This window comes from Phalacrocorax aristotelis, chromosome 4, assembly GCF_949628215.1.
Source record: "Phalacrocorax aristotelis chromosome 4, bGulAri2.1, whole genome shotgun sequence".
Taxonomy (NCBI): Eukaryota; Metazoa; Chordata; class Aves; order Suliformes; family Phalacrocoracidae; genus Phalacrocorax; species Phalacrocorax aristotelis.
The window spans coordinates 48,649,789-48,721,125 of record NC_134279.1 but is presented as its reverse complement, the minus strand read 5'-3'; the positions used below and the strand labels follow the sequence as shown (position 1 = coordinate 48,721,125).

Below are 71,337 nucleotides of genomic sequence, written 5' to 3'. Positions count from 1 at the left end.
TTACTTGGTCGAAGAACAAGTTCTCCAGTTATACCAAGCTCTTCAGGCTTTTGACATGAGTCTACCCAAAAGCGCCGCAGGATGAGGGCTAGAAGAGCTTTCTCCTCTATTTGTGCAAAGCGCTGACCTATGAGTTACAGGGCAGCAAAAAAATAAAAAGTTGTTATTGTCAGGTTGCACCAACAGCTGCTGCATTTGCATGCTCACAGTGATACCCCTAGGAACACAGGACAGCATGGGCAGCTTGGCACGGGGAAGACAGGACAAGACCAGCAGGCACATCAAGACTTAAATTTCTGACACACTTGCTGCCGCCACAGTTACCACACCAAAAGCAGCATTCTCACACTACAAGGGCTTCCTCCTCAGCTACCTACCAATGCAGTTCCTGGGGCCAGCTGAGAAGGGCACGTAAGCATACGGGTGCCTTCCCTTACAATTTTCAGGGAAGAATCGCTCAGGCCTGAACTCCTCTGGGTCAGGAAAGATCTCTGGATCTCTATGCAGGGCATAAGTTATGACAATAACATTTGTGCCTTTTGGTACCTGATATCCTCCTAAAGAGAAAAGGGAGAGGGGTTGAAACAACAGCAAATAAGTGACTTTATATACAACAGCACAGTAATAAAAATAAAACAATCCTGCCCTTTACTTGGGAAACACCTACACTGGGGAAATGGTAGCAGGACAGGAAGTGGCAAACACAGGACACTACTTACTAATACAGCAATCCTCTCTCAAGACACGGGCAAACAGCGGAACTGAAGGGAAGAGCCGAAGGGCTTCTTTCATAACACACTCAAGGTATCGAAGCTTCTTCAAATCGTCCATTGTAACAGGACGCTCATAGGTGCCTGTCCAAAAACAAAGAGGGGAATGAACAAGACCAAAACTCCCCAGTTTTGGTTAAATAAATTCATCCCACCTCCTTCCAGGAACTCTTATCACACACCAAGACCACATAGGAAAACCACATACACTGAACATGCATACCTTGCATCAAAGATGTAAGGTTGGCCGTACTCTCCTCCAAACCCTCCAGCACCTGTCCCAATCACCTCTAGCTAATGACAGCTCAAGAAGGGCCACAAGACATGTTTCCACCTCCCCTTCTACATCCAGGCTTATAATATATCATATCCCCACTCAAAAATGCAACCACCACCACAACCCCAATGAAGGGGGAAATGGAAACATACCAAACACCTCATCCAGTTCTCTGTGAACCTTCTTCTGGACTTCAGGATTATGTCCGAGTAAGTACAGGGCCCAGTTCATAGCAGCTGCTGTTGTATCATGGCCCTAGAGGTCCAGATTTACAAATAAATTCACTTCAATGCTATTCCTGTAGTGTTATGAAGTAGGCTTTGTAAATACTTAGGTGCACAGGTAGCATGGAAAGTGAGACTTAGTAGTCCCATGACCAGGAGAAAAACAAAAATAAAGAGTGAAGAACTCTATCCAACATGCTGATTATCAGGATATAAGATGACCCATGACTCTGTCAGCTGCCTGAAAACTGACCAAAAGGGAACAGCATTGAAATAACCTAAGCAAACATCCCTCTCCTCTGCTACCCAGAAGCTGCATGAACTACCAGTATCTACACAATGAAACAGATGCATATTTGTCTTGTTGGACAATGTCCAGTGAACAATGTAACATCTGGGGGGGGGGCAAAAACAACCACAGGAGATACAAATGTACAGAGTCTCTAACCTTTACAAAACTAGTCTCTGTTCTCTAATCTAATGGGTCTAATGAGACACAGTACAGTGGCCATAGGAGGGAGTACTTCTTGATTTCCTATGAGAAAGAGATCAGCTAATCTAGTTCTCAGCACCACATAAAAACTTGGAAAGGAAAGAAAAGAAATGGAAGGGGAACAAAAAAAAAAAAAAGGTGGGGAAAATAGGGGAACAGGAAAGGGAGAAGGACCAACAAGGGATTTCTGTTCTAAAAAGGTGCACGTGTGAAGTTCATGATGCTGCACCTCTGTAAAATCCAGCTATGTAGTAGTACAGGAATGGTTAAGATGGGAGGAGAGTTTCTCTAGGTTACAACAGCAGTAATATGACTGAATTAAGCTCTTCTGAGATAGAATTCAGGTCCACCTAATGGAGGTGTGTGTAAAACTTGTTAAAGTCTTGTTTAGATCCTTCACTGGACAGAGAACCAGACCTAAGAAGACAGTACACCAGTGCACAGCTGACAACAGAACCAGGAGGTTACAGCCGATGTGGCAGGGGACAAAATGTGAGGAGAGCTGACAAAAATAGAAGGCAAAACACTGAAACCATTTAGAGCTCTCTTTAGCATTAATGAGGTTTGCAGCAGGAGCTGAGAGCCAATGGCCCACATCAGCCAGTAAGCTCTTATTACTCTCGCCTGCTTTCATGAGTAGAGCCTGCTCATACAGGCAGGGCCTGCCCCATGTGTATTGTCCAACATTTCGCCAGGGCACGCAATTCTGGATTGAATGTTTCTATCCTACAGAGATTTCCTCTTAGGCTTCCAGGCTAAAATAACTTCATACCAAAAGCAACCTCTTGAACTAAGAAAAGGAAGAGTCACTACCTGCAAATGGTGAATCTCAGGTTCCTGGCAGGGGACGGGACGGGACGGGGACGACCAAAACAAAACAACAAACAGTGGGTTCCTTGGGTACCTCAAACATGAAGGTATCCACTTCCTCACGAATATCTGTGCAGCTTAGCTTGTTCCCTTCATCATCTGTTGCACTCAGCAGCATGTCCAGGAAAGCTTTTCTTTTCTTGGGGCCACTTTCTTCACAGTTGCCATCAGTATCACATTTTGTTTGCTTGTTGTTTTCAAGTTCTGCAGCTTTTTCTGCAATGACCTGAGATTAGAAACATTACATTAGATATGATGCACACAGCACATGCAGGCAGTCTACATCACATAGGTTCGTTCCAACTTATTAGAACAGCAGCATCTAGCAGTCTACATGAGCTGGTTAGCACAGTACTCAGCACTAACTTATTAAGTTTAACTGACTTTTCATGTTAGTAGGTGAAATATTACCAACCCCTCTTGTCCCAAGCAAGAGAATGAACCTTGAATAGCTTTTGTGTGATCAAGAAAATAGATAGCCAAACTACGCAAACAACCTGTTGATTGTCAGAAAGTGTAAACACATCCAGACTATCTGGAACAAGCCAATTGTGAATGCCAACAATAGCGACAGCAAATCAAAAAACATCACCACAACTTGAGCAGACTGATCACCAAGAAGATAGTCTCTACCCTATCCAATAACTAAGGAAAAGATCACAACTCCAAACTCTGGGGAACTCAGGACATTGAAAACAAGCCAGGGCACCCCACAACCCCACATCAGGACTACACATAGCACAGCTAGAACCACTACACTAAAGCTTCCCAAATTTTTTTCAGTGTGAGAGCAATGGTTAAAGTTCCCTTTTTTAGGTCAAAGCACAGCCCCAGTGATAAGACTTTTTGCTGTCACCACCTTTGTTATAACAGCAAAACAGAACCCTTCAATAAACTGGTATTGTTTTCAACACTAACAAAATAATTAAAAATAAAGGCTGTAGAGTAGGCAATTCTGTTCAGAGGAAGCACTGAACAGGAAAACACAGTTATAAAGACACATATTGTTTCCTTCACTGAACATACACATTATCAAGACTCATATTGAACCACCTTTTGCCTCAGTACTTTTTGTCAGCACCTACTGTAGGTGATATTATTATTTACTGTTCCTTTGTCATCTTTTAAGATTTCGCTTCTTATATTCAGTGCACCAGCCCAGCACTGGAAGAGGGCGTTACCTTAGGTCCCTTTAAGACCTAAGGTAATGCCTCATGCCTCACTACTGCAATTCCCAATAAAAGAAAGCAAGACATGAACTACTTAGACAAAACAAAAAGTCAGTGTGCCTCATTAGATGTAGGAAAAGTTCAAAGATTACTTCCTTTTTCATGGGCATTGACACAATGACATCATGGGGTACCTACATCTATTTCAGGGAAAGCAGACTCTATGGTAACATCCTAATAGTAGATTTGGGAGGGCAACCATTGGCAAGAATAGAATGCAAACTATTTGGTGAGAGAAAGGGGTGTTACTTGCACAGCCTAACATGGCGAGAGAACACTGCATTTTATGCCAAGTCAGTGACGTATGCTTAACAGTTTCTGTGTCAAAGTGTCTCACTGCTGATGTGGGGCCCTGCATATGTTTGCTCATCTTGGCAGTTCTGCTCTGAATAGGGGAAAATGAATACAGGTTTCCATTCCTAAGGGCTGGACCAAGTGGCATTACCAAGCAGAGTCCTATGCTTACACTGCTACAAACTTGGCAGTGAGCTGTTGCAGATGATTTAGATGTGGAAGATCTGGGGCAGAACAAGAGTCCAATGAATTCCTATTGTATCTTTCAATTGTCAAGGACCTGTAAGCCCTGTTACTCCCTTGGTTAAATACAACAGAGTTCCTGACTGGGAAGTCAGCTGTTTTCTTCTTTTCAGGTAATTTTCAGGGAATTCCTCAGCACCCCAACAGAGAGAGAGTTCTACTCTTCATAGATGCATATAAAGGGAGCTGAACCTCACCCCCATTTAGAAGCTCTCTACTGCGCACAAGACTTTGCTCCAAAACCTAAAATGTACCTCTAAAAAAAGTAAAATAAAAGAATCCATACTCTATCTGTAAAATTGTGAAGGATCTTGAGGTTCCTCTTATGCTCTCTTCCTTCCTTGAACAGCATATATAGAAGATCAGGCCAAAGCCAAGGGCTCTTCTGTCGCTGTTGGATTAGATCACTCATCCTAGGGGCACAACAATTACATCACATAAAATACCTTGGCAAAAAAGCAAATGTACAGCGCACTTTCAAGAACCAAAAAAAAAGTTCTACCTCCCCCAGTGAAGCAGAACTTAACATTTGGTGTGGTTTTAAACCCATTCATCTGAAGGGAAAGCTGTTCATATTTGTTTCCTGATGTCAAACCAAATCAAACTTTCTGTCACCTGTCCCAGCATCACCATGATTTGTATCTTTAAGCATTGATCTCCAAGAAAAGCATATTCACATTTAGTGGGAACCCTCTTGAAACAGACATATTATGTCATCCAGTCCAGTCCCACTCCACATCAATATTGACCATGCTGAAAAGACAGGTACATCCTGAAAAGACTACTTATGCCAGTGTTCCAAAACATCTGCCCCATGACCTCAAACAGCCATCTGAAAGCATCACGTTCCTACTTGACTGTCCAGATACCATATATGACAGACAGCACATGAAAAATATTTAAAATAAAGAATATGAGACTTCAAGTATGCTCAAACACAACTGAAGTACATTTAGAAGGGCTGATTGCCATTGCTAGTCACCTCTTGCACATGCTTTTTGCTGCAGAAAGACTTTGAGGAGTAATTATTAAATATAGGCCAACTTCAAGCCTACTTGCAGTTCAAATTGGGAAAGGCCAAGGAACCAATGACAAATCAAACCCCTTTTTGCAACACATCTTCTCAACAAGCCCCATCAAAGGCTAGGGGTGAGATGCCACAAGCAGCTACATCTCATCTAGGCTGACACACCGGTGTAGTAGGAATACAGGCCATGCTTTTCCTAATCCACTGGACAGTCACATACAATCTGAATGGCGTAAATAATGCTGTGAACTGCAGCGCAACAGTGCCTCATCTTTAACATGCTGTCTAAAACAGCACGCTCCCAATTCTGCTAGTCATGCTGATGCAAAATGTTGCAGCTCCATTTTTTTAACCTCCTGTACCAATGGATTAACTGAACGGTAGCTGATGCCTCTTCAAAGCCTCAGCCTCCTGTTGTGTGTACTCGTACCAGAAAAATGCATCAAAATCTGCAGAAGTTTTTCCTGCCTTCTTGGCTTTCTACCTCCACCTGTGACCCCTCAGCCCTCCCTCCTGGCTCACAGCAGATTAACTCATGACACCAGCCGCATCAACTCCAGCCCAATGACAGAGTAGCCAAGGAAAAGGTCCATTTACCTGTAGATAGCACGAACATACTCAGAATCCTTATTCTCCTGAGCACTGACATTCTTGCCCATTGCTGTTTCTAGAAGGAAATCATCAACGATTCACGAGTGCAAAGTGCAGAGTCCCTGTACACAATAAGTTACTACTGCTTCCAGCTTCTGACTATCACCACACTGTCCCTTGGACAGATCAACACACACATCCCTTTCCAGGTGATGAGCTCACTTTACATTTCTGTGCCCAGGAACCCTGCTCCTCAGCAGAGCCTCACTTCAGACTGCTACCCCTGCCCTGCCTGTCCCACAGACTCACCTGCTCACATGCATTCAAGACACCCTAGGAAAAAGGATGGCCTTGGGAGGATGGAAATGCATTCACACAATATGCAGGAACATTCCTCTTCAACACAGCACGGCACAGCTGTACTCATGAGCCTCTGCATCATTCACAGCCCCACCACAATAACTGAAGAGGACTTACCACAGATGATATCAAGGGCACACAGAGTGATGTACAGAAACACATCAAATGGTTCCTTGTCAACATGTTTCTCAAGTTTCTCCAACAAAATACCTCCTTGTTCATTCATAACCTCTAGAAAATCAGTTAAGATTGCAAAGTGGAATGTGGGAGTTATCATCTTCCTCCGTGACCGCCACTTGTCTCCAGTGCTGCAAAATTAACAGGGAGAAGGAAGGGTTAAAAACTCCAAGTCAAAAGTAAAACCCTCACCATCTCAGGAAGCACACAGTAAAAACTGCAGCCTGGAATACCTTCACAGACGGACACACTGTAGGTGACCCTTCAAGCTGTCCATAGCACTCCCCAGAAGGAGCAAAATGAGAATATTTCTCACTCCAGCTCCCCCCGAAGCACAAGCCACCATTTCTATATATAGCTGCTCACAACAAATTGAGATGCCAACAAGCCTTCAGGCAATACAGCCTTGTGGTTGCTCAGTGCACAGGCTCAGAAGCATCAAGCAGAAGCCATCTATAGGACAAACTTGCTATTCAGCACCAAGGCTTCAACTCATCACATTGTCTCTGTGAATCACCATTCATGCTTGCCTTTATCCACTGACTAGGAGATGAGGGTTGCAGAGAACTAGGGTCCATGGACATTACACAAATGACTGCCTCAAGGTCTGGCTACAAAGTACTTCCTTGGAAACAGGCAACCGCCTCCCACGTGTCAGTGAAAGAGCATGGAGCCACAGCGGGTGACACCAGCTTCCTAAGGCTTCTTTTTCACTTTTTCTGAATCACATGCCCCACAGGCACACAACTGGTAGCTCTGTTTACAGGGTAAACATTAACACCACTTCTCCTATTAAGCTGCTTTTGGGGCACTCCTCAGGCCAGCTTATCTGCTTGCTGTCTACCACTACTGCCCTTAATAAGCGGAGACTGGAACGTTCTCCTCGATTATGCTTTTGCAAGCCCAAGGAAGTCAAAACCCCTCCAAAAATCTACTGGAGACAAAACAACCAGTAAGGAAGATGACTAACGGTGATGATATACCATGCCTGACACCCACGGACCTCAACTCTCTGCACTTTGCCACCGATTATTGCTTTCTTAGGGGCCATGAACAAAACACAGAATAAAAGGCATTCCTTATCTTCTCATATAAACTTGCGCCTCCCACACCACGTGATCACAGCTGGCTTTTACAACACCATGGTCCCATCACGAAGTACAAGAAGCTTACCTCTGAGGGACCCAAACAAGCAACAAAGCTCCGCTACTAACAGGTGGACCCTGACCTTCTTGCAAATACACAGAAGCAGCACAAAGACACCAGAGCCACTCTACTCTTGAATATCTGCATCATCCAGACCAAACTATCCTTGACCCTCCCAAGACTGGAGGACACCAAACCCTTACACCACTGCTCCTCCCACCCTCTGCTCCTGACTTGTGCTCTTACCCAAGCTCACCACTTATGAGCCTCCACTTCATGAGGGAAATGAAGGACAGGGTGCAGATACTCTCCCATCCTACTCCAAAGCATCACTAGCCTCAGGCCCATCCTACTGGTTTGCAGCATCACCAGCTGAGATAAGCAATGCACACAGTCTCAGTTCTGCCACAGTCGAACCACCCAACACGCATCACAACATTAAAAACATCCAGCATGCAGCCTTGCAGACTAAAAGATACCACTTGCCATAGGTTACAAGTTCCCAAAAACTCACATTCATTCAAGTCCCTGCGCAAAAAAGAAACAATGGCAAAATTTGCCAAGAAATAGATAATGCCAAAAGATTTTTATCAGACATTAGCTGCTAAAGAGCAACCAAGACCATCACAAGGAATAAGACTCCTACAGCTATCATCTACATCTCTGTCCAGAGATACACACAAGTATTCCTGTCACCAAGCCCTCTTCCTATCATATACCCCGCAAATTCCAAAAAGACAGCAATGCACCTGCATTTCACTATACCTCGTCAGAAGCCCAGTGCCCAGCCACGGCTGCAAGAATTTGTACAGGTACGATTTTTCTATGTGTTTCGAACTGCTCAGAATAACCTGTCAGAAAAAATGGAAGGAGAGGAAAAAACATCACTTGTTAGATGGAGATATTTCTTCAGCTGAGATTACTTCACACAGCCTCAGTTCCTCCACAGAAAATGCCCCAAACCTCAGCAAAATGCACAATATTTCAGTACAAGCTGGTACACAGGGGGAACATTGAGTTCATATCCTCAAGACTTTCAAGTAAGAGAAACAATGAAATACTCAAAAATGACCACTTCCAGTCCCTTTATCCTCCTGAAGAAGAAAAATCTGTGTTAGAATGTCACAGGCAGAGCTCAGAGAAAACTCAAAGGTTTCCAGCCTTAACCAAACTCACAAGAAGTATTATCTCTTCAGTAAACACTCCAACAACCAACCAACTCTGTCTTCCCAGTTCAGGGACAATCATTGTCAGTAGCAAAACTAATGAGTACATTTCATGGCATCAAGACAGACTCACTAAATTCTAATGCAGGAGTCAGACACAAGCATTGCAACCTGCATTTCATAATGTTCTATCCTTATTTCAGAGATCCCATCTTCCCTATCTGCTTGTCTGTTCCAATCTTGGGAGTAGAAGGTTTCACACGTGTGAAAACAAAGCTAAAGGAGATGCTTCTTTTATAAAACATACCGAGTCAGTGCTTTCATTTGCTGGCCATCTTCAGTACTTATTTTTTTCCAAAGAAAATATTCTTCTGCTTTTAGCCTTTCTTTAGCACTGGGTCAGAGGAAAATCTCAAGTAAGATCACTAACTTTTTTTTGCAAAAATTAAATTAAAAGAATAGAAACTAAGAGGTTGAACACTGCTTTGCAGGACAGTAGAATAGACAGGAGACAAGCACACTCACCTCCACACTGTCAGGGTGATACAAAATCATGACAGGCAGTGGTCCTATCCAAAGTTTGAACAATGGCCAACTCCTCAACTGTTCAACAAAAACTTGCAGTTGTTTAAAAAAATCTGGAATGAAAAAAACATATTAGAATTCCTAAAAAGGGGGTTTTGCTGAATAAACAAGACTCCTGTAATGAACTCTTTTTCACCATATGCACTGTCATTGTGTTTCTGTTGTAGTTTTATCTTGCCACTATGACCAAGGTGCATGTCTGCACTCTTGAAGGCACTGTATTCTAGAGAAACCCATCCTAGCTGTAGATAAGGCAGTTTGACTAAGCAGTCTCAAAGCACTGCAGTATGGGCCTTCTGTATTGCAATGCTCTTTGTACCAATTAGAGCGAAATCAAACTTTATCAAGGCTATGCTTACATTTTAGCTTATCTGACATTAGCCAAAATGCTACATCAAGACACTTTAAATACAGCATCGAGCCTTTTCCCATCTGAGACCTCATTGACAGGTACTACATTTGTGGTGCACACACAAGTGATGTCATGCACAGTAATGGCAGAGCACTGCACAGGAACCAGAATCACTTGAAATACCTAGTCTCTGGTAGCTGGACTCCTGAAGAAATCTTTGGACCCCTTACACTGCTATTGCTTGTCTGCAAACAAATTACTTCTGACTCCAACATGCCTAAATCCTCTTGCCCTCTCACAGCCCTACCCATCAGTGATCGTTCGCAATTCTAGCAGGGGCTTTTGACCGCTAGCTGCTCCACAGTTAAACTCCACTCTTGTCCTTTTAGAAACCTTACTGAAGAGTAAGTGATCACTTACAGGGCCACTGTGGATTTGACAATTCAGATATCCCCATCTCTAATGGCACAAAGGCTCATGGGATCATTTATGCCACAGTCTACCTGAGATACACTACTATTGTCCAGCTGCCAGTTGGGCTTAATAGCCATGAGCTCAACAATCCAGCCAATTTTCCACCCACATTATTACCCACTTATCCAGTCCGCATCTTATCAGTTTAGCGATGCAGAAAGCATGGAAGGGCATCACCAGCAGAGATAAAGAAGTCATTATCCCACTCTACTCAGCACTTGTCAGGCCACGCCTGGAGTACTGTGTACAGTTCTGGTCCCTGCTATACAAAAAGGATGTGGACAGGTTGGAAGGGGTCCAGAGAAGGGCCACCATGATGATCACAGGCCTGGGAAGCTGCCATACGAGGATAGGCTGGGAGAGCTGGGTTTGTTCAGCCTTGAGAAAAGGAGGCTCAGAGGGGATCTCATCACCATGTACCAGTACTTGAGGGGCAGCTACAAAGGAGATGGAGACTCCCTTTTCACATGGAGTCACATGGAGAGGACAAGGGGGAATGGACACAAGTTGCTCTTGGGGAGATCCCGATTGGACACAAGAGGAAAATTTTTCACAGTGAGGACAGTCACCCATTGGAATGATCTCCCCAGGGAAGTGGTTGACTTGGCCACGTTGGACACTTTCAAGAGTCAGCTGGACAGGGTGCTGGGCCATCGTGTCCAGACTGTGCTCTTCCTAGAGAGGTTGGACTAGATGATCCCTGAGCTCCCTTCCAACCTATGATTCCGTGATACTGCTCTTCCCTTGCTCACAGATACAGCTATCTCATCACAGAGGGCAATCAGGTTCATTCTGCAATTCTAGAGGTGGCGGCCACTATCAGGAATTTCAAAGGTTAAACATGCCTTTGCCCTTTCAGAAACCAGATTAAAAAATAAATGACTCCAAAGTCTCTGCAGAATTGAAAATTCAAAGGCCCTCAAATCAAAGAAAAAAACAAAAGGAAAAAAACTAGTTTCCTAATAGATACCCAAATACAGCATTCCCTAGTCTTAAGCAAAGTTCTAGTGATACCTCATTCAAAAGGCTTAAGACTGTCAGATTCTTTTACTATTTTTAATAGTTTTTTCCTAGCATCACCATGATTAAAATATCATAATTTTCCAGCATTTGCCTACCAATACCAATGAATAAAATCCCTATCAGATGAAAAGTAATTTTTCTTTCTGGTATAAAACTTTATTATTTTTTCTAAAAAACTGAGGTTTTTTAATTGTCATATTTTTAATGAAAAATATTAAAACCCACAAACTTCACTCACTTTTACATAAACAAACAAGAAAAAGATGGATGGTCATGGACTTTACTAAAGCATGAAGGCTATGTGACTCCTGCTAACAAAGGAGATGAGAGACTCCATAGAACATAAGAGTCTCCATCAAGTAGCTTTCTGGAAAGAGAAGCCATTTGTTTTTTAAAGAACATTTGAAAAGGAGGAAAATTAAGAAAAAATATTTCTCTCTCAGTCAGGCTCCTGTACACATCCTGACTATGATCCTGCTGCTGCTTCCCCAAAGTCAACTTCAGGGAAAGCTGCTTGCCCTCACTTCCAAAGAAAGATCTTTCATATCTGTATTTAGATATGGGGTTGGATCCAGAGGAAAGATGCGAGTGTGTTCCCGTGTGAATAGAGAGACCATGTCTCAGCATGTATCAGCACTGGACAATGTGCACATCCATGCTACATACTCAGATTCACTGCACTCCCGTGACCCAGATGCTCTCTCTTCTGGCAGCATACCTGGCAGTGCACCCAAAAACGCACGTGGACAGAGCAGACTGGCATACGCAGGCATCACAAACACACCAGAAGAGTCTGCTAGTCCACTGACAGCACAGCCAGAGCTGCTTTCACACCACAGACTCCTCAAGAAATATGCTCCTGTGCAAAATGTAAAGGGAACACGTAGCACATCACTGCTCTCTCAGGCACCTGGCAAAAAGAAGGTACCATTGATCGATGCAAGAACAGAAGGGTTTGCTCTGAGGGCTGTACTGCAAAAACCCAGGAAGTTCTTTTGCATTTAACACATAAATCTAAGGCACAGCTAATTTGGAAAATGATCCAGCAACTCAGCATGCTAATGTCCCTTGCACATTCTTACTTGGGGGAAGACAATTTTTTAAAGAAGTATTTTTCCTCCGCAAGCTAAAGCCTTGTTTGGATCACAGCTAACAGCCATGGGGACAGTGCTCTGTGTTGTGAAACAGCTCTTCCTGAGAGAGCACTCAGCATGCCTCCCTGTCATAAATACACATTCCACAGCATTCATGCTCCACCTCACCAACAACTGGAAATGGGTCCAAGTCCAGCACCAGCATCTGGAAGCCACTGTCAGACTGAACCTCCAGTGAATCTTGGACTGATAACAACTCCATATTTTGCAGTTCCTCTCCTTTCCCCTCCACTGCCCACGTCTCAAACAGTTCCCCTCTGCAGGGTGCCCACAGCCCCAGAGAGACCTAAAGGCGATGGCACGCCCTACAACCTGCCCCCAGCCAGGCACAGCTTGACCATCCAAGCACCTCACCAGCACTGGCTCCTCCAGCAAAGCCCCACACAGTGCAGGGACCTCACAGCTGGGCTATGCAGTGAGCTGCCCTTACCTTCTCCTCCCCGCTCCAAGAGTAGAGCGTTTCCCAGCACAGGATAGCAGGGGCTGATACCTGGGATTGGCTTCATTACCCACCATCGCCTCCAGTAATCCATCAGGGAGGGCAGGGAGCACACAGCCACAGCTGTCAACAGCAGAGCCATGACCCCAGCCCCAAAATGCAGCAGCTGGGGTCCCCCTGCAGCTCCCTCTACGACCTCCATTGCCGCCTCCCAGCCTCCTGCTCTAAGCCTTGGTCCCTACTGGGGAACTGCCACTGCCTCTATCTGCCACTGCCTGTACCTGCCTCTGCCTGTACGTACTGCTACCGCGCTGCAGCAGGCTGAGTGCGCCAGGATCCGGGTCACAAGAGTGGGAGGCGGAGCTGTCACAAGGCCTGGCAGTGCAGTTTCCTCCCAGGAAAATAAACAAAGATATAAAAAACACATGCAGAGAGGCAGAGCAACCACAGGGAACAGGGCCGTTTGCTTGCCCTCACTTGGCTCCTCTGAGTCAAGTGAAGAGTGAGGAAGTTCTTTGCAGTCCTGTGCAATACCTCAGAAGGAAGAGACACAAACCACTGTCAAGAGAAAGACCGCCTTTTTGCTGATTTGGGGAGGATGGATTTTCTCAACATGGCCTTTCTCCATCTGTTTTCACATGCTCAGGAAACAGCATTTTGCCATACAGAACTGCTCCAGTGCTTTCCAACACGATGCCTGAAGGGTTTTAAGTGCTTCAGATGGAGAGCACCTTTCTTAAGTTGGGTTAATGGCTCAAAGGGTTACACAAACCAGAACCCATACAGACTCATGATCAAGAAAAGCACTGCAAAGCACATGGATGCTTCTCCTCTCAATCCACCTTTGCTGATCTCACTGTTGAACACAGTCACAGGCTAAAGGGTGCCAGTAAAATGACTGGCAGCACCAGCACCTGTATGCTTGCAAAGTGCTTTGGTAGACATGGTGCCATATCCACCATAAACCCTGCTGCCCTTCCTGCCTCAGGAGGATCCAGGGTCTCTTCTCACTGCTGCAAGGCTGCCAAGTACCTGTTCATCAAAGCTTCCAACGCTCAGAAACCTTGTGGTCAAACAGAAGTTCAGTTCATTCAGAAATGGCAGTATGGCTTACACCCAATTCGCTACACTTCACCCCCTGAATATACCACAAAAGCTTCTTATAGCCACGGTCATGTTTCTCCTGTCTGTTTTGTATCAAAATTTACTGCACCAGCATTTTCAGTAAACCAACAAACAGCATAAACAAAGCAACTAAGACAAGAAACACAAATAGAGAAAGCTCAGAACATCAGAAGCTAAGGAAGGGCTGATGACCCTTTTCTTCTGCTCCAGCATGGGTCCCCTCCATAGTCTGCAGCTTTTCAGGATAAACCTGCTCCAGCATAGCTTCTCCATGGGATGCTGGGGAACCTCCGCTCTGGTGCTTGGAGCATCAACTCCTCCTTCACTGACCTTGGTGTCTGTACTGCTGTTTCACTCTCTTTTTGCCCCCTCCTCCTCTGTCTACCCAGCATTTTTTGTACCCTTTCTTTAACACAGAGGCACCACCAGCTTGGCTGTTGGGCTCAGCTGTGTCCTGCATTAGGTCCACTATGGAGCCAGCAGAAACCAGCTGTGTTCCCTTCTCTGACCTCTTCTCACAGAGGCCACCTCAACAGCACCTCCGCTGACAATGCCTTCACACCTACACCAGCTGAAAAGCCTACCATGAAACCATTGCAAGATTGAAGCGAAAATGGGGGTGAAATTTCCTCCACATTGCCCCCTAATGAGACCAGAGACATCAGTTACAAAGTGATGGATACATGCAAACTACCAACAACATTAAATATCTGGAAAGCATACGGGTGCCTTCCCTTACAATTTTTGGGGAAGAATCGCTCAGAGGCCTTAACTCCTCCAGCTCAGGGAAGATCTTGGGGTCTCTGTGCAGGGCATAAATTATGACAAGAATATCTGTGCCCTTTGGTACTTGATACCCTCCTGAGGAGAAAAGAGAAAGGGAGAAGGGTCAAAACAACAGCAAACAAGTGACTTTCTATAAACTGCTTCACAGTAAAAACAAAAACAAACAAAAAAATACCAGGAGAGAAAAATCCTGCCCTGCACTTGGGAAATCTCTCAGTACTCTCTCTGGCAGACCTTCCAGCACCCATCCCAACTACCTCTAGCTATTTAAAGCTGCAAATGGCCACATGTCCCTACCTCCACTTCTTCAAACTTGATAAAGGAGGAAATGGAAAACATACCAACCAACCTCGTCCAGTTTTCTGTGAATTTCCTTCTTGGATTTGGGATTATGTCCAAGTAAGTACAGGGCCCAGTTGACAGCAGCTGCTGTTGTATCACGGCGCTAGAGGTCCAGATTTACAAATACATTCACTTCAGCAACACTGTTGTGCACAAGTAGCCTTTGTAAATACTTAGGTGTGCAGGTAGTATGGAAAGGGAGACTTATTTCTCACAACAATGAGAAAAAAATAAAAATGAGGAGTGAAGAACTCTATCCAACACATCATCAGGATGTAGATGACCCATGATTCTGTTAGGTGCCTGAAAACTGACTAAAATTGAAAAGTATTAAAACACTTCCACAGTAGCCAGCAAACATCCCTCTTCACTCTCCTCTGCAACCTGAGATCACTCCATTGCCACTGTAGTAATTAGCACATCTTTCAAGTTGGAAAAGCAGGTGCTTATTGCTCTGCTCTTCTCTCCATTCAGAAATCCAGTGACTGAGTTCCATCACTTCAGAGGTCAGCAATCTCCTCTCTTTCATGAAGCACCAGATGATGAGCCACTCTTCACTGTGTGGTTCCCACTTCTGCCATTACAGAACCAAACCGGTGCATATTCATCCTTTCATTTAGTCCACACGTACGATCTGGGTTGCCATGAAGTGCCACAAGATGGTTAGGGCCAGATTTTGCCATCGTTTCTCTGCATTCTTGTTAATATCTATATAGTACAGGAGGGAGTGCTCATGAGAGTAAAAGTATATTTTGGACACACCACCGAAGAAGACTTAAATGAAGTTTTAATGTTATGTCATCTTTCACCTGAGATTTCTGAATAAACTGCATCAAATTGACCCGCAACTGTATGAAATCGACCTGCAACTCCAAAGCAAAATCATTCTGCTTTCTCACATAACTATACCACATCATCACCAGTAAACTTAGTGTAGCCAAAGAAAAAAATACTAAGCCAGGCAAGTAATTTAAAAATACTTTCATTTACTCAAAAGAATGCAGCTCTTGATGACATTTACAAAAAACAGAAATCTGATTAACAGTACAGATATAAAATATAGATTACAAGTGTTTTGCCTTGGATTACAAATCCTCGAACATTCATAAAAAGAAGTGAGGAGAACTGGTATTAGTTCCCAAGTAGAAGAAACTGATTCTGTTCTTAACTGCACAATTTGGCCAAAACTTAAGTTTTATTCCTCCTCCCTTTCCCCTTCAACAGCTCTTCAACCACATCTGCTTCAACTGCTCGCTCTCTGATGGAACAAGGAATCCCTGGCTGCAAATGCACACAGTACTAATAGCCAGGGACCTGATCAGGGCTGCGATCTCTAGGCAGAACACCATCCCAATCTCCTCTTTGATCTTTGCATTTGGGTCTACACAAAGAGGTATGGAATAACTCTTTCGTCAGTTAAGTACATATTTTCATGTTAAAACTTTGAAGGCTTGGATATTTCAAAATATGATTAATTTGTACAATAACAGGCAATATTTTATAAGAAATCTCAAGAAGTGGATCAGTCTTACTGACTTGTCAGAAAACAGATTCAACTGTTCAGCTTCTATAAACATGTTTGGCCTGGCAGGGAAAACATTGCTCCCTGTAAACAAAGTTTATCCCAGCAGTTCCCATAGTTACTGATGACTAGAACAGTGTAAGCAGAGGCAATGAACGAATTCCATCTAAAAGAATTAAAGGAAGAAGAAAAGGCAGGGACAGACAATATTTACAAGAGAGCAACTGCAATAACCAGACAGACTGAAAAACAGAAACGTTAAAATAACGGTTAAAGAGGAGATACCACAAACTCCTGTTTAGAAGTATTATTTTTATATATGACTGATGTTTGGACAGACTAGAACATCTTTAACACTGAGGAAACACAAAAAAGTGGGAACAGGACTTCACAGCTTAAACATAACTTATTTGCTTCTATAGGTAGAAAAACAATTCCCTAAGGAAAGACAGGAAAAGGAGGAATGCCTGAGAAGAAAGTGCAGCAGCAGGAGCAGCAGCATCTTGACTCTGCAAACAGAACAGACACCTCAACCATTTATTTCATTTTGCTCTGATTTTTAATCTAACCTCTGGTCAGACAGCTTTAAAAGAAGGCAATGCAGGCATGCTGAGGATTGCAAGGCTCAGAAACCAGCATACTGCACATATTCTTTGTTTCACAGGATACCAGCTGGCAAATTCAGCACTTCAGTCTTCTGTTCAGTGCAGGGGGTTTCTGTTTCTTCCTAAACTAGGTTAAGAAGCAATCTGAAATCTCTTCCTTGAGGTTAGAGGATTTCTCTGAAGCGATCTGTAGTAATGCTGTGAGCCTAGAAAAGATAAAACATTGTTTGTTAATTGTGGTAGAATCCAAAAGACACTCCAAGATTATGTATGGGTTATTTCCATCAGCCTGCTCAGAACAATGTGTGCTAACCTGCCCTTATTCTTACATTACCTTTTATATAAATTATGCCAGTCATATCCTTATTTAAGCTCAAGGAACTTGCAAACAAATAAAGGTTAAATACAAGCACTCACAACCCCAGGAACTAGCTAGTAAGCTTTATTGTAACAATGGGACTAAATAAGCCACATAGGGCTGCTCTCTTTTTTAGTGTTATAATAGAAGACACAATTATAAATCAATATTGATTTTGTTAAATCAACCAATATTGATTATGTTAAAAATGCGCATTTTCAATTTTACCCACATAAACAACGTACTAATTTGGTGAATTTATATGGGGGCTAAAATAAAATTTATGTCCTGAAACAGTTCAAACATGTATTTGTGTTGCTAGTCCAGCAGCTGCAAAACGTCTGGCCTGTACGTCACATCCTCTTGCCATAACTCAAGAACAACAATGACAAAAAAAAAACCCACACACAACTTTGCAGGGTTCCTAACAGTTTGGACCAAGTGAGAAGAAAGTTCAAAAACAAACTCAAAAGATCCTACCAAGCACACATGCTATTCTTTTATGCTGAGATGGTTCTCCCTGAGCACTTCAACTCTACTATGGGTTACGTAGTTTCATGGGCCTTACAAGTGATTCTTATTTTGCCTACCTATTAAAAATCCTTGACCTGTCCCTCTGTGGGTAGCAAAATCCATGGAAGTCAGCGGTCTCTTCTGAGGTGTGTCTGTCTGTAAAAAGGAAAGACATACTATTAGCTAGTATGGTATGCTTATTTCCTGAAACGGTTTGATTACAGCTTTTATGATCTAGCCCAGCAGAGTGAGTCCTACCAAGCTGCAAAGCTCCAAGAGGGACTAAAACTGCACATTTCTAGTGCACAGACAACCTCAAAGGAACTGTTTCTTGCAATAAACTTGAAAAATCTCTTCTTCATACACTAGTCCTGCTTTTCAAGGTCCTACACTCTCACAAAGCCTTTTAACATCCTCCTCTCTACAGGTAGGAGGAATCCCTGTATGCCAGAAGTCAGGAGAGACCCAGTAAATGAGACCACCTATAGACCAACAGTGGGCATGAACGGAAGCTTCTTCGCTTTCCCATGTCTCTATACTTACATTGTAACATACCCTGAATGTATGAGTTGTGTTGGGCCTTGAAAATTGATCAATAACAACAGTTCTCTCTCTGAGAGGCCGTTGCTCTGTACTGCCAGGCACTGCGCTTGACACTCTGCTACATGCATATCGTCCTCGATGCTGAGAGAATTAAAAAGAGCATTGAGAGAATGCAGCAACTGAATTGGTTAAAATAATAATTTTTCCATTGCCATACAAAAAACAAAAAACCACAAGAGAAGGAAAGAAAAATATGTTTTCACTAACCAAAAGCACCAACTTAAGGTAACCTAAGGGTACTCATGTTTTGGAAAGAGATTTGAGACTCTTATCCCCAAAGGCTTATATTAATTAAATAATAATAGACTTTACATGTGTCTCAATTAAAAATATTATTCAGAAGCAAAATAATATCAAGATGTCAATTTACTTTCATTGTGGTGATTGATTACTTCCTATCTTTCAAAAATAGGCCAGTATCAATAAGATTAACGTTTTTTTTTCAGTCAGTATCCATTTATACCTCAGTGAGCTTAATTTTCTACTTCTTATAACCTAACATTCGGAAATAAAACACTGAAAAGAGCTATTTAAATCCAGAAGCATATAAGCGCAAGGTTACTTTCTGTCTGGTTAGTTGTTTTTCTCCCTTTTCTTAAAAAACCTCCAGATTTTCCTGTTTTCAGAGGGAAGTCTTACCACCATGATCTGTTTGTGACCTGAGGTTTTGAACTGGCTTCTCTTGCATTCTAATGGTACCCCAATGTAACACACATTAGCGTGTTAAGACCATGTATTAAATACGAATCAACACAAACTGTAAAATCGCTCATTTCAACCAGTGACACAGAGCAATTTATTTCCAAATAGCTTGAGGTTCTTCACCAGTACAAAACCAAACACAACTTACAGAGCTCTGCTGCAATTGAGGTACTGAAACATATTGCTCAACAGCCTCCGAGTTTATTGGTGGTAACTTGTTCCGGGTTGTAGATGTACAAGCAGAAGATAAACGATCCGAGCTGACACCCCTACAGAATTGTAAGGATTCCTCTTTTAGGAAAAATTATATTAAAGACTTCTTCACTGAAGTAATATGAAATTACTGAGCAGCACATTTCTTTACAGAGCTCAGCTACAAGAAGTAACAGCAGCTAATATATCATCAAAAAAGTAAAACAAATGCCTCTCCTCAAAAAAACACAGTGCTGCTTGCTTTCTTTTTCTCTCTGAATTCTAGAACCAATAATAAATCTTGGGTTAGTTCTCAAGTATATTACAAAATCCTTCACTGGTGAAATTTCAGTAAAGTTCTGGGGAAAGCAAAGAATAAAATGAAAAAACTCACAATTTAGTCCCCCTAAGGATCTCATCATTGTACATATTAGGAGCTTTTGAGGAGAGTTGGTCAGAAGTGAGAGAAGGTAACCTACGATGGCTTGCTAGCTTCCTAGAAGATGCCAGCAGTACCCGAGATGATGAGAGAAAACTGTTATCGGCGATTCTCCGCAACCTAGTGTGCACTGAACTTGGAGCACTGGAGCCAATGTTACGCTGTTTGTCTTCTTGCTCATTCCTAGGGAAAAAGGAAGGAGAGCGAGATAGGGAATGAGGATGAAGGAAAACAAAAGGTAAAAGGATTTCTTAACAGAGTATCATTGTAACCTCTACAAATCACTGTCATGTCAATGATACACACAAAGATGACGACCACCTTCTCACAACTGCGAAACACCTTTTACATAACATGAATTATGCCACATTTTGAAAATATCAATACCAACACCTACTGTATTTTTTCTACTGTGACAACATGCCTTTGTTGGAGTGGTTTTGCTTGAATTGTCATCACACCGTTCAAATCACTACAGAAGTTGCTGGAGAAATGGTGAACCTAGTAAAAGCAACAAATATGCATTAACCTTTACTTTTTTTGAAGTAAGACCTCTAAAAGCCTGCACTTAGGAAATATTTTACTTGTTTCTTAGAAAATTTTCTATTAAGATGGTTCAGTAGAATTCTCAGTAGTAGATGGGGCAAATATGGTTTTTTCCTTATTTTAAACAGATTCTTAAAAACAGAACTTGGGTAATTTAGTTACTGAATTGCCACTCAATTTGCAATGTAAATTTCAGCTGAAGCCAGAGCTCCATTCTCTGAAGTTTCCATTTTCCCTCAGCACAGCCCAGCCCAGATGTACAGATCCTGAGCATTACTTATCTAAGCATTTTACTACTACTGGCTGCTGGGAACACTACAGAACCAAGTGTGCCAGCAGCGAGCATTGAGACCGCTGTGCTGCCTCTTCATTGTTTCTTATTTTGCCACCTAGCAAGCATGGAAACAGAGCAGACAAAATAGAAGGAAGTTGCTTGAACTGAATAGAGATGGGGAGAAAAAACAGAAGCAGTCACTGGAAAATTAAAAGCGTGCAATACAGGAGCCAGGGGACTGAGGGAGGAGGTGGCAAGCAGGACAAAAAAGGGCATTTTATCAACACAAACACAAGCCTCCACAATGTTAGGTAAGGTCTAGTGACAAAGCGGACATACAGCAGAGTCCCTTTTCGCAAGAGGCAAAGGAAATGAAAAGGAATGAGAGAGCCTAAAAGTTGTGAGGAAATCACTTTTAAGTTGCAACTTCGCATCCCTGCAGTCCAGGGAATAGCCTCATTTGTTTTCTTAATTCTACCAAGAGGACATGACTGGACCAGAATAAAAGCAGAATTATTTTCTAAGGATGGAATACAGTCTAACAAGTGGGTTTTCTGTAAATCAACTTCAGCAATATCTTAGTGGTAAATGGTGCCTTTAAGGACGGCCAAAGAAAAACAAAGGATAGTAAACAAGAAATGCGCATTTAATGAACCTTCATTTTAAATGAGATGACTTATTTTAAGTATACCTATTGGTTTAAAAAAAAAAAAGAAAAAAGAAAAAAGGGGAAGAAAGTCTTTTCTAGCTTCAACCAAGACTCCATCCAAAGTTAGCAGAAACAAGAACACCATTTAACAGGAAGTTATTTTTACCTGCGAGGAAGCCAAATGAGACCCAAAAGATACACTTCGTGCTTCAGAGCCTCTGGAAAGAGGAACACTCCCAGCATCCGATGCAATTGAAACGACTGGCAAATGTGGCAGTTTTGCTGTAACAGCTTTCAGTTTTTCCATGTGTTTGTCACCCTCTGCACAACAGCAAAAAGAAAAGTACAGGAAATAACTTACTTTTTGTAGATTTACCGACCACCTTTTGTTGAGATTCAAACAATGTTACACTGCACAGTAAATACTTTCATATAGTTTTAAGTTTACATTTAAAAATCTACTGTAAATAATGTTTTTCTGAAAGCATTTCCCATTCGCTTATGGCTTCTCTGACACTGACAAACAAGTTGGTCTATATAAGCAGAGTTGGAGGAGGTTGTTTTCTTAAGGAAATACTGCTAAGACTCTTGGAACTGTATTCGAAATTTCCCAAAGATTTTTTAAAAGCAATTTTTAGAGTTTTAATTCTAATCTAATTCTAGAATTTTAGCAAGAAAAAAATAGATTAACACAAAAAAGTCTATTGATCCTATCCTTGCCTGACAGCAGCGACACACTGTTTCATTTTGGGTACATATCACCACCTTATTTTATAATATAAACCCAAATTCTTTTACATTCCTACTTGAAAAACTTTGTTTTCCTATCTATTTGTCATAAGTTGATGCCCTTCACAAAGACAAAAGAGCATACCTGTCACACAACTGCTAAGCTATCTTCCCTAAACTATAATATTGAGCTAAGCAATCTACCCGTGGTGTGAAAAGCCCTTTTATATTCCAGAAATGTTAAGTTCTGATGCTGCAAGTTTTCTGAGAAATTTTGCAATTTCTTACTTTGCTGTAGACTTATATTTGAGGTTGAGTGCACCTTACATTTGAGGTGATTACCAAAACCCACCCCCAGGTATTCTTCTGTTACTGTCCTTTTAAAATACACTAAAAGAAGAACTGAAATTTCCCTCAACCTCCAAAGACAGCACATGCACACTAAGTAGAATTTCACTTCTAGTTAATTTTCCTAGCTTTTGCTTCTCCTCACTACAGTCTGTTAGAATACAAAAACATAAAAGAAAATAAAAATTAAAAAATAGCATGCATCACCATTTCTTCATTCTCTATTAAACTCATTAACTCCTGCACTGTCAGCAAGGCTATCTATCTTGCTTTAACAATCTACCTAAGGTTCTTTTTATTAACAAAGCTCAAACAATAAGGACTAGACTTTGATTCCTAGATTCCAGATTCAGATCCCATCATCATCGGTGATCCCCTGCTAACAGCATCATTTTGCATCCCAAGCCAATGATTAATATTTTGTTATTTTAAACATGCTCTCCTGCAATGAAGCTCTTTCAGTCTCCATTTTTCCTTTTTTCCTTTACTCTTCCTTTCTTTATACCTCTCATACAAAACTCCCTCAGAAATAGTAGGAATCTTTATATTTTAGGTGCAGGGAGGTGTGTGCATACATGCATGTGTCCAGACATTACACATCTTAAAATGCCGTACTACCGACGTGGCTACCTTAAAATGAGCCGGTTCCTCAAACTTTGGGGTGGGGAGATCAAATCACTTTCCTGAGTTAGCTTTGATAAATACCATACCTAAAAATATCAAATACCTGTGGTACTAGTTTCCCAATTTTTTTTAATCAGTTCCTCCAATATTCCAATCATGTTGCTCCAGATATGATCAAATACTTCAGAAGCCACAGCATCTTTGATACAGGCATCGGGAGAAACAGGGGGAATGCCACGCTTACTCCTCTTCTCAGCAAGATGCATTTTCTTTTGTTCCCAGCTCTCATCATCGCTAATAAAGGAAGCAAATTCAAATGAATTCCCATGGGTTTGATGACTTCTATTCATTCAGTGTATTAGAAGGACAAAAATGCATACATACAGAATAAAAGCAAGTCAAATGAAGATCACAAAAAAATTCAAGTTCAAACACACAGAGTACCTACGCAAAGAGAACCTACTGAATACATATAATGATTTTTTTTCTTTTGCTTGCAGGTAAAATACTAAAAAAAAAAATCCAGTCTGGGCCTTACAAAAGAGGGATCTGCAACTCTAGAATGAACAGCTTTATCCAAGGCACTTAGTCATTTGAGACTAAATCCTATGCTTTTTACTGTAACATAAAGGAACTATTGTCTGTTGCCTTTGGCAGGAGGACTACCACATTGAACATTTGTTTTACAACATGTCCTGTGTACCTGCACACATCTGCAACACTTCACCACTGATCAAACAACTTTAAAGGATTTCTGCAGTCTGACAAGAATAGCAGAGACTGTAGCTTTACACTCACCTCCTTCCCTTCCATGACTGTGTGGACAGCTACTTTCCCCCCTGCCACTTCCTACCTAGGGAAGCACAGCGTAGCAATGTTTCCTAACCTGGTCACCTAATACACTTCTTAGGAGGAAAATTTTAACTTTTTTTTTTTTATTTTATTTTTATTTTTATTTAATGCCATGGTATTTCCTCCTAAGGAAATGCAATTTCTTTGAAATGTCAAGGATGATCCCAAATTCATACTGGCTTCTACTATCTCTCTTTCTTTTCTCAGTCACTTCTTTTACTTCTTCCTCAAACTGGACTGCAAACTTCTTAACTATAACTGAGACTTGGCTGAATGGTCCAACTTGCAAAATGACCAAGCTATTTTTCTATCAGGCTTTGTAACTCCTAATGCTTTAGTCATGGAGCATAAGATATTTCAGAATCAAATCCTGAGAAGGAAACAAGAAACAACATATCAGGGACGCAAAAAGGAGAGCACTTTCAGTCAAGTCCCTCTCCTAAATTAAGTTTGCTTACTTCACAAAACAAAGCAATACTTCGCTCCTAAAAGGATTCTTAATCCTAAACCTTTTCCAAAACAGTAGCCACCCAGGCCCTTTCTTTCAAAAACAGGACTGAAAGGGTCTACCTGGGTTTCAGTCTCATTTTGCAGTTTTTCAGAACAACTATGTCTTTTTCCTGTAAACGCAACAAGCTTTAGCACAAAAAGTTACGCTTTGTGCCCTGCTAGTCCTACAAAACTTTCCCCCTTGTAGAGGCCTTTTAGAAAACAGCATGTTATGGTCTTTATTCTACCCAGTAGTCTAGTTGCTGGAACATTCAACTGGGCCATGGGGAACCTAGGTTGCATTGTTGAAAAGACAGTTGCATTACTCCTGTCACTCACAAGAGTGCTCTAAATGCAGGATTTATCCTGTATCTCTCCTCACAAAGCTGTTATACACTGCACAAAAAGAATTTAAGATTCATTAGGGCAGACAATGAAAGCACATACAGTGTAATGACCCTAAACAACTTGGTGGTCAAGGCACTCACCTGGGAAGTAGGGATTCCCTCATTCCACTCCCTGCCTCAAAATTAAATATTCATTCTATCGAATCTCCATGCACAGAAGACCTCAAAACAACTAGTGGTTAAGACACATTCCTCTGACATGGGAGATGTGAGTTTTGAACCACTAGAAAGACAACATACCTAATCTTCCACATGCCCAGTGAGTGCTCTGACCACTGTGCTACTGAATACAGGGGCAGGAGGAATTGTATTTTACAGAAGAGAAATACAGCTTATGAACCCTGAGTGGGCTCATTGATAATTTTTCATTATTTTCTTCAAAAATACATGTATCTGTTATTTACAGCTCCTTGTTGTCAAAGGCAAGATACTCTTCTATTTTTCCATCCACATCATAGATTTCTTCTTCCAGGAATGAATACATGGATGAGTCGGAGGCAGAAATCTTAGTGGAAATTGAATCTAGTGATTTATGTAGTGGAGATGCTGTTGGGATCAGTTTAGAGCCTGAAATGCAGAGCCTGAAAAAAATATAAACAAAATGAGAATAAAATATTCAAAGAAAGAAGAAAGTGCATATTTAATTATACTGATATGTTTCAGTAATACAGAAGTAATATTTTGACATATTTCTGAAGAGGGAAGATGAAAAAGAAAACTTAAAAAAATTAACATACTCTTTTATGTTACTAGTACATTCGCGGAGGCCAGGTAAACACTCAGTATCCACAGAGGTATCACTTCTGCTCTGAAAATACTGAAAGCCTTCATCCTCTGGCAATAGGAGCTGCTTTCCTAGAACCCTGAATAAAGAACAGAATGAGTGATATCTTAGATGGCAATCCACTCCATATACAAATACCAACAGTACAAATACCTGCAAACAGTAGGCAATGCAAAAGGACACCTTACATTTGCTTTAAAAAAGCAATTTATGCAGCAGCCAGGACCTTGTGTAATATATTAACACTGCCTAGTATTTAAGTCACTACAGTTAAGCTGATTTACCCAAGATGACATTCTAGCTTATAATTTTTAAGATAAAATAGTCAAATGTTAGATTGATCTAAAGGCGATAAAGTAAACACACTTCCCATCTTATCAAAACTCCGTAAGAAATGTTTAAAAATGAATGCAGAAGACAAATAACATCTGCTATGACTTCACTTATCCAATTCCAGTATCCATCAATGTGAGGCAAAGTCCTAATTCAAAATGTTTACATGGATAGTTAAGACTAGAATTAACGTTCAGAAAACACACGAAATCCAACATGCATAATGCACAGAAGCAGAGAGAAAACGTAAAAGCAACTCTATTTAAATGTACACAAAATTACTCTATAAAATAATTTCTGAACACAGTACAGGTAAATAATAATCACTGCTTACTGAACTGTGTTTCACTAGAATTCACAAGGGGTCTTGAAAGAACTTGCCAGTCACAGCTGTAGTGCAAGCAGCAATGTTCAGGCTCACCTAAAAACATTTTCTTGAGACTACCTTTCACAAAACAGCACTCATGCCATATGAAGCTCTAAGCAATAGCCTTTCTTACCTTTTGTTTTGTAAGCCAAGAACAAAAATCTTTTCACATATATCTGATCTTCCTCTTATTGATGACAGTTCTCAAATATATTTATTCCCACATGCTAAGCTAATATTCATATATATCTAATTCCTTTGAATAACTAGTCAACACAAACTGAGTTTTGATGTTCATGCTTAATAACCGTGCTGGTTTCAGCCAGCGTAGAGTTCATTTCCCTCATAGTAGCTAGTATGGGACTACGTTTTGGATTTGTGCTGAATGCATGTGCATGAGTGTTGACAATACAGGGATGTTTCGTTACTGCTGAGCAGCGCTTACACAGCGTCAAGGCCTCTTCTGCTCCTCACCCCACCCCACCAGCCAGTAGGCTGGGGGTGCACAAGAAGCTGGGAGGGGACACAGCCGGGACATCTGACCCCAACTCACCAAAGGGATATCCCACACTATATGATGTCATGCTCAGCATATAAAGCTGGGGGAAGAAGAAGGAAGGGGGAGATGTTCGGAGTGATGGCATTTGTCTTCCCAAGTAACCATTATGCATAATGGAGCCCTGCTTTCCTGGAGATGGCTGAGCACCTGCCTGCCCATGGGAAGGAGTGAATGAATTCCTTGTTTTGGTTTGCTGGCGTGCACAGCTTTTGCTTTCCCTGTTAAACTCTCTTGTATCTCAATCCACGAGCTTTCTCACTTTTACTTCCCTGACTCTCTCCCCCATCCCACCAGGGGGGAGTGAGCAAGCAGCTGTGTGTGACGATTGCTGGCTGGGTTTAAACCACAAAAATGAAAATAACTTTATTTTTTCTTTTTAAACCACAGGATGTACCGCATCTTAGTATCAAATGACACAGAGCTCCCAGATTTGTTCTGTTTGCTTTCCAAGTCTTGGACTTGGTTGGTATTGCCAGCATTAGATTTGAATCAGAAAAACATAAGTACAAGGAACCACTTTAAAAAATTCACCTAGTAAAAATACTTTGAAAATATAATGAAATTATTTAATATTTTTAATTATACAGCACAAAAACTTGTCTCTATTTTATGCATGTACTATTAATTTTTACAGTATCCAATAAAGGCAAAGCAAGCCTTAATGCTACTGAAAATTGCATTTCTCTCTTGTTCCTGACAAAGTGTGACAAGCTTTGTTAGTTGATTTTACTTTATATTTACTAGTAACACGCCTCTGCAAATTATCTAAATGCAATGAAAACATACCACGGTGACAGCATTCTTTTTAATGGTATTAAGCTATTGACTAGAAGATAGACATACGCAGGTCTGTATTTAGAATAGCTTAAAAACCTTGACATCTAAGAATGACATGCCATCATTTATGAAGACAGGACAGTACAACGCAGTGCAACTCTGACTTCTGTCCCCTGTGTTATAAGAAGCAGTCATCAGGCTTCCTAGACATTTTGCATGTGTATGCAAAACAATTCTCTTTAATTATGTACACATCCTCATATCTGTTCAACTAGTTACTGTCGGGTTAATACCACACATTGTTTTACATTGATTTACATAGCCTAGGGAAACATTATGGCTGTGCAGTAGATGTGAAGCATGTGGTCACCTTCATGATACATTTCTTTTTAGAAGAATCAGTACCAGAATTAACACTGAGTTTCTTGGAATTTCACAGTATGTCTTCACTTACAAGTAAAAAAAAAAAAATCGTACCTTTACCAGATGTATTCTTTTTTTAGAAAAAGTCATTAAGAAAATGGTGCATTATTATTTTCTCATTACATCCTGTTAAAATATCTTTGTCTGCAATCATTAAGCAAAATAAAGAGCATTAGCTGCTAGTGCACCACCACCCAGACTTGCTGCATAACTATGGCACAGCTCAGTCCCAGAGATCCAGATTTTAATGCAAAGGTGTAATTGATGCCATACATGAAGAGCAATTCATACAAGGGTACCCTGAAAATTCAAATTAGAGTGACAACTGGGTAAAACCAGTACCAGCAAGAAATTTTCTTACCTGAGATGAGGAAATTGTTCAACCCAGTCTGCACATTCTGCCTGCAGGCTCTGAGTTTGGGAGGTTACTTTTCCTTCAAACAGCATTTCATCAATCTCCCAAAATAACTGATGCACTCTCTCTGTGTTGGCTTTATCAAATTCCTACATATTATAAAATTAATAGTTGTTAGCAAATATACATACACATTTATATTCAAAACCCCACAATATTTTAAAAACATGACAACTTCAACTGATTTAGCTGAGCATCTCAGAATGGATCTTCAGATGACCTACTCTGGAGATACAATTTATATGCTGCAGTGCAAAAAACACCCCAGGCAGCTGGCCTGAGCAAGGTGATTTAACAAAAAGGAACCAGCTGTCTAGGATTAGCCAACAGAAAACACCAGTTAAAGTGTCTGGACTCCCGGCTCCTCCCTGCTCCAATACAGAGTGAAGCATGCACATTGCACCTCTGCAACCCACAGCACCAAAGCTCCTTTGAGCAGCACTTTCCCTGAGTGAAACAGCTAGCAGAGCCAAGAGGGGTCACCTTCCTTCTGCATGACACAGTCTGGTGGTTAGGAAACCACCCTCAGCATAAGAAATGCCCTGCCACGGCTCTTCACTGAAGCTACAACTCAGTGCAACTAGAAATGGGCAAGTGCAGGGGCATACGAAGGTGGTAGGGAAGAGCCTGACTTCATCCAGTGATGTGGAAACGAGCACTTGGCTGAGGGTTCCTCAGCTGGGGCATTGTTCGTAATATTTGGCCACTTATATTAGATACTTTGAAACACAGAAAAAAGTGACAATACTCAGGGCCCAAATCCCACCTGCTCACTTCCAGCTGAGTGCCCTAACCACTTCAGGCTACAGAAAGGATCGCACCAAAAAGGAATGGGGAAAATAACTCTCACCCAGGCTACTGTATGATCCAGGGTGAGGCTTCCTCCTGGAGGGCTGGAAGCGGCAGATGGGGTCAGCACCCTAAAGGTTAGGATATTATGCAAAAGATACGGCAGAACTACCACTACCAGCCATGGATGGCTTTTTCAAATGAAAGTGGCAGAGATCACAATGCTTTTGGATTTATTCAGTGCTGCCAGCTTGCCTCAGAGATCAGCCTCCGTAACAGGTTTAACCTCTGTCTGCATCATCTATGAAACAGAACTGACCTTAAGTAAGAGCTAAATATTTACTCAAACCGGAACATTTACATGCATGCTCATGGATGTACTTTATGCCTCAAAACATTGAGAATAGTTCAATTTAGACACTACCTGCATTAAGCAGTATTTGAAAACACATATTTTATCACTCTCTTGGACTCAGAAAACTTAACCTACCTTCTTTGGTAAAACAGGTTTGTTTTACCCAAATTTCATCATTTCACATTTTTATTCCATTTTCCTTTGTTACACATCAGCTGCACTGATATCAACTTGCAAACAGAACCGTCTTTAAATATTCAATTAATATACTTAATCATTAGGCTATAATGAATGAAAGCGGTTAACTTCTACAGATGTGCTGCATGTCATTTTCTGTACAAATTAATCTACATTATTTAGATAAAGCATACTATATAAGTTTCTGTGACATACATCATCCCTCCAGGAGAAAACTGAACTTCTTTCAGTAGACAAACTGGTAGTATAGCTGTTTATTCCAGACCAAGAATTATTCAACTCCGTGGGTGTTGTATGACCACTAGATGAAAGTGATGAAAGCGTTTCACTATGAAAAGAAGACAAATTAAAATGAAGAATACAAAGGATTTCTGTATAAATACTTCAAAAATAATGCAACTGATCACATAAATGGACAGCAATACATATTCCTGTTGGATGCAAGATTTTCAGGACATGCTGTTAGAGTTCATGTGAAGAGTTGCTAATGTATGGTTTTTTTTTGAAGCAGAGTTCAATGAATACATGCTCTTATTTGTACCATTTACTGCCTTAAAAGCAATTTCTTCTATAGCCTTACACTTTTATATGTATGTGTATCATTCCAACTGTAAGGACACTCTAGAATATATCCACACATATATACACACAGACGCACCAAGCGCTTCCACCTCTGCTTTGTAACATAAGCCTTCTTTAACTCCATTAAAAGCTGTCACAAAAAAAAAAAAAACCCACTATGCAAAACTGAGAACAACATCTCTACAAATGTTTCAAATAGCATTGAGTTACGCATCTGTACACAATGTCTTTTACGCTGTTAGACCTGATGCACTTTTAAACCTTGAGCTCTGGGATGCCAGCTCTCAAAGTTCTAGCTGGTCCCTGCCAGCTACCACCGACCCTGGAATGCAGTGAAAGCAGGGGCAGTCAGACATACAGGCCAGGCAAATCCTAACCAGTGCCAGCCGGACTGAAACTTCTTGGAAGTTAACTGACCTGCAATGCTGGTGAGCATTATTTGCATTTAACCGAGAAGTCTGCCTTCCCTTCCAGGCTTAATCAGTGCCTTTCACTAAGCTCTAAAAATATACAAATCCATAAGACAAACCAGGAGTAAAGTTCAAACCCCCTAAACAATGGGTTAGCTCAATGTATATCCTCCATTATATTCTGCAACAGTTGTCATCCATGAGAATGACTAGAAGCATGACTAGTGGAAATAAATACCAATCCTGAAATACCTACTTAAGCCACGAGTCCATTAACTACTTCAGAAGTGAATGCATACCAACTATAATTGTCGATAGCTTCCTGCACATTTCTCTCAAAAACTGCTGGAAGAGACTCTCCACATCTTCCAGAAGGACACTGATTTGCAGAACCTCTGGACAGCCCCTTCCTACAAACACAGAAACACATCATTCCATAATATTAAATAAAGTTAACTCACCCCTCCACTGGAGGGAAAAAAAAAAAAGATGACAACTCTGTTGAATTTTTCAATCCCGCCCATCAACATAAACATTTGCTCGAAACAAGCTACCTTGTTTTAAAATAGTTATTTATTTAAGTATTTTTCAGAAAAACATATTTAATTTAAGACTTATTTTACTCTGCAGGCATCCTCCTTCAGTTGTGTACTTTCAAATTTGCATGAAGCACACACAAACACAGCGGCACCTCACTGTTGCAGGAGCAGAGCAAAGGCACAAACCACTAATTGCCCACGCAGTAATCATTTATCTATGCGTTTCGGTTCAATCATTCACATAGAGCCCATTTTCTCAGACATCTCTCTGCATAAAAAGAAATTGCAGATACGGTGCCAAGCAAACAGTGGCCTTTACTAAAACAATGAACTCTCAATTTGGCTGTTTTAAGCGAACCAAGACTTTAGTACATCAGGAAACATGGCCATATTCTCAATATATTTACAGGCCGCAAAGCATCGGTTCCTCCAGCACCAAAGACTCCTTAACACTGTTTAAAAACCAAGCCACTAATTTTTTAGTATTATGCCTTTCCAGCATGTGAAATGCTAGAACTTATCTTTTTTTTGTTCTCCAAATACCTGAACACATGCTCAAACTTTAAAACCATCATTTACAAGCCACACAGATGAGTATTAAGACAGAGTAAGGCACAGGAATGCCTACGCTTTTATTACTAACCTTAAAAGAATACCTTTTAACGAAGTTAGAGACTTCTTTTTTAAACGGAGACTATTTGAAATCATACATTTCTATAATCCCACTAAGTTCTGCCATTAACATGTTAAACCCACCTCTTCAGAATATATACAGATGTGCCAACATATTCCTCAGAAACACTTTTACAGCAACAGATTACTTCGTCTGTGGGAGTTCCTGTTTTCATTCCATAAAATCCTCAGGTCGTAACCACGCATGATTGCGTCAAAGTACATTTGTGAATGAGTAACTGTGAGGAAACATCTCACAGTTCAAGAATTTTCTTTATTTCTTTAGCCAAGAACTGTAGATTAGCCATCCAACAGTTAGGATTGCTCTGCCTTCTTCCCACCCTTTCCGATACTTACCTTACCTTTACACAGCTTACAAAGATTATACATATGTCAAAATATAACTTCCCATTCAAACAGACTACATCATACACCATATTCCCATGCCCAGGCTAATAAGCCAGCAAAACCCTACCACAAGTTTAAACTTCCCATTATGGAAGACCTTGAATTGCAAATTCTTGGAGGCGAGTACAACAGCAGCAGAAAGCATCTTTGTGTTTACATTTCTTCCCTCTTCCCTAGACATCTGCTTCTGGCCACTGTCAGAACCAAGAGGCCCTATGGAAAGTGGTACAGTCCAGTCCCATGGAAACTTCATTTTGTCATAACACCAAGATTGATCTCTCCAGGCAGTAACGGTGAGCTCACAGCCCATCTTCCACATGGAAAGCTGGTTCCTTCTGTTAAGTTACATCCCCCTCTGCCATTTCATTTGCCATGTTATTGCCTAGGCAGCCTTATAAGGTCTTTCTCCATTCTTTTCAGAGCTGCCCCTTGTCCCTGGTATTTTTCCACAGTATATATCACCACCAAGCCTTCTTACTTAACTGCTTGCCCCTCTACCTGGTCAACTAGCTTGACCTGCCCAGGACAGGTCCCCGGGAAACACCACTAGAGGAGGGAACCATTTACTGCTGCCCTCTGTTTCCTACTGTAGTTATTTGCCTGTGCAAGAACCCTTTCCTCTTGTGTTCCAGCTACTTCATTTACTTGACAGACTCTTGGCAACCTAGGCTAGCTACACTGACTGGATCCCGTGTATGTGAAGTCAGAAAGCCTTACAGAAAGAACCCCACGTTGGGGTTTCTTTTGTGGCTTTGCAGGAAAGCTGAATCTACAAACATGAAAAAACAGAACTACCACCAGAAAAATGAAATGGACTTTCTCTGTGAAACAAAGGATATGCGTTTCGATTTTCGGGACATGGTTAAGAAGACATGGTAGCACTGGGCTGATAGTTGGACTCGATGATCTTACAGATCTTTTCCAACCGTAATGATTCTATGATTCATTGTATGTAGTGGCTTGATACACGAGGTGAGATGGAGCAAGAAAGTGTTTCTACCACACCGTTCCACTGCACGCAGTGGTACTGTCCTGACTCCTTGGGCCACATGCCATTAGCAGATGAGCCAGGAAACGATTGCAAGAAAATAAAACGAAAGGAAAACCCCCTCCCAGCACATCCACTGCACGCTCCGCCAGCGGTGGCAAGCGAACTCCAGGGACGGCAGCAGCCAGCGCCCGAGGGCTCTCCAGCCCCAACCAAAGTCTCTGCAATTGCAGGCATTAACTGATGACGGCACAAAATAATAACGCTGCCCGCCAGTGCCCCAGCCGCCCCGGGAGGGTGAGCAAGCCGGCCCCGGTCACCCCCCTGCGGCAGACTGCAGCCCCCCGCCGCAGGCAAGAAGCGGGGCGCAGCCCCCCCTCCCCGGCCCGGCCCGGCCCGGCCGCCCACACTCACCCCACGACGAGGAGCCCCCGGCCGCTGGAGCGGCAGCCCGCCGCGCCGGCACCCCTCGCCCGGCGCATGGGGGGCCCCGGGCGGCCCCTCGCACCGCCCCCGGCCGCTGCAGGGCGGCGAGGAGGAGGAGGAGGAGGAGGGGGAGGAGGGCCGGCGGCGCCCGCCCCGCAGCGCCTCGCTTCCCCCGCCCCGCGGGCGGGCAGGGCCGCGCGGGGGTGGCCCCGCAGCGGGTTCCCCCGGGGCTCCCCACCCAAAAGGGCGCCCGCAAAATTAAACCGCGGCCCGAACGGGGGGGGGCCTGCACATCTCCCCCACCTCTCGCCTCCGAACGCGCAGCCAAAAGGCTCATTCAGGGCCCTTCTGCCCAGAGAGGGGCACCTCCCGCCTTTATAGATGATGCAAGAGTTACGCGGTGCGGGACAACTGAACACGAATTTTCCGTGTTAGTTAACTGAGTTCTGCTCCAGAGGATCCCCCCCGTGCAAATCATCCGCCTCCCGGAGCACGGGTGACAGGGCAGAGCAGAGGCTGTCAGCTGCAGATTTACACTAGGCCATTCATCACTAGCTCCACTATATGAATTCTGGAGTCTACGTATTTTGCCAAAAGCCTCTCTCAGAGGAAGGTGTACATCTGCTCATAAGCAAGAAAAAAATAAGTATTCTTACTAGGAAAGAAAAAGAAAGGCAGCATTAAAAAGGCTGAAAATTAAGACTGGAAAAGTATGGCGTATGAAACCTATTACTAGAGGAAAGCAAACATCAGCATTCATGTGATATTTAAAGTTTCACAGTCAAAAAAGTGGTTTCGTGACAAGAAAGGTGTATGAAAACAGCTATGCATTTTTCCTCTGATATTTAAAGGATACTTGCCAAACACAGTTTTCAAAAAAGGTTCCACATTCTTCTGATCCAGTAAAACATTAAGAAAGCCTTTAGTTTTATGTGTGTTCTTACAACCCTCGTCTTTAGCAATCATTCTTGTGCAAGAATAGGTTTGTCTGAAATCTCAAACACACACAGAAAAAAAAGCTTAATTCTTTGTCAAGTTACAGTTATCCAACAAGCAGCTGAAGATCTAGAATAGCAAGTTATGTCCAGATTAAGAAAACACAATTTTAACTCTAAATCACTGCACATATATGCATTCGTGGAATGCAACTTTTACAAACACGGTCAATCTCTGAGAACTACAACTGCATTTTCAAGAATATCTAGAACACAAAGGAAATTATTTCTCTGAAACCTTCTGAAGAGTTTCTATACCTTACTTCACACTATGTATCCTGAAATCATGTTTTGAGCTAAAAAACCCGAACGTTGTAGTGCTCCATGTAGGCACTACAGGGCAATGGATTGCCACTACTAGGCAATGATGCAGGCCCTAAAGGGATGTGGCTATCATCTAGCTTTTGGTCACTAAAGACCTACCAACACATATACAAAAATAGTCTTCAAGAATATTCTGCTTTTTTTTTTTTCTATTTTGTAATCTGCTAGAACAAATTGGAAGGAATGCAACACACTGCCTAACAAAGGGCCAAGGCCACGCACCCCTACACGAAGTCCAGGCAGGCAAGGTTTGCACCAGAGATTTACACTTTCAGTCCAGGGACAATGCGTATTTGCAGGCTTCTTGTGTTCACATATGCAAGCAGCAGAGGATGGCAAGCAGAAATTTTAATCCTTGTGTCGAGGGTAACTATTACGGATGCTACATAACTAATTATCCTACAAAATCACTACCATGAGGAAGACTGACATCCACACTAATTGTCTGTGCCCCAGCTGACTGCTGCAGTCACCTCAGCTTCCTCCCCCTTCAATGCACAGCTTACACTTCAAAACATTTAAAACAAAAAAAATGCATTTCCACAGCAGCAGAATTCCAGTTTTGTGTTACCTCCAGAAGCACAAGACATTGAAGGCAACACTGGCTGTTACTTCACCTCAACAAAAGGTATCAGAAGGGGAACATGTCAGCACAAAACATGGCAATGGGATGGCCTTTTCTAGCTGAAAAGGTGAAAAGGACCACATTCACAACACGGACAACTGAAAGCAAAAAGAAGAAACCCTGTGACCTCTTCCCTAAATCCCCAAAGCTTATGAGACAGCCATTTCCAATAACAGCTTATTAATAAATAGGTGCAAAACGTAACAATGAAATGTGTTTAAACTGATTTTACTGCATGTAATATGTTTCCTTTAAAAACAGCATTCACAGCACAGCGTGTCTTGGTTTAACCCCAGTTGGCAACCGAGCACCACACAGCTGCTCGCTCCCCCTCCCCACTCCAGTGGGGTGGAGGAGAGAATTGGAAGGGCAAAAGTAAGAGAACTCATGGGTTGAGATACAAACAGTTTAATAATTGAAATAAAATAAAATAAATAATAATAAAACAATAAAAAATTGTAGTGAAAAGAAAAACCACAAAAAAAGAGAGCAAAACCCAGCAAAAACAAGTGATGCAACTGCTCACCACCCACCAACTGAGCCCAGCCTGACCCCAAGCACCAGCCACTACCCCCAGCCAACTCCCCCAGTTTATATACTGAGCATGACATTATATGGTATGGGATATCCCTTTGGTCAGTTGGGGTCAGCTGTCCAGGCTGTGCCCCCTCCCAGCTTCTTGTGCACCCGGCAGAGCACGGGGAGCTGAAAAGTCCTTGACTAGTGTAAGCACTACTTCGCAACAACTGAAACATCGGTGTGTTATCAACCTTATTCTTATACTAAATCTAAACCACAGCACTATACCAGCTACTAGGAAGAAAATTAACTCTGTCCCAGCCAAAACCAGGACACAGAGCTAATGCACAGAAATAATCCTATACAAGGCTGTATTAACCTCAGTCAAACTGTGGGGCATACCGTTTATTTCAGTCTGCTCTAAGTCACTATATCTCCTTACAGGAGAGAAAATAGCCTCAAACAAAACTGTGTCAAAACAAAGGAAAATATAAGACGGCTCATGAGTTTGAGTGATGTGAAGAAAGGATCTTGACTGAAGTAGAGCAAAATAAGAGCATAAAACAGGAAGAGAGAAGCCTGAGTAAATAAAGCAGTTTGTGTCTTCAGTCAAATTTTAAGATCTTTCTTTTGTACTTGTTTATTGTCAAGGAGCATGTGGGGGTGTAGAGCCTTGGGGGCAGTAAAACAGTCTTAAATTTGGTCCATCTTATGTTTATATATACATTGCAAGACATGCAAGAAATATTTGCTTTTTCTCCACTCTTTCCTGAAGCAGCATACAATTTTTGTCTAGTTGCTCAGATCAAAAAGAGATAAATATAATAAGTCAGCTAAGCACAGAAGTTTCACAGTTGCTTTTAAAGGTCAGACTATACTCCAGAAGCATTTATACCATCAACCTCAGAATGGTTTACAGAAGTAAGAGAGTCCTGTGGTCTACATTAAGAAGAAAAGAAGGGGGCATCAGATACAAGGAGAAATAGACTAAACAAGAAGAAAAAGTGAGCCTGTGTGGACAAAAAGCTTAAATAATAATAATTTTAAAAATTAGAGCTTCAGGTTTCCTTTCCCTTTACAAGTCAGGAACAGCTCATCCCATCACACATGAAGGGCTTGATATGAAGGCATAACAGAAATTTAGAAGAGAAGTTCCAGGCTTACGAGAACAGAAAGGCAAGAGAAATTACGAATATGGAAGGAGAAATATTTTGAGATTAATTTAAAAGAAGGGATATGAAGGAAGAGACCCAGTATAAGATGCACAAGCCATTACCTTGCATGGAGTTTTAAAGACAGAGCTGGAAGGTGGTACCTGAGGTCAGAGTTCTGAAAGGGCATGGGATGTATGATATTATCCGTAGCAAATTATTTTCACAGCTAATTAACCTAATAATAGTTAGAATACATTTATTTATCATATATAATATTATTGTTAATAATTAGAGGATGAAAATCAGAAATGCTAGATAGAAACGTGTCCTCCAAGGTCAGAAGAAAGTTGAAATGGAAATAAACAACAGACTTTGAAAGTCCTCCCCTTTCTGCTCCAGAAGCCCTGCAGTGTGGCATCCTTCAAATGTTGTATGCAACTCACCTCATGTCGCCCCTCTAAAAGAAGAGGACATAAAACATCTCATGTTTTGCAAAGGTTTACCTTGTGTTTTACAGATTTTGGCCTCGGAATGCAGGTTTTAGCCTTGGGAGCTCCTTCCACCACCTCTATGTACTCAAATGCACACGCAAAGTCTTTCATTTAGGTAACTATTACAGGTAGGAGTGACCAAAGTAGTGCAAGAGCGTAAGAAATGTCATACTGGATCAAAATGATACTGCATTTACTCTAGTGTTTCGTGTGACAGCAGCAACAGGACATACTATTTAGGGGAAGCACGTAAATCTGGCCATGATCTATAATGTATTTCGTCCTTCTTCAGCAGTATCCATGGTCATGGGATAAGAGATGTTAAGAAAGTACATCCCTGCCCAGTCCTTTCATATCCTTTTAGGACTTCTTGTCTACCATTTTCCTGAAAACATTCCTGAATCTGCTGGTGCTATTTGCCTCCACAGCATCCTGTTGCAACAAATTCCAGAAATTACTGCCCACAAAACCCACCCAAACATTCTGCCCCCCACCCCCCAAAGCATATCTTTCCCCCTCAATTATTCTTACTAATCTACTTGTTTTCCATGCATGTCCTCTAGTTCTAGTATTTCAGCATCTTGTGAGTAACAGGTTCTTGTCCTGGTTGTTTATCACACATCCACAGTTCTGTAAGCCTCACATCTGTAGTAACGACATCCTGAGCCCCCTCCTCTCAAAACTGGGGAGTTTGACTTCATAATCTCTCTCCTGAAGGGAGGTAGTTATACCCTCCAACACATCCCAGCTGCCTTTATTGAGATGCATAACCAGAAATGCACGCACCATACATAAGACTGTATGCTGCAGTGAAATGGTGCTTTCCACTCTGTAGCTAATGAGGAACAAGATTTCATTGGTTTTTCTGGATACCACCGTAAAGAGGCAATCATCCACTGAACTGTAAAAGACACTGCCGAGATCTCATTCCTGAGTCACGACTGCTAGTTTTCAGGTCAGCATTATATAAGGGAGGTTATGATTATTATTCCCCTAAACATATTATTTTCATTTATCCACTCTTAAGCTCTTCTACCTTTTCCTACATTCACTCAGTGTAAAGACTGAGACCAAGAGTTAGATTTTGTGTAACCTTTTTGCATTTTGGAAGGCTTGTTTGTCATTGTAACTGCAAGAAATAGTCACTGGTCACCACTCACACCTTACCACCAAGTTATACAAAAAAAAGTTAATAGGAAAAAGTTCAATAGCAACTGCATTACTCTAAACCAAACCCTTTCTTCCTCCCTTCCCACCAAGGCAATGATAATTTTATGGATAATTAATTGAGAAGCAGTATATTACTATTATTACTACTGCTACTTCCTCCACCCTAATTTGGAACTGGAAAGTGCTATAAAAGGAGATACCGGAAGACATTCAACCAGAGGAGTTTAGAAAAGTCAGTGAACAGAGAAAAATACTAACTTTGCTATCTATCACAAATTTTATTCTAACAGATGAGTAAAAGCCTATTTTGTAGTCACAGCCTCTGATAGAAATACTTATTACACATTGCTCCATTGCCAACAATGTACAATATCCTAATCTCTAATGAAGCTGCTGCCTTGTTGTCCAAGAGAATTCATTTTCTCAGATCTCCCATCTTCTTTACATATTATTTTCTATTTCGGAAGCATGTTTTCAGGTGACAATCTTCTTGAGCTGACCAAATCGACATAATTTGCTACAATGGAAAGTTCTTCATATGTAGCTAAAAATCTTTTCCTAAATAATCACAAAAGTCACACTTGGTTCTAAAAGACAGCTTTAGAATACACTGCCTTCAGCTCCAGAGAGGAGGTCATTTTGAAAGACTTGGCCAAAGGAATATCACTGCTCATCAGTGCCACTCAGCTGATCAATATACATCCTCATTATCTCATAACACTGCATTGACTATGGTCTAGGTAGGCAAATGGCCTCCTCTTAGGCTATGATTTAATCTTGTATTTCAGTTTTGGGTAGTACTTGCATAATGGCTAAAGGGGAAAAAAAAATCTTGGCCAGCAGAAGAGCCCACTGCAGCTCAGAACCACCACTCCTCTTTGCCTCCAAGTAGCAACAGGTTGTCTCAGAACCTGAATCCCAGAACATAGAGGTTCCCCGGTTCCCTGCAGCTTGTTAGTCCTCTGTGGCAGCTTTCTGCACACAGCATTGATTAGCTGCACTCAAAATCACCTCTTTTACCCAAGCCCTGCTTCTCCTTAGGGGTAAGGTCTCCACTTGAGATTGCATCTGGAGGGAAGAAAAATCAAAAATAAGTGAGCATAGAACTTTGGTTTAAACCATCGACAACACATATAGCAGCGGACATACAGTAGCTTCCTGCATCTTCAGGGCTACTTCTAAAGAGGTGGAATAAGGGAAAAACAGGCCATAATTTTTAATACATAAATAAGACTCTACACTGCAGTGGTGAAGCCCCACCTCAAGTACTGTGGGCCAAAACTGGGCCCCTCAATATAGGAAAGACAAACTATTAGTGTGTCCAGAGGAGGGCGACCAAGATCATGAAAGGCCTCGAGGGCAAGACTTGTAAGGAGCGGCTGAAGTTTGTTCAGCTTGGAGAAAAGAAGGCTGAGGGGTGACCTCATCACAGTCTGCAACTTCCTCAAGGCAGGCAGTGGAGGAGGAGGTGCTGATCTCCTCTGCTCTGGTGACCCGCGATAGGACACGTGGAAATGGTATGAAGCTGCATCAGGGGAAGTTCAGGTCAGACATAAGGAAAAGGATCTTCACTGAGAAGGTGGTCAGTCACAGGTCAGTGGAACAGGCTCCCCAGGGAAGCAGTCACAGCACCAAGCCTATGAGAGTTCAAGGGCTGTCTGGACAACGCTTTTAGTCATATGGTTTAGTTTTAGGTAGTCCTACAAGGAGCAGAGAGTTGGACTTGATGATCCTTAGGGGTCCCCTTCCAACTTGGGATATTCAACAATTCTAAGAATTATACCCTGTACATGCAACACAGCATCTTAGGTGGATATTTGTACTACACAGACTTAAGCACAATGCCTAATATTAGGCATTTTCGTACGAATCCTGAAATAGATTTAAGGCTTTTTCAACCATGATCTGTGTTGAGTTCTGCTGCTATCTTTACAAGACAGAGTAAAAATAAACTGTTCCAATATTAAAGCTAGGCTTAGTTCTTTAAACTATACATATATTGTAAATTTATTCCTCTACAAATTTTGATTTCAAAATTATAAAGCCTTTAAGATGGCATAAGCTTGCTGAGTATTATGCGTATGTTTTTAATATATTTCTAATCTTGGTTCACTGTGAAAATGGAAACAGCTATAATACTTGGTTCTAGGAAATACAATTTCAGAGAACAAGATATGCATACTAAGTACCTTTTCTATTTATAGAAGTAAATCTGACTTTTTAATATAAATTATGAATTAACATTAAGAAAAACACTATCATCTTAATTAACTGCAATAATAATGAATGCTAATTAGTGTCTTAGAGAAGGTGTTTTATTTCTTTGGATCTGATAGGAGGCATTTACTTCTGCAGGATCAAGTGTCTGTGGATGGGGAGGGAGTAGCACCCTAACAAAACACTTGGAAGTGGTCCACAGGACTTTCCCTTTATATACGTGTTACTGAAATACATTTGGAAATTCAGTTAATATCTTTTCATAACAGACTTCTTTCATCACCATAACATCAAAAAGATCAGAACAACTTTCATTTCAAACAATGAAGTTGTTTAAGTCTGTTTTAAATACGTTACAAAATTTTGCAGTGAGATCAAGACATTGACCTTATAATGTTAAAAAATAACATATATATATATATAGCCACTGCATCTAGTCTGCTTTTCACATAATGAAAGCTGTACTTTCTTTTTTGTTCACTGTTCGTTTACCAGACAACGCTCAATACACTATTTCATCTGCTAGGTTGCCAATAAGAGTCAGTATCAAACTTCAGCAAGAGCTCCAATACCCTGCCAAAACATTAGATGCAGAAGCCTCTCCCTCCAATCCCATCACCTTTAGTAACAAAAACAAGGATACAACTGAAAAGCTACCAGTTCTGCATACACATCTCTTCCAGTGCTTATCTCAAGTACTAATCAATCTTGCAATAAGTTCCCAGAGCAGCATGTCCTTATTTCAACGTTTTTCTTTCATGTCAGCAGGCATTAAAGAGCATATTTCACACATTTTAAAGCACAAGTGCTCACTATGTAAATATGCTGATATAGAGGTGCATTAGCCAGAGCAGAAAGATTACATGCTGCTGATGGACAGTGTTCAGTTAGGTAATCTGCTGCACATCCATGAGAAATCCTTCATGCACACTGCCACTTTCTAATTACTAAGAGCCGTCAAGTGACTGTGCTAATCCTCTGTTCCTCTCTGGCTGCAACCTGTGGGACACGATGCCGCTATATCACCCAGCAGCTAACCAGCTTTTACGTCATGTTAGCACCTACAAACAGAACAAACATGCGTAGCAGTGTTCGAGCTGTGTGTCCATACACAGACAAAAGGTATTTCTTTTTAACGGGGGTGGGGGGGGGTGGGGAATAACATACACTTTAATTTCACATTATAGAAAAATAATAAAGAAACCAAAATTAAATTCAAGTGTTAAACAATGCATTAAAACCTCTGGTGACTGTTCAGTTAAGATGATGGTTTTAGATAGTAGATAGAAAGAGAGTAACCATTCTGTTCAGAAGAATCTACCTGGCCAAAAGAGGATGTGTTTCGAAGACTATTAGGAGTTCAGTACATCTAGTCAGCAGCAGGAAAAGTAAGGATGTAAAAACTATCACTCCTTCAGAAGGTATTGTGAAGGGCAGTGAGCAGGAGGAAGAGGGGGAATAACATGAAAAGGAGATGAAAACAACGCAGAGAACATGAAAGCCACTAGAAACAGGTTGTAAAATAGAAAGCAAGACAAAAGGGTTGGGTTCTTTGTGTCGTGTTTTAGTTCTTCTGTTACCCCTTGCAGCATAACAACCTGTAATAAACAATCCACAGGAATTTGCATTTTTGCGAAGAACAATACAGTTACGAGTATGTTCTTTGTAAAGAGTTGGAACACAGTCATGTAATTAAAAATAGCAAACTAGCCTATCAGTATGACTTTGGGCAATTGGTCACATTAAATATTTTTAACGGAATGTGTCTTCCTTGGTTACAAACCAGAGATACTGTGTAAATGTATGTTGAACTCTAAATATGTATCCTTTAAAACCGTACACATGGCATGCTTGTACCCCATCTCAGCAGCTATGCATTATTTAATGTTTATTTCTGCACTGCGTAGGTAGTTGGGACACACTTTAGTGAGTGACAAGTACTGGTTATCGAGGTAGAACTTGTTCAACCTTGACATATGTAATCCCATATTTTTAATCTACTAAAATTGTGAAACATTTGCACATGTGCTTCTGTTTTACTTACCAATGAACAGTCATCTGCTGACCATACAACTGAATGCTGTGTTTCATTTTGCCCCATTATGAAGATTCCTGTCCAGATGAAAACCCTGTAGCAATATTCTCAAATACTCTGAAACTGTTGCATTGCAAGATACCTCATTGCACTGTTCAAAGCATACTATTTCGGATTTATCCATTACAGCTTAGAGAATAAAAGCATTCCAAACTCTCTGAACAGAGTATAAAGTGTATATATATGTTGATATGTATTTTTAGCAAAAATTCTAAAAAGCTTTACCCATTAATCCTTGCATAGTTCCAGAGCTTTTAAGAAGTATTTAGAACATGCTTCTGTAAAAAATACAGAGGTAAGGCAAAAAAAAAAAATTTCAACAATTGCTTCCTGTATTGGTTACTTAAGACTTCCCCTTTAGAAGAAATTATCTGGTAAAAATAATCTGTGTGCCAGCTTGTGTACATTATGCAGATGTGTTTTCAAGTGAAGGAGTTAAAACAGCACAGAAATCCCTGCCCCTATTACCCATAAAGTGTACATATTATTCATTCCTTCCATCCAGAGGAATAATGACCTCCATAGTACCATGTAAAATTAAAATTTACCTCTAAGCTCTTTTAAACTTATTTGCCCTGGAAAAAAAAATAATCCAAAAACAGACGATGGCACACCACATTATTGCATTTACTCTTTAGATCAGTACAACAACGGAAATGAGCAGCTAAGTAACACTGCAATGCTCTATCTAGGTTAGTATGCATTACAGCGTGAAAGAGATCTATTGCTTTTAATGGTTAAAACAGGAGACAGGGAATCCAAGTTTCCATCTTCTTCTGCAGCTCAAGTTATTTATACCCACATTTTCAAAGTTAATCATTTTGAAGGCCAAAGCACGCGCTACTGAGAAATAAAAGCTGGCAGTAGACAGTGACATTTACATTGCAAATAAGTCTACCCTTCTCATACCAAGTTCACAAACATGTTTTCCATACGTTAGAACTACCCTGAAAATGGGGAGCAGGGCAATCAATTTCTACAAGATACTACCCACTCCTGACAACATAACTTAAGCCTTGCCCAATTTACCTTTGGATCAGCTAGGGGCTGTTATCTCCTCTAGTTATTGCAACATGTTAGGATAGTTGCATCATGTTATCATCTAGTTATTGCAACATGTTAGGATAGTGGGATAATGTTTCTTAAAAAAGGAATCTATGTATTTTGGTGTCACCAGCATATCATGGCAAGTATGCATCTTATTATCCTCCCATGGGATTTCATGATCTTATATAGCAGAATATATAAAAAAAAGTGGATTTTTATCCTCCATTTGAAGAAAAAGAGATTTATTCATTACTGCTCCTTCAATGTGATTAGAAGGATAGGAAATCACTATGTAAATAAACAGTAAATGTAAAAATCCTACAAGTACTGCTATAGTTTAGCCCTGTAGTATTAGGGCCAGTTGTTGGTAGTTGCAGAGCTCAGAAAATTCAGAGTAGCTAGGAAAGATAGGAAGAAATCAGTGCCAGATTTTCACTATTTTGCAATCTATATGTATTTTGATTGCTATCAACTTGTCAGCACCTAAGAATAGTAAAACATAAAATGGATCCCTTACATTTATTAATCAATTACTCCTAGTTCAATGGACATGAGCTGGCAGTGTGAACTCTCAGCCCAGGCGGCCAACTGCATCCTGGGCTGCGTGAAAACAAGCACAGCCAGCAAGTCGAGGGAGGTGATCCTGCTCTCATGAGACCCCACCTGGAGGGGTCCAGTGTCCAGCTGGAGCCCTCAGCACAGGAAAGACATGGACCTCTTGGAGCATGTCCAGAGGAAGGCCACAAAAATGATCCGAGGGCTGGAGCACCTCTCCTACGAGGACAGGCTGAGAGAGTTGGGGTTGTTCAGCTTGGAGAAGAGAAGGCTGCAGGGAGACCTTATTGCGGCCTTTCAGTACTTAAAGGGGGCTTATAAGAAAGATGGGGACAGGCTTTTTAGCAGGGCCTGCAGCAATAGGACAAGGGGTAATGGTCTTAAACTAAAAGACCGTAGATTCGGAGTAGATACCAGAAAGAAGTTGTTGTTGCTGTTTTGGGTTGGGGGGGGAGGTTGTTTGTTTGTTTGTGTTTTTTTGTTTGGGGTTTGTTTGGTTTTTTTTAACAATGAGGGTGGTGAAACACGAACAGGTTGCCCAGAGAGGCTGTAGATGCCCCATCCCTGGAAACATTCAAGGTCAGATTGGACAGGGCTCTGAGTAACCTGATGTAGTTGAAGATGTCCCTGCTCATTGCAGGGGGGTTGGACTACATGGCCTCTAAAGGTCCCTTCCAATGCAAACTATGAGTCTATGAAATTGCTATTCATGAAAGTACACTGGCCACTGACAATGTCTTCTAAAACATTTTAAACAGCAGTAAAACTTGTCAAGGGAAACTTTGTTTGGGTAAGCAAAAGCTTCCTATGTGTAACTATCGATAATACCACATTCTGTAATACAGGAATTCAAATCTGAACTCTAGGCAAGGAGTACTAAAGTTTTCAATATTTAATTAAGATGCTTCTTCTAAAAGCTTAAGTGGAACCATCTAATTAAAAAATGCTAATGTGGAGGTATAGACTTTCCTTGTCAAAGTGATGTATCTTATTCCTTCTTCTACATCTTTCTGGTTTGGTTTCGTTTTGTTTTTGAAGACAGACAATACCTTATCAGAATAAGCTTAACTGCTATGAATAAAATATTTGAAATGCCACCATGCATACAAAACTATAACAGTTAGGAGATAATTAGGGGATATCAGTTAGAAGTGTTTCAAGAGCAAGCTGAAATAAACATTTTGCTGCACACAAACAGTTTTAATGTAATAGGGTTTACTTTTCATCCCAATACAACCAATTAGTTTGTCTTAAGAGTGAATTTCACCTTTTTTTTATGATAAAAGTCATCAGCCCTTCAGCAAGAACACGGGCTCATAACAGCATTATACTTGGCTTTATTTTTGGTACTAAAATAAGAAACAACTAGTGGGAAATTATAGGCAAACGACACAGATTTGGTTCTGGTATTACTTATAGAAAGCATCAAATACCTTCTAAACAGAACTCTGTCACACTTCAAGGCAGATTCACTTCCCTATTCCAGAAAGGCTGCTACTCTACACAAACACAGAAAAAGTTTACATAATAAACTGTAAGCTCTTTCAGGCATAACAAAACCAAATTAGGTGGGAGTAAGGGGAAATAAAATAAGTACATCAGGGAGGGTCTGTGTTCCTACTCGGATTATTTTCACAATGTTACATAGCTTAGTTATCCGCCAATTATAATAAATACATTTACTGTTTAGAAAAATAGATTTATAAATATCTAGATAGAAGTACATATCTACAAATACGTATTGTCAATGGTTATCCAGGAAAAAACAATCTAAAGCACCTTTACATGATGCTGACATTGGGACAGGCAGTTACAGCTCAGAAAACAATTCTGGAGTCATCAGGGACTCAATATACAGTGACAACCAAAGCCACCAACAGAACTCTGGTCCACATCAGGTAAGATACTGAGACAAATGGAAAGCATCGCTTTGCTGCTGTGTAAAACCTTACTGTGTCCAGAAAGAGAATACTGCGTGCAGTTCTTGTCCCTGCATCACAAGACAGACATACTGGAATAAGAGAAGGGCTACAAACATGAGTAAGGGAATAGAGACCCACCTTCAGAAGGAATGCTAAAAGGGCCGAGACTCTTGAAGAAGGCTAAAAGTTGATGTGCTCAAAGTTTACAAAATCATAGAAGAAGTAGGTAAGTTAGAAGATGAACAAATGGCCACAATGCCTTGCAACACAAGAACTAGAGAAACTCCTTGAAATCAGTAGATCAATTTAAACAGGCATAAAAGAAAGACAATTTTTTCTTTTCAAAACAGAGCAGGCAGTGACTTTCAAGGCACTGTTGCTTCTACCAGCACATTCAAAAACACAGCCACGTTCACAGACATCACCATTAAATAAACTGTCTCCAAAAGGACTAAATAGGTGCCTACCTTCTAACATACCTACTCTAATGACCATAGATGCTGGGGAATAAGCACACTTTTCTGCCAGGGAAGAGCTAGAGACTGATTCAGAAAGCCAGAAGACTATCATTTAAATATTATGCTACAGGGAAACCAAACTAAAAGTAGAGGTTCTAAAACCTATCTGAAAGTTTGAGTGCTAAAGAGATTTCAGTCTTAAAGAGTTAAAAACTTAACTTCCCGAAATATTTTCATTCCTATTGACATCTGAAAGAATGTTTTTCTGATTGTCCATACTATCAGAGACTAGCGTAGTTTAATACTACAGAAGCAGCAATGATAGATGTTTATGTAACACATACAGTAGCCTTTTCTTTTTTTAAGAATACAAAATACTCCACCAATACAGTAATACAGCTATTACTGATTTTAGTAAGCTATTCTGCTTTACACGTGCTAAGAAACCACTTTCTGCTTTACTGTACCTTTGCTTCAGCAGAACATCACCAACTGAATCCTACAGCACACATACTTGACAGGTTTCTTTATGTTCAGCAAAACTGAAATGTTTTCAAGGTTTTGCTTGAAGATTAAACACAGAAGCATCCAAAGTTTCATACCCGTTACTGACACTTTGGATTTTTACAAGGCAGTGACTGAAACGGGAGCTTTGACGCACAGCTGCAACTTCGGGACAGACTTTGATACAACTCGTACACCCGTGCGTGGTAGCCTTACGATCCCTACTCGAGCTCAGCCCCCCCGCGCTCCCTCGGGACGTGGGCCGCTCTCCGTGCTCAGCCTCCCCTACAAGCCTGGGGCGTTGTTCCCCTCGGGGCCGGCCTCTGACCCTGCACCCCCCCCCGCCGTGCAAGCGGCACCCGGAGCGCAGGCCAGCTCTTTCCTTTCGCACCTCTAGCATAGCCCTGGGGGAAGGAAACTCCGGCGCAGAGAAGTGTTCAGCACCTCCCGGGACACGCACACCCACACGCACTCCCCCCCGCCCCGGGTGTCCGGGGGCGCGGACTCACGCCAGACGCCGCGGGCTGCGGGCTGCCTCCTCCCCAGTGTCGGGCAGGGCGATGAGCAGGGCCTTGGCGCCCACCCGCCCCCCGGGCTCCCTGGGCTGGCCCCCGCGCCCGGCAGCCGCCGCGGCGACCAGGGAGCCCGGGGGGCGCAGCTTGGCGGGGAGGGCTCCCAGCTCCGGCACGTCGGCGGCGGCGCTCCCGGCCGGGGCTGCCCCCGGCTCCGGCCCCGGCTCCGGCCCCGGCTCCGGCCCCGGCTCCGGCCCCGGCTCCGGCCCCGGCTCCGGCCCCGCCGGCGTTGCTAGGCTAAACAAACCCCGCCGGGCCACGCACCGCCCGCGGCGGGCTGCGAGGGGCCCGGGGGCTGCCGGCGGCGTGCCGCACCCCGCAGGCGTGCGGGAGGGGAGGGCGGTAACGTGTTCGGCCTGCGAGTTAAGGAAATGAAGCGTGGCATTTTCCCTTTAATTAAAATCCCTAATACCAAATATTAACTCCATCTGCCAGGCGCCGCTTCACGCCCTTCCCTTGCACGGTGCACGCACTTGAGTGCAGAAAGGGTTTAACAGCAACCGGGGAGCAAGACCAACCCTATCCAGTACACCTTTTTACACCATGTCAGGCAACCACGGAAGTCAGCTGTGAGAAGCAACAGCCCCCATGCAAAGACCGGGCCAGGGATCCCAGGCAGCTTGGAGAGCAGTAGAGGGTGCCAGGATCAAAGACCATTCTCTCTTTTGCTACAAAATATCAGGCAGCTGGAGGCACACGGGTGGGCACGGGGGCAAATACCACCCTACCTTTGCAACACAGGGTTGCCTGGATGGATGGAGAGAAGAGTGGTCATGCCAGCCACAATCTGGGGGCACTATAATGGCTGGTGTTATAGACAGGGGAAACAATTGGATGCTGCTTTTGGAAGCATCCAAAAGAACAGCACAGGCCAAAAGATAGTACAGGTCCTTTATACCTAACAAGCCCAGGATCATACATCAAGCACCTAGTTGCACTATCAGCTTAAAGCTGGCAGCTGCTAGTAGGTGACAACCAAGGATACAAAGTGGGGAATTTTATCCTTGCCTCGTCTTCCGAGCGCATCAAGGATGCAACGAGCTGGCAGGGCAGGGCACACATGACACCAAGTACAGGACTGGGATTTGAAATTGTAAGGAAAAAAGGCCAAGAATATCCCAAACAGACATAAGTATGTTCTGACCAAGGAGTAGGCCCACATGAACCTAACAGCAGCACAATCTGCGTTTATTCCTCACGATGCCAAAAACCCTTGACTGAGCCACAGTGAAAGTAGCAAAAATGAGCACACTGGTGTGGAGTATATTTATCTCAGCTGCAGCCCCGAAGCAACCCTGCATGAAGACCTGGAATACAACCTATTAGGGACATCACTGTAACTTGTTCGTTACTCCCTGTCATTCAGGAACCACAGCAGCAGTCAGGTTTCACCCCATATCTAGACTTCAGCATTCTGCCTCATTCAAGTCCTCTAGATATTCTGCTTTCAATACAGACAATTCCTCTTTAGTCCTAGGTAATATCTTTAACACAAGTTTAGAACTATTTTTATTTGGTATCCAACTCCTCAGCAAATTAGCGTAATATAGCCTGATGCTGCCCACTGCAAAGAAACTACGCAGCTCATATATAGACTGTCAATCCTGAAAGCACTTACAGCTCTTCACCATGATAAGCCCATTTATTTACTCTCAATAATATTGTCAAACAAATGTACAGGAGCAGAGCAGAAGTAGATAAAATTTCCATATAAATTTTCCCTGTTTGTCTGAAAGTTATGGCAAGTATAACTGATGATTACCATTGGTCCTGCACTTATTGCTTTTGTGCCTTTTTTTAACATTAGTCTAATTCTCATTGTAAGCCTTCATAATGTCTTCTTCTGTTGTAAACTATTTTAAACTGAATGAATGTAGGTACTAAAATAACTGTTTTGAATGCATCATCATATTTTTATAATTTAAAATTATTTTTACTCATCAGCACGTACTTTGTATTCTTGGCTATTTTACAAAACTAAGCATCCGTAACAGATTTTCTCAAGGTTCTGAGACTATTTTGGGGGGCATTTCTAGTAACAAGAAAAATCTTTATAGAATTTAGACATGCTGTCATTTGTCAGGGTTTAAGGTCCAGAAAAGATCATTTGATCATCTAGCCCGACCTCTTGTGTCACATTTCATGTCAACATTTCTCCATGCATTCTCTGCATCTTTATGTCATTTCTAATATCCATGTGAACAGCTAACATTTTCTAAACAATTTCTGTCCATGTGAGATGAGAAATTCTGCTACTATGTGTCATTACAGATTTAGGAAACATAGGAACCCATTCACATATTAGTCTTTAAATAAGAGAAAGAACGATTGACATGGTGCATACCTGGCACCCCATCCCTACTGACTTGCCTCCTCAACTTTCATGGCCTAAGCACAAAGATAGAATTTGTCACTTTGCCTGAGAAGGTCAGAAAGAGGAGATGAAAGCATCACAATGGGGATAATACTATTACTGTAATTAGGGAATCATCATCTATCACTTCAGCTGTAAACAAAGCCTTTTTTGTGTTCACTAAGGACTTCCTGAGCCAGTGAAGGCAGTCTACACCCCTTTCACTCTTCCAGTGCATGCAAAATCGATTTCATTAATTATCTTTCTCATTTACCTTTTTTTTTAATCAGCATGGGACATACAAACCTATTAAAAACCAATATTTTTCATCTATGCATGTAACAAATACTGAGAAAAGCTGCCTAAAATGTTAAGTATTGAACTGTCTGAAAGCTGCTTTCTAAAGCAGTAAAACAGCGTTCTTGGAGTAATGGTGGTATTGGAAGCGATGAGGGTAGTGCTGGGGGAAAAAGCAATTCAAAAATATTCCTGAGCTATTGATGGATCACACACCTACTAAAAACTGACAGTGTTTTATAGTGTCCTTGGAGCAGCAATTAAATATTAACAAAAACATACAAATGGCTGTTTAGTGTCTAATTTACAATAAATTGTGCTCAAACACTCCATAAAATCGCAGCTAGTCTCAAACATTATAAGCATCCTTTCAGAGCATACTTCGCTGGTTTTCAGCTTTCTCCAGATCAACCTACTGGCCTGTATGTTTGAACCTCAATGCTCTGGCAATTGCAATGAGCCCATGTTTCAGTCAAGTTAGTTAAGAAAAAAACCAAAACTAGATTAATATAGAATTCTGTAATTTAATTTCTTATATCTGATTTCTTTACATTTTTTTTAGCTATCAAAGGCAGAACTATACACAGTCAAAGAAAAAGGAAACAAAGAATTTGACATTAATCTACTTTTGAAGTTTTTCTCCCACTCTAGCTGTAACTGTAGTCACAGTAATATTTCTGATACAGTTTAAAATTATTTCTTTTGGGGAGGGTTATTTTTTGTTGTAGTTGTTTCACCAGTAACAAAGATTTTGGTAATGAAATTGCAGTAGCACCACCTCCCCCACAAAGTTCTCTTCTGGTTATACCGAAATACCCATTTTACACAGGTGAACCAGCTGTGCCTTGGCCATGTTTCACATTGATTTAAAGTTTTCTTTAATGGCCCAGCATATGGTTTTATGCACATTCAAAGAACTAAGGTGACATCTCTCAGTATAATTGTCCTTCTGCCAGCTCTCTGAATTTCAGTAGGGAAGAATAATTTTTTTTTTTTTTTAATCGTACCACATTGATTAAATCAGTTGACTCAGTCTGAAGATCTGGTTTTGATAGTCACCAGTACTAGCCCTACCCAGAGGGCATAAGCAATCCTTCACTGCCTGTTATGACCAGGCCGCTCACAGGGTCAAGCTTCTTTCTGTGGCTTTCTCTTAAAACAAAAGTTTTAAAGCTCACTTTGAAACTCTGCTATGTTTCTTGGTTTCAACTACAAAAATAATTTTTCATGTTACTTACTGTGCTTCACCTGGAAAGCTTTCCAGTTTTAATTTCACTGCATCTCCCCTTGTGTTTCAGAAGCAAGCAGTAGTGTCCACTCTATCTTCTACACAGAATTTGCTATTTTATCATTATTGCATGCTCTTTTCCATATCCCTTTAAAGTAGAGAGTCTATGTCTTTTCTGCACTACATCTGATGGACATTTTTCCTAGGACATCAGTCATTCTCACTGCTTTTCAGTATTTCTACCACATTTTTGATACACAGACTGAAATGAATATCAATCGAGATCCATTTTAACATGTTACTTCAGTGCAGGTGAATTAAGATATCGGCAAGAACATGAATATAGACAAGTAAATTTAAATTATAGTGACTCTCATATATCTTTCCAGCATGTCAAACTTTTTTCAGGTTTTCTTGAAGGTTTGATAGTTTTCAAATGATTAAAAAAATGCAAGAAAATGACCCCATAATTCAAATCTATATTTTCAAACTCAGCGCGCTTTACTATTAGATTTAAGTGCCATCACTAATTGCTGATGAAATGCACTGACTCGTTCTTTCTGGGCTGGCCAGTTCAAGATGCAGCGAGATTTGAACATTCCTCGTCTTAGGCGAAGTGCATGATACAACTTGTAATCTTGGATATCATGAAGAAAGATCAATATGATGGAGTCCCGACTTTGTTCAATAGCTTGCTGAAGAGCATGATACACCTTAAAACTGAAGCAGAAATAAGACATGTGTAGGGAAGAAGTGACACACAGTTATTTTAATAGCTCACATAATAGCACATTGCAAACTCAAGGACTGGACTCAAACAGGGGTCTTAATGGCAAGTAAAAATAATCTTTGGATACTATGATCTCACCCATTAATGCTTTTTTCCAAACATGTAATTTTAAGGAAAGCAATCCACAGAGGTAACAGCTTTACTTTTTGAAGAGGAAAAAAAATACTGACCAAGAAATTAAAATTTCACTAGTGTACGTGTGGAGCAATTAACTTCATTAACTTAGGAATTATTCTGAAGTTACGATATATTAAGTAAAATATATAAAGAATTTGCATGGTATTTTTTATTAAATGGTATTTTCAATTAAATTACACAGCAAAAAAGCTACCTTGTTAGAAAGTCTGTTAAGAAATTTTCCCCCTTACATATAAAATTTGATATCCTACTCACTTTTTGCACCATGGATCCTGTAAGAGGTGTTCAGTCACAACAAAAATAATCTTCCTGCTCATTTTTATACTGTTAATTGTGGCTTCAAATTGAGATATGCCCGCTTCAAAGTCCCGTTCTTCTAAACAAAACCTGATTTGGAAGTGGTTATTTTTTTCCAGAGACATGAAATTCTTCGGCACCCAATTATTGTCCTGTCTTGCATAAATAACGTAGGCATCATAACGAAACTCTTCCTGTTGTCTGTCAAGTTCTTTAAAACCGAGTATTCGATTTACTGAAATATTCCAGTAGAAAGCTATTCTCCACCCTTCAAAATGGATGATAAGAACAATAACAATTACCAGCATTACAATAGTGGTAGTGATCACAAACAGAAGTTTAAATGGAGCACTGTCTTTGCAGGCTGAGCTATCAAAATGCAACACCAGACCACCATGATATTTAGGTGGTGTGTTGCAAATGTACTGGGACCTCAACCCAGGTATATATACTTTGGTCATATTAAGCCAGTCAGCAAACCAAGCAATGCTTTCACAGGTGCAATCAAATGGATTGGTATCCATCTCCAGTATTCTCAAGCTCTTGAAAGCTGGGCCAAACACTTTTTCTTCAACTGAGGTTATCAGGTTTTTCTGAAGGTTCAATGCATTCAGAGAGGCTTGGTCGTCAAACAGAGTTGCTGGAAGCAAATTCAAATTATTTGATCCTAAATCCAAGTTTTTTAATTGAAACAGACCCTTGAAAACCTGAACTGGAATCTCATCAAGCCCGTTTGATTTTAAATTAAGAATATGCAAGTTGGGAAGATCTTTTAAAAAAAGAACAGGGCCACCTGGATTTGCATGTTTCCAAAGTCGGGCTAAGTTATTGTGCTGCAAATCCAGAATGGCAAGTTTGTGAAGTCCATCAAACAAGTCTTCTTTTATGTTTGCTATGTTGTTATTGCTGATGTCCAGGACAGTCAGGTTTTTTAGAGGATGAAAAGGTGAAGGAGAAAGTGCCAGGTTACTGCAACCTACCTTCCTCAGCATCAGTTTTCTAAGGCCTGGGACAAAAATGAATGATTCACTTTGCAAAGACAAGTTTTTGTTGTAGGAAAGATAAATATCTTGTACATTACTGAGACCTTTAAACTCATGACCTGTGAGCTCTTGACTAATTTCATTGAGACCAAGATCAAGGATTTTCAGGTGTCCCAAGGAGGAAAATGCCCCACTTTCTACTGTAGAAATTTTTGTTTTTGTGAGGTTGAGAACCTGCAAACTGGAATTAGCAAGTGATGAAAATGTTTTATTAGTTATTCTTTGTAAGTTTATGTTGCAGTTACAAAGACTCAGGTATTTCAGGTTGTTCAGGCCTGTGAACATATTAGCAGTAATTCCCGGGAAATTGTTATTATCCATTATAAGGTACTCCAGCTGGTATAACCAATGAAAGGAAAAATCTTCAATTTTCCCAGTAAGTGAATTTATCAGATTCAGATATTTGAGGCTGAATAATCCATAAAATAAATGTGAAGATACATGAATCTTGTTATGCTTCAGGTTTAAGTATTGTAAACTTGAAAGCCACTGAAATGAATTATCTTCTATCACAGAAAGAGAATTTTGGGAAAGGTTCAAAACGGTAATATTTGTTCCTTGCAGTCCCTGGAAAGTTGACTTGCCAATGTATGAAAGATTCACATGGCTCAGTGAGAGGTTCTGAATCGCTGTTTTTGATAACTCCGCACAAAGTTTCTTTGTGCGATTTTCACCAAGTTCAACATTGTTCAGTATGAGGCCAAACAGGTTTCCAATTGCATGTAAACATCCTCCGTGAAACTGAAAGGAAAAGAAGAAAGAGCTTTGACCTAAACATATGTAAGAAAGTAGCCCCACAAAGCCAAAATTTGCAAAGGTGTCAAACAAGGTTTTCAAGCAGAATGTAACTCCTACACTCAGATTTTTCAACAGCCAAGTTCAGACAAACACTTATTGGAGCTTATACTTCTTGTGATAATAGTTCTAAAATTTGTAACATGATTATCATAATTCTGAGCAGTAATTTTTTAGAAGAAGATAGAAAGTTGCTTAGTGAGATGCAAGTTAATTGCAATTTTGTGTCCAACTAGCAAAACTCTTTCACCAGAAGTATCTAGGAAATAGAGATAATATCTTTTTTCTTCAGATTTCTTTTATCAGTATCTGGTAGGGTTACCAATATACTAGTGCAAAACCAGACATACTGTAAAAAAGTTATTTAGGCCTTCAGACAGCCAAGAAGAAACCAGTTGCTCTGTGTGAGCAGAAGCTACACTCATGAAATGTGATACTACACATTTGCTTCCACAATATAAATCACAAGCCTCCATCATAGTGCTGGCCCCTCATCTTGATTCAGAGATGAGATGAATGATTAAATACTCCATTTGTCAGAATATTCAAATACATAAGGCTGCTTTTCAGACAGCAGCACTGTAAAATCAGGGCAGGTTAGACTGGCATAAACTAGCACTGGCCAAGAAAGGAGCAGTCCCATCTACTTATCCACACACTGTACCCTTGTGCCAATATGGCCATACATGAAGTCACATGGTGAACCAGATAGGGAGCCAGCCCGACTACAAGCTAGCAAAGTCAAATCTGTAGAGTTTCTCCAGTGACCCAGTGCATGGCCTCATTAAAGCTTGTACAGAAAGAGGGACAGATGAAGTGGCCAAGGGAAAGAGGATGGTGGGATTGCCTCTCAGCAGTGGTACAATCTTATGCCACTTCAAAATCACAGAATGGTAGGGGTTGGAATGTTCCTCTGGAGATCATCTTGTCCAACCCCCCTGCTTGAGCAGGCACACCTAGAGCAGGGGGCACAGGAACGCGTCCAGGTGGGTTTTGAATGTCTCCAGGGAAGGAGACTCCACAACCTCCCTGGGCAGCCTCTGCCACTGCTCTGCCACCCTCACAGGAAAAAAGTTTTTTCTCATATTGAGGAGGAACTTCCTGTGTTTCAACTTGTGCCCATCGCCCCTTGTCCTGTCATTGGGCACCACTGAAAAGAGTCTGATCCCATCATCCTGACACCCACCCTTCAGATATTTATAGGTATTGATGAAATCCCCCTCAGTCTTCTTCTCCAGGCTGAACAAACCAGGTCTCTCAGACTTTCCTCATATGGGAGATGCTCCAGTCCCCTGATCGTCTTGGTAGCTCTCCACTGGACTTGCTCAAGCAGTTCCATGTCCTTCTTAAACAGGGGGCCCAAAACTGGACTCAGTACTCCAAATGTGGTCTCACTAGGGCTGAGTAGAAGGGGAGGATAACCTCCCTCACCCTGCTGGCCACACTCTTTTTAATGCATCCCACAATACCGTTGGCTGCCTTGGCCACAAGGGCACAGTGATGGCTCATGGTCAGCTTGTTGCCTGTCAGCAGTCCCAGGTCCTTTTCAACAGAGCTGCTTTCCAGTAGTTCAGCCCCCAGCCTGTACTGGTGCATGGGGTTGTTCCTCCCCAGGTGCAGGACCTTGCACTTGCTCTTGTTGAATTTCATCAGGTTCCCCTTGGCCCAGCTCTACAGCCTGTCCAGGTCTTGTTGGATGGCAGCACAGCCTTTTGGTGTATCAGCCACTCCTCCCAGCTTGGTATCATCAGCGAACTTGCTGAGGTTACACTCCATCCCATCATCCAGGCCATTGATGAATATTTTAAACAGGACTGGATGCAGCACAGACCCCTGGGGAACACCACTAGTGACAGGCCTCCATCCAGACTCTGCCCTATTGATTATGACTCTCAGAGTTCTGTTGTTGAGCCAGTTCTCTGTCCACCTCACTGTCCACTCATCTAACCCACATTCCTTAGCTTGCCTGTGAGAAGGCTATGGGAGACAGTGTCAAATGCCTTAGTGAGGTCAAGATAGACAACATCCACTGCTCTCCCTTCATCGACCCAGCCAGTCACGCCATAGCAGAAGGCTATCAGGTTGGTCAAGCATGATCTCCCCTTGGTGAATCCATGTTGACTACCTCTGATAACCTCCTTGTCCTCTACATGCCTGGAGATGACCTCCAGGATGAACTGCTCCATCTCCTTTCTGGGGATGGAGGTGAGGCTGACTGAACTATAGTTCCCCAGGTCCTCCTTCTTGCCCTTTTTGAAGACTGGAGTGACATTTGCTGTTCTCCATTCCTCGGGCACCTCTTCTGTCCTCCACGACCTTTCAAAGATGATGGAGAGTGGCTCAGCAAGAACATTTGCTAGCTCCCTCAGTACGTGGGGTGCATCCCATCAGGGCCCATGGATTTGCGAGGATCCAGTTTCCATAGGTGATCTCTGACCCAGTCTTTCTCAACTGATGGTAAGTCTTCCTTTCTCCAGATTTGTCCTCTCGTCTCTGTGGGCTGAGATGCCTGAGGGCCAGCCTTAGCAGTAAAGACCGAGGCAAAGAAGGCATTCAGTAACTCCGCCTTCTCTGCATCCTGCGTTACCAGGGCCCTTTCTCTTGTTCAGCAGGGGGCCCACTGTATCCCCAGTCTTCCTTTTACTGCTGATGTATTTAAAGAAGCTGTTCTTGTTATCTTTGACATGCATTGCCAGATTTAATTCCAAGTGGGCCTTGGCCTTCCTCGTCGCATCTCTGCACACCCTGACAACATTCCTATATTCGTCCCAAGTGGCCAGTCCCTTTTTCCACATACTGTGAACCTCCTTCTTCCATTTGAGTTTTTCTAGAAGCTCTTTGGTCATCCATGTGGGTCTCCTGTCTCCTCTGCCTGACTTCTTCCTCCTGGGGATCTTGAGCTTGGAGGAAGTGGTCCTTCAATACTGTCCAGGTCTCTTGGACCCCCCTGCCTTCCAGAGCCCTAGCCCATGGGATTCCTCCTAGCAGGTCTTTGAAGAGGCCAAAGTTGGCCCTCTTGAAGTCCAAGGTTGTAACCCAACTCATAGCCCTGCTTCTACCTTCCTCGTCACATCTCTGCACACCCTGACAACATTCCTATATTCCTCCCAAAATAGTATTGTAATTTCAATATACGTGTTCTTCACAGATCAATCAGCTGGTAAAAAAATCCCCAAGCAAATGCAATGCAAGTTCAGTATTCATATGCTGAGGGTTGACCAGTTTAGAACTGCAATACTTACCATCACTCTTCAAAGAATCACATTGTAAGACCGAGAAGTGCATCAGAGAGAACAGTGAGGTAGGTGGCAGAGAAAACACCCACTTGTTTTTTCTTTAAAAGAGTAATTATACTTTTTTGCAATGATTATTTCTCAGGGGTACCCCACAGACACAAATGAACCTTCTCTTTGATTGACTATGAAGTGAGACCTAAATTGTGTAACCAGCCTTGCGTAATATCACACTTTTTCCCCACTTAGAAAGTCAGCTGTTCATCTTCAGCACACAGAAAAAAAAAATCCTGCATAGAAAACACCTGGTAAGGGTTCACAGAGCTACTTGATCTAGCTCTTGCTTGAGATCTCTGATCTACATGGAACCAGCTGTTGCTGATTTCAGTGGGAGAAAAATTATGTGTATCACTACTGGAGGTCGGGAGTAACGCTATATACAGTAGAATGGTTTTATCTTGGAACTCAGTGGATCAAAAATGTAATGTGAACACCACACAATCATAAAGGATCAATCAGGATAGTTCCATTTTATGCTTACTGCTATTGAATTTCTGTTGAAATGCTTCCTACCTCTTTCAGTGGATTTGATGACAAATCAAGACTATTCAATGAGGTGTTGCTGAGAAAACTGAAGTCTTCCTTTTTTAACTCAGTGATTTGATTGCTATTCAACATGAGCTCACGAAGGTTCTTCAACTGTTGCTGCAATCCCAAGTTTGCTGACTTCAAAAAATTATGAGATAGGTCCAAAATATTCAAGTTCTGAGGAGAAGATGCAAGCAGAAAATTCTTTTATATATTATACAAAATAATTTTGAAATATTGCATTAGAGTCTAACTGATTAGAAATCAGTTGCAATACTACAATTAAAATAAGTATGTAATAGAGAAGTGGCAGCTTCTGAGCTCCTGCAGGAAGAAGCCTTCTGTATCTTCCCCACCTGTAAAACTTTCGTCATGTTCATGGTCTTAACCTGCTGAAATATCTACTGCAAACCAAAGACTGACTTTATCTAAAATTCCTTAACTCACTGAAAGCCCTCCTGCTCCAAATGAAGTGATAAAAGGAAAAGCCTACAGCCAGCTGCAGTGCCTGCAGTTACAACTACTGCAGGATTAAACCTTGTGCTCCACCCTCTTCACTATGGTCCCCCCCACGAATGGAATGAGGAAGGGAAGAAGTGTGCCATAGCAGCCTGCAAAAATCAGTGCTTAATCCCTTGTAATACTCCAGCTCAAGCCCAGGTGCTCAAACTCCTTCTTCACCTGCAGGAGAGGAGATGCTACCCTAAAGGTGACTCCACAGAACGTGCCTTGAGGTCCCCTAAGCCTGGCCTCCATCAGTAACAGGGCAGCAGCAAAGTGAGGAAGGCCAGAACTTCAGTTCTGCTCCCAGCACTGAAGCTGGTCGTACTCATTTGTACTTAGCTGAGAGTCAGCAGTCCTACAATGCAAGCAAGCATGTTTTATGTAACTGAACTGGAACGCTGAGTTCAGCAGAAAAGCTCAGACTTGTTCAAAACAACATGCACGCTCATTAGAGCATTATACAACAATTAGTACCCACGCATTTGTCTCTATTTTCTTTTGTCCTTAGGCCTTTCCTTTTGCATGACTCCCTGCTTGGTGCAAACACAATGGAATTTCCTCACTCCTTTGCTGGTAGCCCAACATCACAGATGCTACCGAGAAGAATATTTAACCATACGTAAACTACCAGGAAGAACAAAGAGTAAAACCGTTTTTACTTCACCTTTCTCAGTCCCCAAAGTCCTAGGAGACACTACATTCAGCCTAAGGACTGGTCTTCATGGTCTGAGTAATTCCACCTTGACCTTGAGAATTTAGGCTAGCTACCATTTTTAGGCCCCAGGCAACGCAGATTCCACACAATCCACTTCACCCTATATATCATCTGCTGCTGCTATTTTGTCAGCACAAACCCTGTAAGGAGAGATGCCTTGATGGGATGCAATAGGGAAAAGCATCAAGTATATAGATGGCTGAGACTCCAGTGTGCTCTAACACAAGAAGCCACTAAGGCCTTTTCTTTAGAAAAACAATGAAGGAAGATAATATGCTGGATATCTGCAGATGCATATAGGCAGCTGTTCTGTACACACACTGGAAAATACAGCAAATTCCCCATTTATACTTAATTTACATCAAAAGGTGCATTTCTTAAGCTTACCTCCAGGGGTTTGAAAGGATCATTTTTTATATCTATTCTGTTGTATCCTAGATTGAGCTCAGTCAGGTTGGTGCAGGAAGCAAAGACTCTGTCAGGGAGCTTATACAATTCATTATGTTCTAACTTCAGAATCTGCAACAAGGGCACATTTTGGCACAATTCTGGTTGCAGTTTAGAGATGGTGTTGTAGCCTGCATTCAAGTAAATCAGCTGGCTGTACTTGGTTAGATTTGCAGGACCTAGCTGTCTTAGCTGATTATGAGAAATGTCCAAACCCGTTATATTGTCTGGGAGGTCAGAAGGAATTTCAGTCAGCTTTAGGTGACTGCAGTCAGCCATTTCATCTTGGATCTGACATTGCTTTCCAACTGATGCACACAGCAAGCAGACAGACACGAGTCTGACAGATAAGCTGCTCCAAAGAATAGCACTTCCCATTGTTTTATCTGCGAAGGCAAAATTAACATAGTACAAATTATGATCATTTTGAGACGACTTATATCTTAAACTGAAGGCTAAGCAAGCCAACCTCAAAAACCATGTATTTTTATACTGAGCAAACACTCAATATTTTTCATCCATAAAGTAGTATTCATTTCTGTAGAAAAGGTGTCTAAATATTTTCTTTAAAAACAATAGCATTGTCTTACATAATAATTATGTACAAAAAGTTACCAATACTTTATCCATTGTCAATGCCAATTTCCAACCATTTTCCCTTTTCTGATTAATTTTGCATTGCTTTAATATACATAAATGTGAAAATTATACACAGGCCCTTCAGTAACAATCACTGAGCTCTGAGCTTAACCACACTGATAAATATCTATACACAGGCCCTTCAATTTTAATCACTACGTTCTGAGCTTAACTAGACTTAAAATATTTTGTTATATGCAGTGAGAATGCCTGTTACACCACTTCACTTTACAGTTCTTGCCAGTTTTTGTTTTACAAGCCAGCCACACAAAATTCTGTCTTTCCATCTCATAGCAAAAGAAGAAAGACTAGGCTAGAGAAAGGCGTATGAGAAAGTAAAAGCAGACAAAATAAATCAGTACCAACCTAATCAGAGAAAGAAACAGAGAGGAGCCAAGGTGTAGAAAAAACACTGTCCATAGATTCAGTATGTTTATCCAAATACTTCCAGGAAAACTTACACATTTAAGAATTTATATAGTCCACCCCATATGTTTTGCGCATTTCCATTAGGATATTGACCTTTGTCCACTGGTGCTCTAATCTTGAATGGCTCTGCCTATTTAGGCATTACATTTCTGATTGATCTCAGACTTTTTTCATATTTTATTCAGTTTTGATTTAGTAGCCATAAGATTTTAAATTCAGCTGGTGACCTTGTAATACAGCTTTACTGGATAAGGAAGAAAATTAATTCCACGTAAATTCTAACCAGAATAGAGCTGTAAGAGCTCAGAAGGGTTTGACGAGCCTGCTGAGTCATAGAGCTTGTCTAATTAAATAGCATTTCTGCTATTCAGAAAAAAGTCCAGCGTATCTTCCTTGTTATTGTCCACTGATTTAATCTTTAGTAGATGGAGAACAAATACTTTGGGAGTGCTTGCCAGAATAATTTTCTGTGCTTTAGTAAAGAACAGTAAGCTTCGGTTCCTCTGCTTCCATTTTTTCCTTTTTAAAAAAAAAACTATAAAGCTTATACTTTCAGCCCTGAAGCTTTGAGTGTCTCCACAATCTCCATATACACATATCTGTATGACCTTCTGCCAACAAGTTTGGCACCTACCTGCCAACCTCAATTTACCAATGAATTAAATCTCAGCATGATGGGCTCACAGACAGAGAAGACTATAGGTGCCCCACTACAGAACAGGCTACAGAAGGGAATTTAACCATAATAGACTTACTTACCAGAAATCTAGAAGAGCTTCTCTAGAGACTAACAGGAATATGAGCTTTCTTGGTTCTGCAGCTCACATTTTCCTTTGCTTGGAACCTGTGTTTAATTAACACGATCTAACTCTGAGCACACTAGATTATTGCTCAATAGCGAACAATGAAACAAGAAATTAAACCAGCACATTTGTACAGAAACAGAAAAAGCCTGTGGAACCGATGTTTTTTAAAGAGAAGTGTTTCTACTACTGTAACAAAACACTGAGGAACTGACACTACAACCGGCTCCCAAACAGTTTAGCGGGTCAGACCCCAGCAGAGTTAGGCTCTGTAGGTCACCTGCCTTTTCAGAGTTCACACATTAGGACTGTTCCAGTGGCAAAAAACCATGTTATAGTGTCCAGAGGGAACGCTGTGGGTGCCTCTGTGGGAGAGACAACAGTAAAATCCAATGGGAGTGGGGATACGAGCAAGGGAAAGAGGGACCTAAAGCATTGCAAAGGCATATACAAAGGACTGCAAAAGATGATTTAAAATAAACCTTAATGAAAAAATAATTCCCTGCTGGGCACTGCATGTGAGCCTCACCCTTCTGCAGCTCACACCTGCCGCTGGCAAACAGGGAAAGGGAGGAGAGAGCAAAAACTGGACCTGATCAGCAAAAACTGATAGTCCGGCAGACAGCCTTACCTGCTACAGCTGCTGCTGCACACAGCACCTGTATCCCTGTAGCTGAGGAAAATAAAGGACCACTTCTGCCTCATTCCTCTGCACCCCAGCTGCTGGAAGAGCTACGAAAAAACAACGGGAGAGCTTGTCTCTAACAAAAGCTTTACCTCTGGTCTGCATCCTTCTGAGGGTTTGTTTTAGGGGGATCAGATAGCCACCAGGCTCCTCAGCAGTTGCCAGCTCATCTTTAAGTTTGAAAGGTGCAAGAAACGTACTGCACGAACACAAACTGAGTTCTTTGGCTGACTTCCAGCGAGGCCTGAAGGGCTGCCCTTTCCCACTTTTTTTCACTGCAGGAAGTCTAGAGTCAGCGTTAGGTGTTTTATGTTTTAGTTGGGGATCCAGCGCAGAAAGCACACACCCATTATCAAACTTAAGTGTTACAGAATAATATTGAATAGACAAAAGAGCGAGCACCAGTTTTAATGTTATGAGCAAGAACTTTAAAAATATGGAGAAATTAGCAGGGGAGCCTCCAGCATCTCCTAGGGAGGGACATTCCCACCTCACCTATATCGCCTTTTGGGTTTTTTTAAACACAGAAATACCTCCTGCCATCTGGGGACACCACATCCGGGCCCAAGCACCAAAGCACACTCATTATGCAAACAGCAGCGGCACCCACTTGCGTAACTTGCATGTTAAGAGAAATCCAAGGTCAAAGAAATCGCCCAAACTCCCGAGCAGATCTCTGGCTTTGTACCTCGGGTATGTGCATTTATTCCTAAGAAGTGGAAAGTGGCATCCACTTACCGCCGCGGGCTCTTCTCCTGCAGTCTGGGGGCATGCGGGGGCTGCATCCCTTTGCTCGGCACAGGAAAACCGAGAGGAAACGCGGTGACCCAGAGGCGGAAAAAGTGAAACCGAACGCGTGGCCGGGCGTGACGCGCTGCAGGGAGCGGGGGCGAGCGGGGGCGAGCGGGGGCGAGCGGGGGCGAGCGGGGGCGAGCGGGGGCGAGCGGGGGCGAGCGGGGGCGAGCGGGGGCGAGCGGGGGCGAGCGGGGGCGAGCGGGGGCCCCCCGCGCTGGGAGGCGGGCCGGCGCTGCCCACTCGCCCACAGGCACACGCTGAAGCGCACGGCCGGGCAGCGCCGCCCGGTCCCAACTCGGAACTCAGTCACCATGTATGCCTAGCTAACTGCACCGCCTTTGGAAATCCTTCAGGACACATCCCAAAAGCAGATACGCTGACTGATTGCTGACGTAGAAATTCCGCTCTTTCAACGCAGAAACGGAGCACCAATAGGTTCCTACAGAGCCACGTAAAGTATCCCTTTTCGAAAAGGACGTTTTTTAAGATTATACAGAGATTATACCGAGATTTTAAGAGAGAGTATTTTCTACTGGATTGAAAATAAGAAAATGTTTTCAAAAGTCCAAGCGAAAGTTTTAGGTACAGCTTTCAGTTGCGTGCCTTTTCATACTGCTCGTGAATTGCCTTGTCCCCGCTTTCCCAGGGACCTGACCACCCATGTCCCGAATGGGACAAAAGGTCCTGCTGCTTCAGTTACATTCGCAATGGTGAATCCTCCGCAGGCCTCATCCAGCCATACTTAGGACACAACCACAGCACCACGTTCGGCTTAAATTTTTAGGTAGGGGTGCCATCCCTCCTGAGTATACAGCGGGTAGCTGCAGACTCACCCAGAATTCTTCATTCAAAGCTCTGATTCTTCATCCAAAGTGTTTGAAATCACAGCCTGCAGGAATGTGTGAACCACCTGCTCACTGGGAGCTCTGGGGAGGGGAGTGGAGGGGAGGAAAGGGAGACTCTGTTGGTTTCTACCCTATATCCTCTTAAATCTGGGACCACAGACAGATTTGCTGTGGAGCCCAGGGAGGTAGGCTGGCTACCAAAGAGGTTAGGGCCCCTATTTCCATTCTCTGAATTCTTTCAGCAACTCCTAATATAAATTAGTATTTGGTCTTGAAGTTAGAATGCTGGAACTGAGAACAGAATCAAGCTCCTTTGGAGCTGAAAGGCTCTAAAGCCTGTTTCATCCCCATTTCACAGTTAAACCTTAATCCTCCCTTTCATCTTGCTATGGGAATACAGATTTCTGTTCTGTGCTGCCCTGTGTGCTTCTGCACTAGATAAGGTCATTTGATCATAAGCACAACTACCTGGAGTCACATTAAGTTTCTCTGAAGAGGATTTTCCCTTTTGTTTTGCAGCTTTGGAACAGAAGAGATCACATTGATGTTAAAGAAACATAACAATTAACAACCTTTGCAGATCATTATTCCAGCATAGCAATATTATCAGGTGTTTCTGCCTTTTTTGCCTCTTATCTCCCTCTACGCCATGCACATACTACAGATAAAATCTGCTCTTTGATCTCACCTCACAATTTATTCCTTCTGAATCCTCTCCTCCCTATACACATAGGGGACTATTAGCAAGATGGGGTTGTTTCAGGCACAATGGAGGAAAACCATTTAATGCTGATGAAACTGCTAATTTCATCAGTAATGCCTTTCCAACACTATAGCCTTAGAATAATGTCAGTAGCTCAGGGAGACATCAGCACAAGGGTGCTCAAAAACTCGACTTGTTTGTGGAACACTTGCACTGGGGGCAAGAACACTTATTTTATTACAGAGAATTTCAAAGCAGCAAAGCTCTTGTAGACGTCTTCCAGAATGATCTACAAGAGCCAGCAGATACTACTGCGCAAAGTAGACTCTAGGCTAGACACAACCAGTGCAGGTTCAGCAAGTATGGTATTTCTGAGGCAGAGGACAAAGTGGACACATCTGTGCTTATTTCAGAGGCATGTAATCACATCAGGTTCTCAAGTTGCCACAGCTCCTCTGTAGCTTACTTGAAACTGTAGCGATGCTCTCAAGTGCTGGAAAGGACATGGCGAACAGAGGAGAAAGTAGAGTACTCCACATACCTAGAGAATAATTTAGGAGAATACCACCACAAAACTAGACAATGCTCCCACGTGGTGGTCAGGGAAAGCAGCTCAAGTCAGTTGGTTCTGAATGGTGACAAAAGGCAGTCAGGCAAAATTCTGGACACGTAGCCATTTCACGTATATCTTTAACAGCAGAGTAACCAGTTGCTGCACAAACCTAGTTTAAGCTTATCCAGGCAACACGCACAGAACAATGGGGACATGTGTGCAGTATCTCACAGAAAACTCCCAGAGCAAACATACCACCAAAGCTTAGCCTAGAAAAAAGCAAAAAGGAAATCTACTGATCTTAACCTGATCTTCAAATACATACAAGTGTATTAACTTTGCACGTGGCTAATTGGACTTCAGTGTTTTTGTAACCCACAAGTCAGACTACAACCATCAGGGGGAAGACCCAAAACAACACATGCAGACGCTTCCCATGATTAAGAGTCACTTGAATGGTGGAAGTGCCATACATTGCTGGTGGATATAGACATCCCATGCGGCAGTGAGTGGGTGCACACAAACAGAACGCCAAGAGGTCTGACAGTGAGCCAAGCTACCAGGAGAAAGCAAGCAAGAAAGAGCAGAGAGCTGAAGGTTAAGATCTGAGGCAAGCTGTGACAAGGGACACCCTACAACACCAAGGCAACTAGAAGGGAGGACAGTGTGGCAGATAAGCTTGTAACTACCTCCTGAGACAGGAGGATGGATGCTTTTCCCGTGTTGTGCTTACATGAATTCAGCTAAGCTCAATTGTGCTGTTGAAGGACATAACAGGTCGTGTGCCTCTTGGATGCAATAATTCCTTTAATGCTGCTCACTCATCACTGCTAATTTATATGTTGTAAAAATTGAATTACAGCATTAGCTTTTTCTGGACACGAAAGAAAAGGACATCTGAGGACAGCCATGCAGATCAATGGGGTAAGACAGATTATGTTCATTAGCACTGTCCCAAACTTCTGGGTGCATACCTAAGGCAGAAGTATTTGTTTCCATGCATTTCTTTTTCTTTCTTTTTTTTTTTTTTTTCCCTCCTCCTAGCTGAAAACATGGCCTGGGCAGGTAACTGAGAACTCCAGCCAGTGTTTGGGATTTAAGCTATATAGTAGCCAGCCATGAGCAGTGGCTCCAGCTGAACTGTTTCTTGCCTGGAAATAGCATGCAAAACGCCACTGGGCACGCACAGATAAACTCTACGGCATTTCCTCACCAGCTTTGACACTGTGGTGTATGCTTTCCTGATGTGTTGCACTGACTGTAAAGATCAATTGCAACTACAGAACAAGTCACATTATTGGAAAAATTCTGGCGCAGTAAGAGCATTCACAAAAGCTTGTTTCAGTACAATTAGATTGCTTTACTTCGCCTATCCAGGCGGCAATTTAGAGAACGGGGAATTCAATTCTAGGATGGATTGCTGTTCAAAACCACCTGTCTCTACTTTGGGGCAGTTACAAAGGCAGACTTTGCAACCCTTTTCTCTGCATCTTCCAACCACTGCGTTTGTGTGTGTGTATATATTTTTTGCTATTAAATATTTTAGCTTTTTACATACAGGAATAGCAAAAAGGCTGAAATTTAGGACTTGAGTATTCTCATGTTGTGAAATTTTTTTTTTTTCAATTTCTCCCTCTAAGAACTCTCCCCAAAATGTGACAGCCCTCTTAAAATCTTGTTCTTATCCAGCTTTCTCAATTAAGCATGCATATTAAACATTTTTGATTTGCAGTGGTTTCTGTTTCCCAGCATCTCCCCACAGTATTTAGTTGTCTAGTTTCAGAATCCCTTCCTTTTTTGCTGTTCCCCCTTTTTTTGGGCACACTTTCATGTTTGTTTTCACAGTACATTTCCAACAGAAAATCTATATCCGAATGCAAATTTGCCCCCGCACCAGTTGATTTCTCGGTGAACACAGCAAACTTTAATGATAAAGTAGAAATGCCAGCATTTGATTTACACTCATGCTTACAACACAGATAGCAAGCACTAGTACAAGTCTACCACTCTTAGAAATATTTTCCTGCTAAAGACCGTACATTTGAGGGCAACGTAATCTCTAGCTTGTAAAAGTAAGCTCTATTTAGAAGAATCACAGCTGCATTTGATCTTTCCATTTACTAAAATCTCTATTCAGTTATATCCAGTATCTTTTTGCACTGCATCTTTTCCTCAGTAGCCACTGTGTCCTGAAAGCCCTTAATGCTCAGATTCACTTAGAGCTCACGGAAGGGAAGATGCACAGAAGTGAATAAGCATGCAAACACACCCACATAGTCCACCCTGTTCTTCTCCACTCCCAAGAAATATTTGGCTGTGCTGACAACTGACTTCAAATCCAGAATTACATCTTTACAATGGCCCCTGGGCATCTCTTGTCCATGCCTATCCTCTGTTGTCTCTCATGAAACCACAGAAACAGTGGCAATAAGTTATTCTTAAGGTTATTTTTTTTCCTCACCAAAATATATTTTCAACCCACCAAATTTCAGTGATATGGAAGGAGACCCTATCAGCTGCCAAGTATTAAAAGTTCCTAAGGTGTATCACAACAAGTATCCATACAAGTTGCTGCATCTCACTTCACTTACAAGGTACCAGACAAATCATGAACATGCTTTAAATGCAGTGAATATTTACTGTGAGACTTCCAGAAACATCAGTGCTTATGTGGTGCCAGTGGACCTCAGACAAATAATCCTGTTTCTGTATATTCTGCCTAATCTTGTGGGATTTTTGGCAATGCTTTGTTTTACTGTGAAGGATCCAAGGCTAGTTATGCATTGCTCCCAACAGGATTTTTTTTAAACTTGTCCTAGCTTAACTAAAATTGGATTGTGTTGTTTTCAGTAGCTATAGCTTTTGGTTTGCTTAGCAGGATAACCAAAGAAATTGTAACAGTCTTCAGAAAAACACATGTTTTAGGGGAACAACTACTTGGACAAAGCTTTTGAGTAAGAAGTACCCAATCATTTCACATTTCTCATTAATTTTGACATGCTAGAAAGTTGTTTTCGTAATGCTAAAATTGACTCATTTTAAATGTAACAAACAGAAGAATGATAATGCTGAATAAAAGTATAGGATGAAGTAACATGATTCAGCTTTGTTGAAACAAAACTTCTGCTCTACAGGTGTTGAATTTCAGTTTTTCATTTGGAATTGGAATAAACACAACAGGCATTTGAATCCAATTGATGGCTCTTTTAGGCCCATCATCAATAGTGCCATTATGTAGCCCACACTCTTTGCAAGTAAGAGGCAGTGAAAGTTCAGAAAACATTTACAGAGATGAACAATAAGAAAGGTCTATCACAACTGCTATTAAAACCATTGATTTTACAATCTTAGATTAAAATCTGAGGACTAAATCCCAAGGCCAGTGCATTAGTTCATTACTAAATTCATCTGCATATCCTGAGAAACATCTGTTGCTATTCAAAGATTAAGATTGTGAAAGCTTTTATCTATAAATAAAGCATGGAACAACATCTTTCAATTGCTTCTCCTAACCAGAACAAGGGCACAAAAAATAGAAGAGTGTGTCATATTTTAACTAGATTTAAAAAAAAATGTTCAACAGCCAATTCACATTTCCAATTTGATTTAATTTCTAAGGCAAGTTTTATGTAAGTATTGGAAATATAACTATTTCAGAAAGCAATTATATCTATGAAAAGCTGAAATCCAAGAAAATATTCTATAAACAAAATGTGAAGCATTGGGCCTGATTCAAAGTATTGAAATTAGACACTATTACTTTTTTTTCCCCCTATATTGCACAAAAAGCATTCCCTGGGGCCAGTTTCTTTTTGCCTACTGCTTAATGCTTTGAACTTAAAAAAATGTGTTTGGAAACATTTGTTTGAAAATACAGATAGGCATTTGCACACAAATTATATGATCCCATGCATTGTAATAGCTCTGCTGTTCTCCATTAGCCATACTGGTAAGGGGATTTAATTACCTTATGCCCCAGTCACTTGGTTATAATTCTCACCCAGTGGGGAATTTAACAGAAGAGTAGTATGACATTCAGACTGATATGAATTAGGGATCATCAAAACTGCAGAACAATGTTAAAGTATGAGACACCACTATGTTCAGCACAATCAAAACAGCATGCCTGTAACACTGGAAACTGGTTATCAGTTGGGTTTCTACATTCTCAAGGATCAGGGGGTAGTTGACAATAATATAAATGTGCATAGAAGGCAAAAAAAAATCTACCGGTGTGTTGTACATCTGTGCAAACAATGGAAAATGATATAGAAATTACACGCTTAAAATATGGGTCATTTCTGTGGTAATGAGATATCACCCCAGGCAGAGAGAAACCTAGGAAGCATAAGGACCAGGGATCAGAATGGAAAAATCCCATCTAAGACTGCCATCTTGCCCCACAGCAGGCTGCAATGGCTGAATTCTGACCTAATTTTGCAGTAGTAAGAATTTATCATTCACTGATAGTAACACAGGGAAGATGCAAGGTGACTCAACAATGAAAGACACCACAGAGACTATTTAAATGTGTCTAATGAATTGTTAATATCTAATTGAAACTTTGTATCGTGCAACCGATTGCTGATCATTGTTACTCTAAAAAGATATTGAGAGCTAGAAGGATTCTGCAAGAAATGATTTTACACTCTGCAGAGAATCCTGCCAAGCAACACAGCCAAGTAAAACTGAGCGTGACTGTCCCTAGCCTTGACACCTGCTTCCTGCTTTTACAGACTTCTACTTTACATCCAGACTCAAAAATAGCCTAGATGAGGAAGATCT

At 41.6% G+C, this 71,337-nt stretch overlaps 3 protein-coding genes and 1 long non-coding RNA gene across 12 annotated transcripts in view; 1 reads left to right on the top strand and 3 right to left on the bottom strand.

Annotated features, from left to right (window-relative positions):
- The window catches only part of CYP4V2 (cytochrome P450 family 4 subfamily V member 2), a 13,958-nt gene extending 735 nt beyond the window's left edge, over nt 1–13,223 (bottom strand). Inside the window, exons 1-11 of the mRNA XM_075091326.1 lie at nt 12,886–13,223; nt 9,393–9,505; nt 8,467–8,552; nt 6,496–6,686; nt 6,025–6,094; nt 4,687–4,813; nt 2,669–2,860; nt 1,200–1,302; nt 720–854; nt 378–557; nt 1–127 (exon numbers count right to left, since the gene is read on the bottom strand). The exon at nt 1–127 is cut by the window's left edge and continues 735 nt beyond it. Coding sequence (XP_074947427.1) covers nt 1–127; nt 378–557; nt 720–854; nt 1,200–1,302; nt 2,669–2,860; nt 4,687–4,813; nt 6,025–6,094; nt 6,496–6,686; nt 8,467–8,552; nt 9,393–9,505; nt 12,886–13,096 — 1,535 coding nt within the window. The 5' untranslated portion in view covers nt 13,097–13,223. The remainder of the gene's footprint in view (nt 128–377; nt 558–719; nt 855–1,199; nt 1,303–2,668; nt 2,861–4,686; nt 4,814–6,024; nt 6,095–6,495; nt 6,687–8,466; nt 8,553–9,392; nt 9,506–12,885) is intronic.
- Nucleotides 13,224–16,113: 2,890 nt separating this feature from the next.
- On the bottom strand, nt 16,114–48,851 carry FAM149A (family with sequence similarity 149 member A). Of its 7 annotated transcripts, none has more exons than XM_075091321.1 (14): nt 48,610–48,851; nt 31,291–31,401; nt 30,195–30,327; nt 28,604–28,746; nt 25,737–25,862; nt 25,404–25,580; nt 23,355–23,545; nt 21,717–21,871; nt 20,479–20,582; nt 20,037–20,264; nt 19,599–19,719; nt 18,689–18,829; nt 18,223–18,301; nt 16,114–17,480 (listed from the first exon to the last, which is right to left on the bottom strand). In XM_075091321.1, the coding sequence occupies exons 4-14, from the start codon at nt 28,687–28,689 to the stop codon at nt 17,407–17,409; spliced, it is 1,482 nt and encodes a 493-aa protein (XP_074947422.1). In that variant the 5' UTR covers nt 28,690–28,746; nt 30,195–30,327; nt 31,291–31,401; nt 48,610–48,851; the 3' UTR covers nt 16,114–17,406. The 7 variants fall into 7 exon arrangements, with proteins under 7 accessions (XP_074947422.1, XP_074947424.1, XP_074947423.1 ...); XM_075091323.1 differs by lacking the exon at nt 48,610–48,851 and adding an exon at nt 34,328–34,406; XM_075091322.1 differs by lacking the exon at nt 48,610–48,851 and adding an exon at nt 34,013–34,156.
- Nucleotides 48,852–51,826: 2,975 nt separating this feature from the next.
- Nucleotides 51,827–64,802, bottom strand: TLR3 (toll like receptor 3). 2 transcript variants are annotated; one of them, XM_075091315.1, is made up of 6 exons: nt 64,395–64,802; nt 63,603–63,703; nt 61,041–61,486; nt 59,420–59,611; nt 53,734–55,559; nt 51,827–53,270 (listed from the first exon to the last, which is right to left on the bottom strand). In XM_075091315.1, the coding sequence occupies exons 3-6, from the start codon at nt 61,476–61,478 to the stop codon at nt 53,042–53,044; spliced, it is 2,685 nt and encodes an 894-aa protein (XP_074947416.1). In that variant the 5' UTR covers nt 61,479–61,486; nt 63,603–63,703; nt 64,395–64,802; the 3' UTR covers nt 51,827–53,041. The 2 variants fall into 2 exon arrangements, with proteins under 2 accessions (XP_074947416.1, XP_074947415.1); XM_075091314.1 differs by lacking the exon at nt 63,603–63,703 and having other exon boundaries at nt 64,395–64,522.
- On the top strand, nt 64,232–68,283 carry LOC142056475 (uncharacterized). Of its 2 annotated transcripts, XR_012660358.1 has the most exons (4): nt 64,232–64,349; nt 64,805–64,902; nt 65,816–67,476; nt 67,597–68,283. It is a non-coding gene; the product is annotated as an uncharacterized LOC142056475 (long non-coding RNA). The 2 variants fall into 2 exon arrangements; XR_012660357.1 differs by lacking the exon at nt 64,232–64,349 and having other exon boundaries at nt 64,678–64,902.
- The last annotated feature ends 3,054 nt before the right edge of the window (nt 68,284–71,337 follow it).

Coding starts and splice junctions, on each gene's coding strand:
- FAM149A (XM_075091322.1), bottom strand. CDS start 34,080: ATGCGCCGGGCGAGGGGTGCCGGCGCGGCGGGCTGCCGCTCCAGCGGC. Junction 25,581..25,736: donor TGTACTAGTAACATAAAAGA/GTATGTTAATTT, acceptor TATTTTTTTCAG/GCTCTGCATTTCAGGCTCTA. Junction 21,872..23,354: donor TTGGGAAACTAGTACCACAG/GTATTTGATATT, acceptor GCTGTTGTGCAG/AGGGTGACAAACACATGGAA.
- TLR3 (XM_075091314.1), bottom strand. CDS start 64,428: ATGCCCCCAGACTGCAGGAGAAGAGCCCGCGGCG. Junction 61,487..64,394: donor CAGGAGAAGAGCCCGCGGCG/GTAAGTGGATGC, acceptor TTGCCTTCGCAG/ATAAAACAATGGGAAGTGCT. Junction 55,560..59,419: donor CATCAAATCCACTGAAAGAG/GTAGGAAGCATT, acceptor TTTTCCTTTCAG/TTTCACGGAGGATGTTTACA.